At 46.6% G+C, this 58,426-nt stretch overlaps 1 protein-coding gene and 1 long non-coding RNA gene across 2 annotated transcripts; one reads left to right on the plus strand and one right to left on the minus strand.

Annotated features, from left to right (window-relative positions):
• Positions 1–7,271: 7,271 nt before the first annotated feature.
• Positions 7,272–16,385, plus strand: CLIC6 (chloride intracellular channel 6). The gene is made up of 5 exons (XM_011999140.1): positions 7,272–7,403; positions 7,970–8,095; positions 8,728–8,834; positions 9,393–9,574; positions 16,223–16,385. The coding sequence occupies exons 1-5, from the start codon at positions 7,348–7,350 to the stop codon at positions 16,382–16,384; spliced, it is 633 nt and encodes a 210-aa protein (XP_011854530.1). The 5' UTR covers positions 7,272–7,347; the 3' UTR covers position 16,385.
• A 7,587-nt stretch (positions 16,386–23,972) lies between these two features.
• On the minus strand, positions 23,973–37,298 carry LOC105553167. The gene is made up of 6 exons (XR_001008111.1): positions 37,226–37,298; positions 34,791–34,861; positions 34,067–34,147; positions 33,013–33,183; positions 24,212–24,357; positions 23,973–24,119 (listed from the first exon to the last, which is right to left on the minus strand). It is a non-coding gene; the product is annotated as an uncharacterized LOC105553167 (long non-coding RNA).
• Between the last annotated feature and the right edge of the window lie 21,128 nt (positions 37,299–58,426).

A 58,426-nucleotide genomic window follows, 5' to 3' on the forward strand; every position in this document is an offset into this window, starting at 1 on the left:
TGTTGCTTTTTGAAGGATATTTTCCTTAATTCCTGTTCTGCAACTGAATGGGCTAGTATGTTCCTCCTGCATCTTGTTATTGAAGCGGCATCGTTCATCTGGGGTGATACCTGAGGTTCTTTGCCTCATGCCAAGGAAATCAAGGACACAGACACATGTGAAGTGAGGTTAAGGATGGAGGTTTAGGCCGGGCACAGTGGCTCACACCTGTAATCCCAGCACTTTGGGGAGGCCGAGGTGGACAGATTGCTTGAGCTCAAGAGTTCAAGAGCAGCCTGGCTAACACAGTGAAACTCTGTCTTTACTAAAAATACAGAAAATTAGCCAGCTGTGGTGATGGGCGCCTGTGGTCCCAGCTACTCGGGAGGCTGAGGCAGGAGAATGGCGTGAACCCAGGAGGCGGAGCTTGCAGTGAGCCGAGATCGCACCACTGCACTCCAGCCTGGGCGACACAGTGAGACTATGTCTCCAAAAAAAAAAAAAAAATTAAAAAAAGAAAGAAAGGAATGATTTAGAGGCTGCTTTTTATTAAAAGGAAAACATTAGTGAGGACTTCCTTACCTCACTATCTGCCTAAATAATTTCTTTTGAACTCCTGTATCCTTATAACCCTTCTTCACGTGTTTCTGCATTCCCATGGTGTTGAACTTCAAGTTGTGATGGGGAGCGGCTGTGTTCTCCTCCCATTCCATGGAATTCCCTCTCTTCGAGGGGGTGGTAGAAAAAAGTCAGCCACCCACTGCTCAGGCTTTTGTCACCCCAAAAGTCGGAAAAAACCTTAGCCTTTTAACCGCCACAGATGACTGTGGCGTGAGCCTTTTCACCGCCGCAGAGGACTGTGGTATCATTTCTGGAAAAGGAAGCAGTTCTCTGGGAGCTTGCCCACTCCGCCACGGGTCAAGGTGTGCTCAACCGTCCAGGTGTGCCCTTCTCTAGACCTTTTACAAGAGGTTTGTCTGGCTCCCAGACACGAATACTGGCCAGGGATTTTTGCCTTTTTGTCTCCTGGCTGAAGATCTGTTTGCTTTGCAATTTAGAAAGGGACTTAAGTTCCTAATTTTCACTTGGAGTAGGTATAGGATGTGTTACTTTAGAAGAAAAAAAAATCAGTGGTTCTTTAAGGACTGTGCAATTTGGCATAAAAATCTCACTAATTGAGGCTTGTTAAAAGGTACCCTGCACTCCATAATTGTCTGCTCTGGTGTGTTCAAGTTTGGGAGAGTAATGATGATGATGTTGATGATGATAATGACAATAATAGCTACCTTTATTGAGTGCCCAGGTATTCCAGTGTATCACACACAGATCTTGCACGATGTAGGTGCATGTATCCCTATTTTTTTTTAAAAAAGGGAGAAACTGAGGCTCAGGGAGAACAAATGAATCACCTGAAGCCACACAATTAGTAAGTGGGGGGCCGAGGTTCACACGGCTCTCCCTGGCTCCAACGCCAACACCCACTCCCGTCCACCATGTTGCCTTGGAGAAACCTGATGTTGCCTGAAAAGGGAAATTTCAACTCATCAGGCAAATGGAGAGTCTCATATTTTTTTTTTAATTTACAGAGCTATTCAAAATCAAGAGGTCTCAGTTCAATTTAAATATTGCATTTTAAGTGATAACCATCAGACTGGGAGCTGGGCACAGAAGGCAGCCTGGTGGACTTGCTGGGGGTGACTCAGGCCCTCTCACTTTCTCTCCCACCTCCCCTTCTCCTCCTCCCATAGATATGACTCTCAGTGGGTGATCTCTTAGTAGTGAGAATTTGTGAACTTCTGGAAGGGAAAAAGTTCATGGACTTTGGCCCAGGAAAGAATGAGCAGGGAGGAGCTGTGAGGCACTTTCTATGGGGGACCTGGCCCCAGGCGCATGGGAGCCACTGGATTCAGGCCCCTGTCATTTTGTGAGCATTTCCTGTGCACTAGGAACACCCTGATGACCAAAGATGAGGGGCTGCTGACTCCAGACACCCCCAGAGAAAGGGGCAGAGAGACCCCAGCTCCTCCACCTATTTCCTCATGGAAGCAATAGAAGACCCAATAGGGTTGAACCCTGCCCATGTCCCAAGACCATCTGCAGGGAATGGGACAATCTCTGGGTCCTGTCTTGATCCAAATGTCAGGCCTCCATGCAGGGGTATGGGGGTGCAGGCTGGGGGCGTGGCGAGCAGCCAGGGCTCCTGCGTGTCCCTTTCACAAGCACCCACCATTCCACAAGCCAGATGCCGATGGTAATATCCCTCAGGCTCTCCTAGGTTGAGTTTACAACTCACACATTCCACGAGGGGTGTTCATCAATCCCATACGTCAACCCCCAAGCGTCAGTTGTACATGCAGTGAAGTTTCCTGTGCTTCAGGGACTGACACCCAGCCTCCATGGGCAGGACAGGCGCAGGGGAGGTGGGGAGGCCTGGCTGTGTGGCTTGAAGGCCAAGATCTTCCTGCTTGGCCACGAAGTACATGTTTGACTGCCAGTGTTCAAAGCGTGTGAGGCCACTGGGCATCCAGCAAAGGACCGGGAAGGGATTCAGGGAAGTGTGTGGGTGGGACTGGGAGGAGGGAGTCACCTCCCGTCTGATCTGCCTTAACTCTTTCTCTCTGGCTTTTCGTCAGTTTGGTTCAGCTGCCAACAGAGAGAGCTTCTGGCCCCTTTGTTCCCCTCTGAGGACGACTCTCTGGCCTCCCACACCTCACTCTGTCTCTGACTCTGGCCTCCTCTGGTCACCTACTGTTTTTATTCAGCCTGAACTTCCCCTGGCATGCTGGAACGGAGCGGCCCATTATCACTCACTCACTCTCCACATCCTGCGATGGATCCAAATCAGCTGCTTGCTCCCAGATCCCTCCACCAGACACCACATCTTTCTCTCGGTTTTCTGCAGGGACCAGCATCCTTCTTTGCACACAGGATGCTTGTCCTGCCTCCTTGGTTGAAAACCAGTTATCAGAAAATAACCAATTAAAATATTACTGCTTTGTGGCCTCTTTGTTTATCTTCTCTCCACTGCTTCCAAATTGTTTTTCATTATATTTGGGCAGAGTACAGAAAAGTGCTTACTTGATGAAATGTGTTTACCATGTAAACCCACACAGAATTTTCTAGAAAGATGGTAGAATCAAGAAGGTGAGAGGAGGTGGCCTGCTCTGGTGAGAAGGAGAGTGTGGGGTGCTGAGAAGCAGCCAAGAATGTCTTGGGGAGTCACCGCCCCGTCAGGTCTATGCCAGGATACCAGGCGTTTGTTTGGTCCTTGGAAGGCAGCGGCGGGGCAGGGATCTTCTAGTGGAAGGTGGCTGTGTGGGTGGCGCCCTGTACATGTAAGAGGCCATTTGCCTGAACAAAAAGAGGGAATTAAGAAAAAGGCCTTTTATTTAAATTTGGGTGGAGTAAGTATGAAAGGAGCCAACAGGGGAGCCTGTAATTTAGAGAGGGCGTGTGGTGAGGAGGAACTGGTGACCTTGTGGTGCCATTTGGACCCGCACAACTCAGGCCTTGGTGGGGAGCCCTGGGACAGGGAGGTTCGCAAGGCCAGGATCCAGCAGCATCCCCAGGTTCTCAGATGCTGAGGCTGGTATCCCAGGCCAACGGACTTTCTCGGAATGTGGCATTGGAGGCACCATTTCTTTCTTTTGGGAATTACCTTTTGAGAATTACCTTTGTTGAGGAACTCAACGAAGTTGAATTAGAAAGGCAAACATGCAATTCTGGGTTATCCAAGCACCTAAGTCTTTGCTGGAAACAAAAAACACTCTACGTTCTCAATCTGCTTAATTTGATTTGATCAGAAATGTGTATGTACAAAAATTTCCTTCGTAAGCTGAGAATCCTGCTGAGAAATTTTAGCCCAGAGTGCACTTAGCCTGAGAGAATTATCAGCGCTGGGGGAAAAGAAAACTGTGTGTGATAAAATGTCCCAATTATGGAGACAGTGTCAGTTATTCCCTCGGAATGTATGTCTTTATCCCATCATCTTGTCTGGCTAATGAATATGACCAAGGCCATCCTCTCCCATTATTGCTCAATAATGGGCAATGGAGATGGCATATCTTCGCCTTTATTTTTGCTGGCACATCCAGGCACTGAAGCACATTAAAGTAATAAAATTAGGCAGCAAGGCATCCCAGTCACTCCCACCACGTTCCCGTAACCCCCTCATTTACAACAGACTGAGACAGAAAGGAATTTTTTAGAGCAATTTGCGATGAGGCAACACTGGATATGTAAATTCTGTTTCATTGGCAGTCACCGCTGCCGGCTAATTCTAAAATGCCTAACAGCCTTTGGTTCACTAGCCGTGTTGGGTCGGGAAAATTCAGTTTTAAGGCCCCAAAGGGGGAAATGTGTAATTGCAACTTTCTTCTATGTCTTAAGCTGTGGTCGAAGAGATATTGTCCCATCCTCTTTCTGGCCAGATGTTCCGTCCCAGTGGCAGATCCGAGAAGGGGCCTGTTAAGAAGTTCAACTTTTTACTGAGTTGGATGACGAAGGCGGTTTTTATTTTTTGAAAAATTTATTGCTCCTACCGGCTTTATTTCCCCTAAAGAAGTGGCTGCCAGGGTTCAGGAAATAGCAAGAATAACAATTTCAAGGGAAATCACTGACTTGAGTTTGAGACCAGAGACTGAGCAGGCGGAGAGCCCCGTGCGATATAATCATCCTGCAGATGCCACGGTGAAAAGAGGCCACTGCAAGACGGGCCCATTCCGAGGCAGAGCTTTGTCGAGGGGCGCTTGAACAAGATGCCCTTCACTGGAACGGGACACATGCCCTCAGGAGAGATTCGCCACATACACAGTGAGTTATAAGAGGATTCCAAAGGTTAGGGAGACGGGAGAAAAAACTCACACAGTTGCCCTACTTTGCAGAACTTATTTTAGACTTTGCTGTGCTTCGTGTAACTACTATAAAAATAAGAGGTTTACAAGCTACAGAGCAAGTCGGGACTGGCCAAAACATGTGTCCTTGGACTTTCATCTCCCTGCTCCGCCTTTGCTTGGCTTGACTGTGCTCAAACCTGCACTAGTTAAGAAAGTCCCACGATTTAAGAGGGTTCCCAGGTCATCAGCCACTGGGAGTTTTAGCTAATTCAGCTCTGCACTTCCCCTTGCTCCAGAACAGGGAGTGAGGAGGACATGGGGGTGGCCTTCAACATGGCCATAGGGTGGTGGGACTCCAAGGTGGGGAACAGCCTCAGGTGGACGAGCAGGTGCTTTTCAGGGCCCATCTGCAGGGAGTCGTTGTGACCACTTGGATGTATGTGTCATAACTGTCCACCTTCCACCCTTCAGGCTCCCAGCAACTTCAAGGCCCCTGGGGAGATTCTCAGACCCTCCCCTCTAATAGGCAGAGAGGAAATGAATGCTGGCTTGGGGAGGGGAGAGTTGGAGGGGATGTGACGCACAGGCCCAGAGCTTAGGGACTCTGAATTCAGTAATCTGGGTCTATTGGTGCCCCTTCATATGCAGTAAGGTCGTCTATTAACTCTGTGTTTATGGAGCTGTATTTATCACCTGGAAAGGCCTGCAAGTCTTCTTATCAATGGATCCTCTAATTGGAGGTTCACATCGTTTTGTCTTACACGTTGACAATACTGCTGGTGGCACCAGCCTTATCTCTTGCCCAAGATTGGACTAAGGTTGAACTCACAGCATGGTTTCTGACCACTGGCATTATGTCACTTTGGAGGAACGTGTTAAAATTTCACATTCCTGGGCCCCATGCAGCAGGACCCACTGAATCGAACTCTGTATATCTTTTAAATTAGCATGTTAACATTCTTTTCTTTTGTATTTAGGTACAACTTATTGCGTTAAGCTGTTTGCGCGTTGCTATAAAGATACGTGAGACTGGGTAATTTATGAAGAAAAGAGGTTCAACTGGCTCAAATTCTGCAGGCTTTATAGGAAGCCTGGTGCTGGCATCTGCTCAACTTCTGGGGGCAGCCTCACAAAGCTCACAGTCCTGGAGGAAGGCAAAGCGGGAGGAGACACATCACATGGCCAGAGCAGGAGCAAAAGGGAGGGGGAAGTGCCACATGCTTTTAAACAGCTCAGTCTTGCAAGAACTCACTCACTATCAAAACGGGAAGGGGATGGTTCTAAGCCGTTCATGAGAAATCCATGTCCCCGACTCAGTCACCTCCTGCCAGGCCCTACCTCCAATACTGGGGATTACAATTCAACATGAGATTGGGGCTGGCACAAATATACAAACCATATCACTTATATTCAGTAAAGCACCCAAATCTTAGGACTTTTATCAATCAAATACACCCACATAGCCACCATGCAGATCAAGACGTAGAACAACATTGCCACCACCCAGAAGGCTTTTTCCTTCTGTTTTTCCGAGACAATAGTATCTTCCAGGGACATCTGCTGTTCTGACTTCCACCATCGTAGACAAGTTTGACCTTTACCTAGCCTGAATCATGCAGGACGCTTTTGAGTCTGGTGTCTTTCTCTCAACATTATGTGTGTGAGATGCACTGTTGCTTGTATAATAGCTAATTCTTTTCCATTGTGCTGTAGTATCTCAAGGCATGGATATACTAAACTGATACACATATTCTACTCTTGATAGCATCCGGGTTGTTTCCAGGTTTTAGTATTATACCAAAGCTGCTGAGAATATTTGATCCTTGGAGAGGATGGAGAGATAGAGGGAGGGAAAGGGCGTGTCTTTCTTTTTCACCTTTGGTGATGAAGGGAGTTCCTACTGCTGCTCCTCAGCTCAGAGGCCCAGTGTGGCAGGAAGTGGTGAGGTGGTGGGGAAGAAGAAAGAAAATGCTCAGTGCAGTGCATACGTGTACATGTGCATATGTGTGTGTGTGCATGTGCACGCATTGTGTGTGTGCGTGTGCATGCATGTGTGTGTGTGCATGTGTGTGCATGTGTGCATGTGTGCGTGGGCATGTGCACATGTGTGTGCACGTGTGTGTGTGTGTGGTGTGTGTGCGTGCATGTGCATCCATGCGTGTGCATGTGTGTGTGTGCATGTGCATGTATGTACGTGTGTGTTCATCCTTGTGTGTGCACACGTGTGTGCGTGTGTGCATGCGTGTGTGCTTGCGTGTGTGTGGGTTGTGTGTGTGCATGTGTGTGTGTGGTGTCCTCTCTCCCATCCCCTACATCCACCGCCAACTCCACGTTGAGGCTGGTAAATGGCCTCAGGAGGATATTCACAGTGTCATGATCATTCACATCAACCTGCAATGATTTTGCATGTGCACGTTGTGGTGTCGGCATGTATAATTGTGAGACTGGCTCAGATGGAAATCTCCTTCTCCACTTGTAGGCTGGTTATGATGGTGAGAGTATCGGAAATTGCCCATTTTCTCAGCGTCTCTTCATGATTCTCTGGCTGAAAGGCGTTATATTTAACGTGACCACGGTGGACCTGAAAAGGTAAGACAAGGCGTCTGCCTTACTGAAATAACTGTACCTAGTTCCCTACACACACACACACACACACACACTTTCTCTCTCTCTCTCTCTCTCTCTCTGAGACCTAAGGCCCACGGTGCTGCATGGGCACATCCATCCTCAGTTGGAGTCTTAACTGAAGCCCACGTTTGGGCCAAGCAGAGTCATGACAGGGTCGGCTGGGCTGGAGTCAGGAAGGAGCAGGAGTTGGGGTTGCCGTGAAGAACTTATTCCCCTGGTTGCTGGTCAGCTGTGACTCTCCCAAGCCTGTCTGAGCTGGTGACAGTGGAGATAATTAACTTTTTCACCTCTGTTTGTTGATGTGCCCCTTTGTGCTCCGTATTCACAAAGGGGCACATCAACAAGCCCATCATTTGTTAATGAATGCCTTTACTTTCATCGCCAGCAAGAAATTTTTGTAAACCCACACTCTACTTTGCAGTTCTCAAGAGCTGCTTCTCTTAAACTGGGGAGGACACGGCTAAGCCCTGGAAATGAGTCCAGATTCTCCCGGCGGCCCATAAACACGGCTGTTTCCTCCCGCCTAGGAAACCCGCAGACCTGCAGAACCTGGCTCCCGGAACAAACCCTCCTTTTATGACTTTTGATGGTGAAGTCAAGACGGATGTGAATAAGATCGAGGAGTTCTTAGAGGAGAAATTAGCTCCCCCGAGGTAGGCCTCAGAAAACTGGTGTTCGTAACTTGATTGTCGCTTTCCCCCACGAGTAGTCAATTCTACAGCTCTGGGCAGCGTGTGTGTGGTTTTCTGCAGCCCACGGAGCTCACTTCCTTCATCATACCCCTGGTGTAACCAGATTACAGTTCGGGGGCCTGGGCTTCATTGTGCTGCACCTGCAGCTTGGCAATCAGGGTTTGATGGCAGGAAGTGGGAGAACATGGGTCCAGGGTGGGTGATTGGCTGTATGCTAGACACCCTGCTGGAAGCTATGCGGTATGTGTTAGGAAGAAGTATCATGGATTGTTGGACCTCAGGGGAACTATTTCTAGTCCATCCCCTTCATTTTACTAGGGAGGGACCTGAGACCAGCAAGGTCAGGTGGGTTCTTGTGTCCCAGGACTGGCCACTGCCAGGAATCAACAACAACCACAATCCAAACCTCTCCATCCAGTGCCATTCTCCTAGATCGTGTGACTTCCCAACTTTCGAGAGGAAAAGGGTCAGGAAAACATTGAAGGAAAGCTTTTCATTTTCATACCCAGAGAAAGTTGTTTTTCTCCATTGTATGGTATTGTCTTAACTAGAACATCGCTTGTCTGTGATCCTCCAATCTTGAACTTTTCAAGGTATCCCAAGCTGGGGACCCAGCACCCCGAGTCTAATTCGGCAGGAAACGACGTGTTCGCCAAATTCTCAGCGTTTATAAAAAACACAAAGAAGGATGCAAACGAGAGTGAGTACCTCCCATCCTCCTGTTTTCTGTTTCAACACGGACTTGAGCCTTAGCACGGCAGCTCATGAGCTCCTGGGGCATTCTCATCTATGTCCCAGTGGGTAGAGAAGTGAGTCTGGAGATACAGAATAAGCTCCTCCAAACTTTGAATCTGCACGTGGGCTTCAAGAGATGGAATGCTTCTTTTGAGGCTGGGAACCCAGAAAACGACATTTTTAGGGAAAATAGTCACCACCCAGGTGTTCCAGCCACACCATGGGAATCATGTTCAATGATGTTTCTGCCAGTCCCCGCCTCCCCACAGGCTTTCCATAAATAGTTTTGAATAAATAAATGACTTCTAGAAGTAGCAATATTGTGTAGACAGCAGCAGTGTGATTTTCCAGGGAGGAGTGAGCCCTTTATTCAGATACTCTCCATCCACCTCCTGCCTTCCCAGCACCCATTGCTGGTTGGCCACGTCTCAGTGAGGAAGGGAAGCAAACTCCATCATAGCTGGTGAAAAGTGACACACACTTGCAAGACCTCTGTTTGTGATTTCTTGCCTTCCTGTTTTAGTTTATGAAAAGAACCTGCTGAAGGCCCTGAGGAAACTGGATAATTACTTAAATAGCCCTCTGCCTGATGAAATAGATGCCTACAGCACGGAGGATGCCACTGTCTCTGGAAGGAAGTTTCTAGATGGGGACGAGCTGACGCTGGCTGACTGCAACCTCTTACCCAAGCTCCATATTATTAAGGTTCGTCTTCTCTCCTGACACGTGTGCCGAGGACACGAACTGGGCTTTGTTTTGTTTTGTTTTTATTCGTGTTTGGGCCAGACATTTAAACGGTCTGAAATGTGGACACTTGGATTAAAAACACTAGTTCTGTTCAGGACAGCCGAGCCCCAGCTTTCGTACACACAGAAGATGGGCTTCGGGTGTTCTCGGGAAGTGCCTGGGAACGTGGCCCCACCTTCTGCTTCTCTCTCAGCCTGACTCACGCAGCCTAAAGAGAGGTTATGTGAAAGCAGCCTGAGGAATTTCATAGATTATACCTGGCATTAGCAATTGAGAATTAGAGATGAGGCGTGTGGAATCTGGGGCTGTTAAAATGTGAACTCGGTCAACTGTTGGTGACTGTAGGGCTCTACACGGCCCTTTCTAGGCATGACAGAGGAGTGTCCTGTTAGCTCTTAACAGTGACCCTTGGCCAGGTGCAGTGGCCTGTAATCCCAATGATTTGGGAGGCTGAGGTGGGAGGATCACTAGAGGCCAGGAGTTCAAGACCAGCCTGGGCAACATAGCGAGACCCCCATCTATACAAAAAATAATTTTAAAAAAATTAGCCGGGCATGGTGGCATGTACCTGTAGTCCCAGCTACATGGGAGGCTGAGGCTGGAGGATCACGTGAGCCCAGGAACTTGAGGCTGCAGTGAGTTAAGGAGGTGGCATTGCACTCTGGCCTGGGTGACAGAGTGAGACCCCATCTCTAAAAACAATTAGGTTATTAATTATTTATTTGAAAAAAATCATGGACCTTCAACATCCAGGGAGCAGCTGGCAGCTTTTGGCTGAGTCTCTGCCATATTTGGTGCCCTGCCTTCACATATAGTAGCTGAACATGATTTAAGAGCCATGAGTCATGTATTACTAGGGCTCAAAGACCTCCCAGACCAGTGGTTCTCCAACGTTAGTAGGCATACAAACTGTCTGGGGAGCTTTTTAGAAATGTGAGTCCCCAGACGGGGCGTGGCAGCTCACGCCTGTAATCCCAGCATTTTGGGAGGCCAAGGTGGGCAGATCACGAGGTCAGGAGATCGAGACCATCTTGGCTAACACGGTGAAACCCCGTCTCTACTAAAAATACAAAAAATTAGCCGGGTGTGGTGGTGGGTGCCTGTACTCCCAGCTACCTGGGGGGCTGAGGCAGGAGAATTGCTGGAACCTGGGAGACAGACGTTGTGGTGAGCTGAGATCGCGCCACTGAACTCCAGCCTGGGCGACAGAGCAAGACTCCATCTCAAAACACACATACACCCACACACACACACACACGAAATGTAAGTCCCCGATCCACTGCTTCCAAGCGTGACCCCTGGAGCTCCAAGCAGATATCCCCACACTTGGACTCCCTAGCTGTTGGTGTTTCTCAGCAAAGCAGCCCTCCCAGCCGCTCTATCACTTACAGAAGTCGAATGTGATTGTTATGATGAGATTGCTATGTCCTTGGCCCTTAGCAGCTCCAGATACCTCAGGAGGAAGCCCATGCCTGGCTCTGGGGCATTTTAATGATTAAAATCCTGCCAGGGCCGGAGCCAGGTGGTTGGTATAAGGGTAGGGGAGATGGAAGAAACACTGGGAAAAATAAGTCATGGACTGCGTGTTCTAATAACCCATTTAGTTAGCATTTAGAAATTATAAGTTAGCGGCCAGGCGCAGTGGCTCATGCCTGTAATCCCAGCACTTTAGGAGGTCAAGATGGGCAGATCACTTGAGGCCAGGAGTTTGAGACCAGTCTGGCCAACATGACGAAACCTCATCTCTACAAAACATTAAAAAATTAGCCAGGTGTGGTGGTGTGCACCTGTAGTCCCATGCATCCGGGAGGCTAAGGCACGAGAATCACTTGAACCCAGGAGGCAGAGGTTGCAGTGAGCACTCACTCCAGTCTGGGCAACAGAGCAAGATTGTATCAAAAAATATATAAATAGATAAATAAGTTACAGGTTAACTTCATACAGTCTATGGTGCTGAGGCTCCTGTGGGCACTGACCACCCTTGGTGACTCTGCTCCATTCTTTTGCCTTTGTCTTCCTGCATTTCTTCTTTCTATCCTCTTCTCTCAGTCCTGGCCCTGTTGCTCCCTTTTTCTCCCTTTCTTTTTGTGCTTGAGGTTACTGACTTGAAATGCAGGCCTTCAGGAGGTTGCCGATCCCTTGGGCAGATGTCTTTTCAATAGCCTTGCCAGTCCAAGGACATCCAAAATTTAATGAAAGCATCTCCACCCCTCAAAACCTGCTAAATTTGGGAGCTGCCTTCAACAGGATATTTATGTAGTTGTGTTTTGACTAAGTCCCTTCTGGTCAATGCTTTTTAGTCCCTACTGTGACCAGCATAGCATTGCAGAAATATATGAACGTTGAGGAAGAGGGGGAGAAATATCCCAGCCACAGAGCATTCGTGGCCCCTTGTGTAGCTCCCATGAGAAAAGAGGATTTTAAATTTCAGTAGAAAGGGTAAGCTTTACAGTGAGATCGCAGTTCACGGCTCCACTATAAGACCCAGCAGCAAAATCTACAAAGCCATTTAGCACTCAACACCCAATAGCTTAATGATCTTCCAGGATGGAGTACTTCTGCAAGGAAATGAGAATCAATCTAAGGGAATTATGGTAAAAGATGAGAGTGTGAAGGGATTTATAATTTATTCCCCTGCCAGAAACCCAGCAGAAACAATATAAAAATAGGGTATTAGCGTCATCTTTTGTAAAACTACGAAGGGATGACAGATCACCGACTTAAAGAGTGGGAAGCTTCTTTCAGTGGGAGGAGCCACAGAACCATTACGTGTTTCTCCATATCATTAGCAAAGTTCAGATTTCTCAAAAGGTAAAGGACACAGTCCTGAAATCCCCAACTCAAACTTCTTTGCTTGAGGACTAGAGCATGAGGCGGGCCAGGAGGGAGGCAGGGACCTTCCCAGTAGAGACTATTGTTGAGCTGAGAGCTCTAGGGAGGCAGAATTGAAGGAGGAACCATACAGAGGCACCATCTTTCTAGGCTGTGACCCAGCCCCCAATCCACAGGAACAGTCTGGAGGGGAAGTAAAGTGGGAGGAAAGGAGGGAAGTGTCATTTTGCATTGTGACTGCTGAGCAGAGAAAATAAATTAAGTCAGGAGAGAGATTACGAATTGCCCAAGCTTCGTTTTTAGCCACAGTGGCCTTCTGCCTAATCTGTGAGCCTCAGAGTGGAGGATGCCCTAACCCTAACCCTAACCCTAACCCTAACCCTAACCCTAACCGTAACCCTAACCCCAACTCTAATGTGTCTCTCTGGGGCAGAGCAGTGGTTGGTGAGAAGGTGCTTGGGAGCAAATATTCCAACTGGCTGGCCACCTGCCCTGTCTCACTCCCTTTGCCCTCCCCACTGCTTTTAAACAAATGATAGGTCCAGTAGATCTGCCTCATTCAAAGATGGCCAGTACCAGAGAGAATGCCAGTGAGACCTTGGTGTAGACAGAGTTGATTGAAAAGGAGGGGGTTGGAGGGAGGAACAATAAAGACAAGAAACAAAAACAGAAAAAAGGCAGATGGGAAATACATATATGATCAAGAACTGCTCCTCCAGCACATCAAAGAACATTTCATACAGAAACTTTTCTACAGCCTCAAAGAAATGAAAGAGAATATGGGCTTTTTGAGAAAAAACTCGAAGACAAGACACAAGATGTTGAAAAATACACTATCACAGAGGGGATGGCAATCAGGCTGGCAGAGATCAAGAAGAAAAGTAAAGACAAATAAAAGAACTGCAGAAATAAAAGTCCCGTTAGAAGTCGTAAGGCGCAGACAAAGACATTGCTGAAATTGATTTCCTCTGACATTCGCACACATCTTGTAGAGTTGGTTGTGGTATGTGGTGTGTGTTTGTAGCCTTGCTGTCAGTGATTTGGAAGACAAGCCTGAGAAAATCATCTAAAATCAAATGGGGAAAAACAAAAAAGGTGATTAGAGAGATCCCAGGTATACACCAGGGACAAGAGAACAGAAAAGGAAAAGGAAAAAAAAAAAGGGAGTGTTCAAGGAGGAAATGACTTGCTCTAAAAGATGACCTGAATCTTTAGTTTAAATAACATGCCATGTTAAACATAGCCCCAGAAAGAGCAACACACTGAGACATACTTGATACATTACTGAGCTTTGAGAATAAAAAATAACCCTTTTTGGCACCTAAACAACAATAATACTATAATAACAATAACAGTAATAATAATAAAAAGAATGAAATCGACTAAAGTCACTGAAATAGGGAAGAAATTCGGACTGGCCCCAGATGTCTTCATGAACCCATTACAAGTCAGAAAATTGTGGTTTAACATCTACAGAGAATTAAGGAAAAGGATGTGTGAGGTAAGAATTTTATATCTAGGCAATTACCATTTTTACCTAGACCTCTGGTCTCTTTTTTAAAAAGCATAAAATTGCTCTATGATGACATAATAAAATCATAATCAAAGTAAGAATCCGGAAACAGAGAAGGTATGTGAAGTGAAAGAACAGGCACTAAACAGAGAACTCCTTTAAATCTGAAACTGGTTCTAAGACCAAACAGTAGTGGGAATTATAGGGACAGAACAGAGTCAGAATATAATAAACTATGTTGTTACCACCATTGGAAGGAGGATAAGGGAGAAGAAATGGAAAGAATCATAGATACATAAACTCCCTCATCTGTCATCACCACGAGTTAACAGGCAGCATCTAAAATGAAGGCTGGGTGCAGTGGCTCACACCTGTAATCCCAGCACTTTGGGAGGCTGAGGCGGGTGGATCTCTTGAGGCCAGGAGTTCAAGACCAGCCTGTACAAAGTAGTGAAACCCCGTCTCTACTAAAAAGACAAAAATTAGCTGGGTATGGTGGTGCATGCCTGCAATCCCAGCTACTCGGGAGGCTGAGGCAGGAGAATCGCTTGAATCTGGGAGGCGGAGGTTGCAGTGAGCTGAGATCTTCCACTGTACTCCAGCCTGGGTGACAGAGTGAGACTGTCTCAAAAAAACAGAAAACAAAACAAACTTGATAAATCAAGAAATACAGAATTCCTATATATTTAAAGTCATATAGGAAACCACTGGAGAGTTAACATGATCATAAACCTTTTAAATGACCAGAAAGGGAGACACACACATGCATACAGAAGAAAGACAGAAAACCAAGTTCAGTGACACATTCAGAGGCATGGCCTTAAACGATGTACACAGGAAAGTTAAAACAAAAATATGGGCAAAGAAAAACCAGGTACATACAAACAAAAGAAAAGCGGACTTCTTAACATGAGTATCAAGAAGTTGGCATTCAAGGAAGAGGTGTCAAACAATTTAGGAGGCTCTTTGAAAATTATATGGTCCTTCTTTGCTGTCACATTGCATCAATGATTGCTGTCCTCCGAAGTCTGCGCAGTAAGTCCCGAAGATCTTCTCGTTAATCCCACACCTGCATCATGCAGACATCCGGGGAACCAGTGGGATGGGAGGCAGCGAAGCCGAACTGGCCTTTGTGGCTCCGGGTGTCTACTTCAAGCTGAATCGTGCCCTCCTCCCAATTCCTGTGTTGATATCCCAACCCCCAGTAGCTCAGAATGTGACCTTATTTAAAAACAGGGTCTTCACAGATGTAATTAGTTAAAATAAAGTCATACTGAAGTGAGATGGACCTAATCCAGGATGGCCAGTCTCCCTGCAAACCGGGGAAATTTGGAAACACAGACACAGGGAGAAGGCCGTGTGAAGATGGAGTTATGCTTGTACAGCCAAGGCACTGCCAGAAGTGGAGAGAGATCCTTCACTAATGCCTTCCGAGGATGCGTGACCCTGCTGATACCCTCATCTTGGACTTCTGGCCCCCAGAACTAGGAGTCAGTAAAATTCTGTTGTTCTAAGCCTCCCAGCATGTGTTGCTTTATTATGGCAACCCTAGCAAACTGGCACAGTCCCCAGTGTCCTGCACATCTTTCTGACTAATTCCCCAGCTGTACCCCTCTTGCTAGAGGAAGCATCTCACGCCGCTGTGTTTTTCGTGATGCTGTTTCTCGACTGCTTTTTCCTTACACCCACCGTCCCCATGAGGGTATGGATTTGCAACTGCTTTGTTCATGAATCTATCCTCTGCACAGGTGGGCCCTGCAATTAGACGATGCTCTTAGTGGCAGCATGATGGCATTCAGGAGGAATAAAATGCACAGATGTTTGGGACTGCAGGAAGTGAGGTTCAGCAAGTAGGAAGAAGAGAGGGCACCATTTAAATGGCAGATCCGACATGCATCTTTATTCACAAAGCACCTAATAACATAGTAGCACAACATATGGAAAGAATAACAGGCAACACAAGGAGAAATCCACCAGAGTCCAAAGCATACTCATGCCAGCGGATCCCAAGGCCCAGCTGTGACAAACTGGTGGGGACTATGTGCAGCCACTGTAGTGAGTCCAGGACCTTTAGAGCCCTCCCCACACCCAAGATGGCCCTATGCAAGTCAAAAGGCCGTGGTGGGTAGCCCGGATGACTATAGGATGACATGGGAAGCTGGGAAAGAATGTATTACATGCCTCAAAAGAATGGACTGTCTGACTTGGGAGCCTACCTTAGTAAGTTTCCCCTTTACTGATGATTTTCTCTTCATTTTCAGATTGTGGCCAAGAAGTACAGAGATTTTGAATTTCCTTCTGAAATGACTGGCATCTGGAGATACTTGAATAATGCTTATGCTAGAGATGAGTTCACAAATACGTGTCCAGCTGATCAAGAGATTGAACACGCATATTCAGATGTTGCAAAAAGAATGAAATGAAGCTGGGCTGTTTTCTGTCTTATTTTTCAGTTGAGTGAGAGAGGATATGAAAAGAGTGTGTTCTATGCATTTCCCCCAAATAAGTCCTTCACAAAATAACACCTGTAGTGGGATCCACTCAACCCCAAATGATACACGGCCTTGTAATTTGTCAACTCACTCATGTATCTGAATATACCAGTATCTGTTGCTAGACACACCAATTGTTCAGTTTATGTTAATTTATATCTGTGACATTCACTGACATTGGAATCTATGATATTTAGAGCACGTGTTTTTCATTTTAAATTTGAAAACAAATTAGGTTTGGGTTCAATTCCTTCAATTTTTAAAAAAACTGGTCTGTCTCTGAGAGTTTTTTGTTTTTTTTTTTTTTTTGAGACGGAGTCTCGCTCTGTCGCCCAGGCTGGAGTGCAATGGCGCGATCTCGGCTCACTGCAAGCTCCGCCTCCCGGGTTCACGCCATTCTCCTGCCTCTGAGAGTTTTTAAAATCATTGAGAGCCTGTTTTTCTTCTCTAAAACATTAGCTACATTTTTTTTTTCAAAATGAAAATACTGCTTTGTAATTACAAACTGAGACACACCTGTCTTGATATTTTAAAGCAATGTCAGAGGGTGTAAAGAAGGACATTTTAAAAATCACCTACAATTTTACTCCACTTAATTACTGAAAACTTACTGGAGAACATCTTCCAAATCTTCAGTATCTTGCTGTCTCTCTCTCTCTGACACACACACACACACACACACACAATTTCATTCATATATGGTATTGCATTATTTTATTTTAAAGCACTGGTGAGGGGACCTCTTAGTAATACCTGGATGATCATACACAGAGGACTTACACCATACGAAAAGATTGGGCACTGCAGTATCAGAGAAGATGCTTGAGGTTAGATTTTAAGGAGTGGGGAATTGTGGAGCCCACAGATGCGCATGCAAGGACCAGCAGGAACCGGAAGCCCTGGGTCACCCCCACTCTGCCTCATTTCTGCTTCCAGGATGCCACTGCCTCTGCTTCGAGGAAAGGCAAGGAGGAGGGTGCTTATCGGTGCCTCTGGTTCCAGCTTCCTGTCCTTGCTCCCTCCCCTCTCTTGGAGACTGTGCCTTCAGCAGGACTCTTAATATCTGCTGCAACTTGCAGAACCCTCCTGCCCTGAAACGTGAACCAAGCACACCTTGGTTCCTTCTCCTGGCGGCTCTCTCTGAGACCCAAGGCTGCAGTCCCTCAGTGCTGGTGGTATCGTGTGGGGCTAGCACGGTCACTGATGTTTTTCTGACCTTCATTGTCTCATCTAGACATCAAGCAGGGAAAATCCAGGGAGATTAAATTCATGGTGACAAGTCCTGGGCAGTTCTGGTAAATGGTCCGGTTAGGGAGGAAGTAGAAACTATTGACTCAAAAGAGTTTCTGGCTGATTTGTGGCTTTGCCTCCACCGTCCCTAACCAACCTCTCATCACAGCTTTGTGTGTGGGCCGAGTGCCGGCCTTAACCCCAGGCGTGGAAGAGAAAATGTGAGGTTGTTTAGATACTCATCAGGACCTCACAGGAGCTGAGCCTTATCGGCCAGAATGTGTTCCTCGGACATTCGCACACATCTTACTGAAAACCCTCCTGGTAGAGTTGGTTGTGGTATGTGTTTGATGCTATAAAGCTCATTTTTAATGTGCACACCTGCTCTAGGGGCAATTTATTTGAAAGAGAGTAAGATGCATTAACAGAAACTATCCTGGGATTAAGTGAAAAATGTCTAGCAAAAGAAACAAAGTCTTTAATAGAGTGATCTCTTTCTCCCCCCGCTTATGACTGCTGCAGTTTTACCCCAGCAGTCGGCCATCTTTGTCAACCATACGTTTTTTGGAGGTTGTGTCTAGCATGTGTCACCCTTGTCTATGTTGTTTCACATCTGGTTAGGGGGCAGATTTTAAAATGTAGTTTTGTAATGTTACATTTAAGCATGATGAATTATTAGACTACCAGATGTTACTAGTGCTAACTTTGTATTCTTAGACATTAAAATGATTGACATAAACTCTTTGTGCCTTGAAAAGGAAACAAATTATAAAAATGTTTAAATGGAACCAATTTCTTTAATTTTTCTTTTTTTGCATTCCCCATTCCCCATTTAGGTTTCAAGAAATAAAATGAATGGTATGGGCTTCTTTTAAAACGGTGAGGACAGGCCCAGCATAGTGGCTCATGTCTGTAATCCCAGCACTTTGGGAGGCCGAGACAGGCAGGTCACCTGAGGTCAGGAGTTCAAGACCAGCCTGACCAACATGGTGAAATCCCATCTCTACTAAAAACACAAAAATTAGTTGGGCATGGTGGTGGACGCCTGTAGTCCTAGCTACTAGGGAGGCTGAGGTGGGAGGATCACTCTAGCCTGGGAGGTGGAGGTTGCAGTGAGCTGAGATCATGTCACTGTACTCTAGCTTGGGCAACAGAGCGAGACCCTGTCTTAAAATAAAATAAAATAAAATAAAATAAAATGAAATAGTGAGAGCAAGTTTGAACCTGAGATTATGGGCATTTGAATTAGAGATAATCCATATTTCAGTTGTGAATCACAAAGGCATTTTAAAGGAGCCTTAAAGAGGCCTGCAAAGACACCCATGAACAGTCCTTGTCCAGGTGACTGGCATAGACAGCCTGCAGGGTGTTCCACTTTTACATGGAGTTGTAGGAAAGGGACTGGCTTTGGGTGGTCTTCCCCAGCCCCGCCCCAACTCTGCCTTCAGCTCCGCCCCCAGCCCACACCTCTTGATTCCCCTAAAAACCTACATGTGTGTAAGGAGGTAAGAAATATTCCAGGGCTGTTCTCCTGGACCAAAATCTTCATTACAGTGTGTTTTAAAAAACAAAATACATTTGTTCTTCAAGACATACCATACAAAATGTAAACATGGACAAATAGTGTATAAATTATACTTTTCAGGCTGTGTGGAAGTTTTTCTGGATGGAGAGGATTCCATTCTCAATTCTAGTTGCCCAAGAGGCCTGAAAATTAGTTTATAAAAACCCAAACCTTACCTTTTTTTTTTTTAGTTGAGACAGAGTCTTGCTTTGTCGCCCAGGCAGGAGTGCAGTGGCTTGATCTTGGCTCACTGCAACCTCCGCCTCCCAGGTTCAAGCGATTTTCCTGCCTCAGCCTCCCAAGTAGCTGAGATTACAGGGGTGTACCACCACACTGGGCTAATTTTTTTGTTTTTAGTAGAGACAGGATTTCTCCGTATTGCCAAGGCTGGTCTCAAACTCCTGAGCTCAGGCGATCCACTTGCCTTGCCTCCCAAAGTGCTGGGATTACAGGTGTGAGCCACCACGCCTGGCCTCCAAACTTTCCTTATAAACACAGAATGTCCTAAAGCAGGCTGGAAGGGAACATGAGAGCATCACGAGGTTCTACTTTGTGGATACTGCAGCATACGGAAATGCCATGACAGAATCTGCCCAGAAGAGCACTTTCAGAGACCAGAGGTCTCAATCATTTCCATTCTATAAGTCTACCTCTAGGAATTGAATATATGTTGAAGTCCTTCACCCCCAAGATGGGCGGACAGACAGACACACACACACAGTAGACACACATACGTGTGTACACCAATTTGTGACACCATTGTCACACACTCTCACATCCTCACAAGCACACTCCCACAGACAGACATTCATGCACACCCTCCACCCCCACCCCGCATGCAGGATGAGCTCCGTCCCCTCTCACCCTCCCCCAGTGGTAAGCAATAACTCACTCTTAGCACAACCCACCCAGCCCTCAAGTTCCCCCTTCCAGTGGTTCATAATTAGGCTTTGGAAGAATTTTAGATGAACGGCTTTAAAAAAATTTTTTTATTACTTTTTTGAGACAGGGTCTCACTCTGTCACCCAGGCTAGAGTGCCGTGACGTGATTTCAGCTCACTGCATCTCTGCACCCCGTCCCCAGTACCCCCTACCGCAGGCTTAAGCCATCCTCCCACCTCAGACTCCGGAGTATCTGGGACCACAGACACACACCACCACGCCTAGCTATTTTTTTTTTTTTTTTCATTTTTAGTAGAGACAGGGTCTCACCATGTTGCCCAGGCTGGTCTCAAACTCTTGAGCTCAAGCAATCCAGGCACCATGGCCTCCCAAAGTGCTGGGATTACAGGCATGAGCCACCATGTCCAGCAAGCTTTTAAAAAATTTTTTTACAAGAAAATCTCAACCCTTCTTTTATTTTACAGTTAAGAGAACCAAGATGTCCTTCATTCTAAGCACACATAATTCACAAAACCCTACATACATGAAATTGATGCACTGGGGGATGCTATTCATGTGACAAAATGACTTCTCTTTCCACATATGGTTGTAAGTCTACATTATTCTGTGGCCAGTTTCCCTTCAGACCTTGGTATTTTGGTTTAATAAGTTACATGCATTTTAGGGCATGGCCACCTTGTAAGGGATGTGTGGCCCCTGGTCACAGAAGGACTGACTACACTATTCTCCAGGGCCTTTGCAGGTCTGGGGCATCAGGAAGCCCTTTCTGCTTCTGTGATCTCAGGGACCCAGCAGGGGTGGCACCTGCCATTGCAGCTGGTGGATTGACAAGGTCGTTGTTCCCATTGCAGAGGGTTCTGGTGGAGTCCTCTACGAGCCTTGCCTTGAAGGAGGCCATTTAGGTAGGGAGAGTCGAAAGCTGCCTGGCGAAGTGGCGGGTCAAGTCCTGGTCGAGAGGAAATTGTGTTTAGCGGCATGGAGCTGCATATTTGGGAAGAGGAAGCCATTTATTTAGGTTATAAGGCCTGGGATCTGGCCACCAATGGGATCTTATCCAACCTGCATTCATTTTACCCTTCTGTGGGACTGCCTACCCTATTGTTCAGTCCTACCCTATTGTTCTGGCTCCCATGGCCTCTGGCTGTGTCAGCTTATCCTAACAACATTCTGGAAGAGAAGCTATTTTTCTTGATGACACCTCCCTCTCCCATCTCTTCCTTGATCCCCTTCTGTACTGGATTCTGTGATATACTCCTAGGTGAGTGGACAAGGACAGTGGCCATCAGTGGCTGGCCTAGGATTCCCTGTGGTTCAGCCCATCTGCTGGGCTCTGTCTCCCTGCAAATCCCTCTTTCCAGGTGGCTGACACTTGCGAGTCTGAGTTAGGTCTGTTTCTGAAGCTCTGACCTACATATGTAACCAGCACCTGCTAGAGCATCCTGAGGCTTTTTAAATCTTTTGGATCTTCCCAGGTTCCAGGAGAATTCCAGGGCCCGGAGAGAGAACCGTCCTTGCTTAGAATGTTTCTTGGTTTTGTTAAAGGGGATGTATTCAAATAGCATTAAGGTTTTTGTTTGCCTGCTTGCTTTTTCCTTCCTGGAATTAAGATGTAAAAAGTTCTGCAGGGTGCAGTGGCTCATGCCCACAATACCAACACTTTGGGAGGCTGAGGTAGGAGGATTGCTTGAACTCAAGAGCTTGAGGCCAGCTTGGGCCACATAGCAAGACCTTGTCTTTACTGAAAGTAAAACAAATTAGCCGGGAAGGATGGCGCCTGCCTATAATCCCAGCACTTTGAGAGGCTGAGGTGGGAGGATTGCTTGAACTCAAGAGTTTGAGATCAGCCTGGGCAACATAGCAAGGCCTTGTCTCTACTAAAACTAAAAAAACATTAGCTGGGTGGGGTGGTGCCTGCCTGTAGTCCTGGCTACTCAGGAGGCTGAGGCAGGAGGATTGTTGGAGCCTGGCAGACGGAGTCTGCAGTGAGCTGTGTAGACGGACTCTTGCTCTGTCGCCCAGGCTGGAGTGCAATGACGCGATCTTGGCTCACTGCAACCTCTGCCTCCCAAGTTCAAACAATTCTCCTGCCTCAGCCTCCCAAGTAGCTGGGATTACAGGCACGCACCACCACGCCAGCTAATTTTGCATTTTTAGTAGAGACGGGGTTTCTCATTGTTGGCCAGGTTGGTCTCAAACTCCTAACCTGAGGTGATCCCCCCCGCCTCAGCCTCCCAAAGTACTGGGATTACAGGCATGAGCCACCACACCCGGCCCACCTCTGGCATATCTGAATGAATATTAACCCTCTCAGTCTCACTCATCTTATCTGGAAAATTGGAACGACATTTCACAATAGTGTAGAAGATGGTGTCTTAGAAGTTCTCTATAAAAGCTGCAAAGCAGCTGGCTGTATACAAATTAATTTTTCTGGAATTCGCTCTTCCTATAGGGTAACAGCCCTGAAAAAAGTAATTTGTCAAAGTGGACAGGGTTTGAGTTCACCAGTGTATAAGACCTTGAACCTTCCTCACAGAGGCAGAAGGCAGTTATGCTCTGAATTCCTGGTTCCCTACAACAAGGCAGCAACCTGTGATATTGGTCACTACTCAGTTGTCCCCCTCGGCTGGTCACTGGGGGCTGTCCAGGGCTGGTCCAGCTGTCTGTCAGGCACATTGTAACCTGAACAGCCTCCACAGTGGGCGGACGGCTCTATCCAGGACACCTCTAGTCTAGCTTGGAGACACTGTTTTCAGTTTTGTGATATTTACTTGAAGCCCTGAGGGGTGGAAAAGCAGATCAAGCAATGTGGGTGGTCTCCCCAATGGCAAAGCCCTCCGCCCACCCAGGCCAGGCCCTCCTCCTCACCACTAGGTGGCGCTTCCTCCCATTCCCTGAAGCCAGGCGGGCCTTACCGTCACAGATACTAGTCGGATTGACTCCCATGGACTGATGCCCACACAGCCTTGAGCCTTCATCCAAACCTAGCCCAGCCCTCTGGGTGTCAGCCCAGGATGGCCCACGCATCAAAGGGCGGCCTTTCGGGGCCAGAGAAGCCAAGCGTGAAATAACCCTGCTGGTCTCAGCCCGGGCTTCCAGGATGGCCACACCCAAAAGGTCAGGCTGTGTTTTCCCATGTGCTAAAGAGTGTCTGCAGGAGGGGGAGCTCCTCTGTGTCCTGTGGCTTTCTGTTTGGCCATGGAAATACCTTCAAGGACTAGAAGGCCCTTGTCACGCCTAACTTGAACACAACTTGCTCTTGGTACCTTCTCACTCCTTTTCTTTTTGTGAAAACAGTGTTGGGGGAGTAGCTGGGCACTGCCTCAGGTACTTCAGAAATTGGAGAGAACGCTGGGACTCCTCTGAAACCTTCCCCCTCCAAGCCCAGGAGCCCAGTGTTCCCTCTTGAAGCCAAACGAGCCAACGGCTCAGAGATGGGTGAGGAGCTGATGGAAGGGGTAAGGTTCTGGATCCTGAGGTCCGAGGCTCCTGCTTCCTCTCCTCACTAGCCCTGGCTCCTGGGGCCAGCGCACCTCCCGGGGCCCACCTGTCCTCATGGCTCCTGCCCCAGAAGGCCAGGGCAGCCTGTGCATGTGGTCAGTGGAGGAGGCAGTCTCTCTGCTGTACCCCATGGCTGTGTCCCCCAAACCTCCTCCATGACTCCTCACCTGACCCTGAGGGATGGGGGCGCTGCACATGGTGGGATCAGAGGGTAAGGAAGTGGGGTTCTGCTGCTGGTGGGAGCACAGAGATCACTGCTGGACACTCAAGTGTCCATGGGGATGAGCCCCTATCCTATGGTCAACTTAATTGTTCCCCCATTAATTGCCAAGCAATCAATAAACCCATTGATTTGATTTCATTGTATAACTGTATTGAAAACAGGATGGGGTCTGGACACCCAGTACCTCTCGCTGGCCAGGTCTTGGTCCTTGGACTACCATCTAGTCTGTGCCTCAGCTATTTTGCTGGCTGGGAAGAAGAAAAAAGTGATGATTGTACTGTGATATGTTAGTGACTTTTATCACAATGCAGTGCTCAGCGCCTCTGTCACCAAAGTCTACCTCTTTTCTGGCTCTGTTTTGGATCCTGGAGGGCTGACTTAAGCAAATCCTTAGTAAAGAACCCAGCAGCCTCTCCTCAAACCAGTAGGCAGCTTCCGTACAGCCTCACAGAAAGGTGGCCCAGGAGTGACTTTATCCACATTTGCCTGCTCAGAAAAACAAACCACCATATCTAAAAAAGAGATTGACCTTGGAGTTTCCAGGAACAGAACTTAAAGGGGTGGGAAGGGGTGAGGAAGAGATAGGGAAGCAGGAAGGGAGGGAATGGGAGGAGAGAGACTCTGTGGCAATGGCAGAGGAGATTGTGGCACAGGCCACAGGTGTGTAAGCCCCGTAGACCTTCTGGGAAGCTGCGAGTTGCTTTGTGATAAGATTTGTGAATAGGGGGAGGCCAGTGGCCCCCAGACCTGCCTAGACACTCTGCCCAGACTCCAGCCAGCCCTTTTTTGTCATTTCATGTGTTAAAGCACTTAACATGTGTATAGTAGTATGTACTTATCATTTGGCTACATTTTCCCCCAAGTGTGGACTGAACTAAGATAAAAGAAAAAACACAAGTTATTTTCCTAAGGTTCTTTGCCTCTTCATTTTTATATATGTCACTGACTGAGCTGCAGAGGCCTGTTTCTGGTGACATGATTCCTTCTTATGATCTTGGGATCTCACACATGTGGAGCCAAGAAACAGAAAATGAGATAGGAAGGTGCCCAGAGTTCTTGGACAGTGCTGAGCTGTAGGACTTGCTTTGCCTCCATTGGTATCTTTCGATGGCTTGTTTTTGTTTTTGTTGTTGTTGTTTTTCAGCTCATAAATGACTTACTGGTTCCAAAAGACAGTATTGTTCAAAAGAAAAACTTCAGGTCATTTGACGATAGTTCAGGTGCTGGGCAGACCTCTCTGCTGCATACTTTGGCATATTTTCACCAGCTTGGGCAAGGGAAAGAATTTGTTGTCTAGAGTACCGTACTGGAACGCATAAAGATTAAAAAGAAGGCCACAAAAATGCTCCTGCTTTTAAAAAATGTGCAATTACAATAAGAAGATAGAATGGTGCCCAGAAAGAGACCCAAGGACACGTGTCATGGAAACCAAATGGATAAGCGGGCAAAGTATACACTTAAGAACTTTTGCAAAGTTGCTGAGGCTGAGAGACTGCTACCACAAATGAAGTGATACGAGTGATGATGTACATTTGCAGAGCGCTTGACAGTGTGCAAAGCCTACACAAGCACTGTGTCATTCCAGAGGTCACGAGTGTGTATCACTCACTGATGAGGAGGTTGTGACGGCAGCAAGGTGGCTGCCATCTTGCCTGGTGGTCATGCAAGGATCTTACTTGCTTCTTCCTCATGAGTAAAGGGTGTTGGACACCACAAGGACTTTGTTCTGCCAACTTTGGGGCCCTTGCCCCATCTAGAGGGGGCAGAACATTTCAGCTGGAGAACTGGAGGCTTAAAGGATAACTGATGGCAGTAGATGGAGGGAGGAGTGATGACTGAAGGCTCACCCGCCTTGCATCTTTCATCTGAAAACTAAAAACTTGGACTAGATTGGTGATTTTTTTTTTTTTTTTTTTTTTGAGACAGAGTCTGGCTCTTTTGCCCAGGCCGGAGTACAATGGCACCATCTCGGCTCACTGCAACCTCCACCTCCCAGGTTCAAGCAATTCTCCTGCCTCAGCCTCCTGAGTAGCTGGGATTACAGGCATCTGCCACCACACCCTGCTAATTTTTTTGTATTTTTAATAGAGATGAGGTTTCACCATGTTGCCCAGGCTAGTCTTGGACTCCTGACCTCAGGTGATCCGCCTGCCTCAGCCCCCCAAAGTGCTGGGATTACAGGCCTGAGCCACCGCACCCAGCAATTGGTGGGTTTTCATTCCTGGCTCCATATGAGAATCCTCGGTGTGGCTGTAAAAACTACCAATACCCACGCCACACTTTAGACCAGCTGAATGGGAACCTCTCGGCTTGGACACTGGTTTTGTTAAACTCTCCCTAAGTGATTCTCAGGGGGAGCAGGATTAACAGCCATTGGCTGGATGCTCTGTAAAGTGATTTCTAGCTCTGTCTAATGTCTGGGGGCTGGGTTAAAACAGCATCTGGTGGGGCTGGGCGACGAACAGAAGTGATGGAGAAGGCTGCACCTACCAAGTATTTCTACTCTTGGGGAAGTTGGTTGAGATTAGCTCTGGGCACACATATAAAACCCAGTGTACTGGATTATACAGAGTCCCCTCAAAATTTGTGTCTACCCAAAACCTCTGAATGTGACCTTATTTGGAAAAAGGGTCTCTGCCGAGGTAATTGGTTAAGTTCAGATGAGGTCATGCTGGATTAAGGTGGGCACTAAGCCCAGTGTAACTCATGTCCTCCAAAGAAGAGAAGACACACAGAGGAGAATGCCATGTGAGAATAGAGGACGAGGCTAGAGTGAAGCTGCCACAGCCAAGGAAGGCCAAGGATGGTCAGCAACTGGCAGAAGCTGGGAGAGGGAAGGAAAGATTCTTCCTTCCAGCCTTCGAAGGGAGCACGGCCCTGCTGACACCTGGATTTGAGACTCATGGCCTCCAGAACGGTGAGAGAATAATACACTTCTGTTGTTTTCATCCACCCAGTCTGTGGTATTTTGTTACTGCAGCCACAGGAAACCAAGCCACCTGGTAAGGTTTGGGTCTCAAGACAGCTGAATCACCTCGTCATTGCTTAGCAATGAAAGATGCTAGAGCTGATAGCACATTTAACATGAGAGGAAAGCTGGGCTGTCAGGAGAGCTGTGTCCTGTTTCCAGGCACAGCAAGGACAGCTAGATTCAGACTGAGGCAAGACCTGAAATGGATGCCCTGTCGGAGAGCATTGGTGATTTACCCCACAGGTAACCATTGGCTCATTTTGTGCTACAGGAAAGGTGAGGAGATGGGAAGTCGCTGAAAGACTTGAGTTTTGATCTTGGCTCTGTCACTTCTGGCTGTGTGGCTCTGGGAAAAATAGCTAATGTCTCTGGACCTTGGTTCCTCATTTGTCAAATGCAGGAACTAGATGACATAATCTGCTATGCAGTTTCCAACTATTAAGTTCTAAACGCTGGGCCAGAGAGAGACAGGTTTAGCATCAGTAATAACATGTGAGAATAGTCCCCCAGGCATAGGAATGCATCATGCTCCTTGCAGCTCATGCCCCAGATCTGATTCTGAGTTCAGACATTGTTAGCCACTTGCTTTAGGGATTTTTGGTGGACATGTTGCTTTCTGGTACAGCTACTCCAAAATTTAGGACATTGATGTAGTCTGTGACTAAATTAGCAATGTCTAATCATTTGATTGTCTGACATCACAGAAGGATTAATCACCCACAAGATCTAATGAGCTTCTTTTCCTAGAACACATTCTACATGATCAACAAGACCTTTGATGAATCCAACAGCCAGAGATCTTATGAACCTTTCCCAGGACCCCCACTACCCACCTCTCATCCATGCAGCAATTTACCAGGCCTGTATGTAAAACAAGCTCTGACCTTGAGGATTCACCTTGAGGGGAAAAGTGGGTACAGAAAACGTGGATATGGAGAAAATGTGGATACGTTTCCTCTCTGCAGTTCCTAGGATGTTGCATTAGTTTTCTATGTCACATAACCAGAAACTTAGTGGCTTAACACAACATGTATTTATCATCCCACAGCTTCCATGAGTCAGGAATCTAGGCAAGGAATAGCTGGGACTTTCGCTCAGGGTGTCACTGGCTAAACTCGTGGTCAGCCCAGGGTTGTGATTCTGATGTGAGACTCAAAGTCGGCTTCCAAGCTCATGAGCTGCTGATGGAATTCTGCTCTTTGCATTTGTGGGACTGAGGGCCTCAGATCTGACAGACCACTCCCTTGCCACGCAGCCTTCTCCATAACATGGCAGTTTGCTTCTTCAAGGCATCTGATGGGAGAATGTCTCTGCTGCCTCAAATCTTTCCAACTTTCTCCATTTCTGACCTCTAGACCTTCTTTCAAAAGGCTCGCATGATTAGGTCATCCCCTCCCAGGATGGGTAGGCTCCATTCTGATTAACTTGAAGTCAACCGATGAAGTCAGGCTGATAGAGGATAACGTACCAAAACAAAGTCAACTGATCAGGAACTTCAATGACATATGCAAAATCCCTTCTCCTTTGCCCTGGAATGCAGGCTCATCACAGGAGTGGTCTTCCATCGCATTCACAGGTCCTACCCACCCTCGAGCGTGGGAGAGTTATACAGGGCTTGAACACCGAGGCGTAGGAATCTTGGGGTCATCTTCAAGTTATCCTGCTAGAGAAGAGACTGGGGATCTGTGATAACCCTCCCCGGGGAAGTCGCCCTCATCAATACACAAGCCAGGGCTGAGATCAGCTGGGATAGTAAAACCTCACTTTTCAGGGGGTCCCAGGCCATACTCTAGCATCAGGTGTCTGCTGCATATCTTCTTGGCAAATCTCCTTGAGACACTTTTACTTCTAATCCTTAGGCTCAAACACCTGTGGAGCGGGAAGTATGACATTTCCGCGAAGTCCTCTTCACTTGAGTCCCAGGTCCCTCTGACAAAGCAGGAGTTTGTTGACCTTCTAGTCCTGGCACCAAATGTACCTGTTTACTCAGCTTTTGCCAGAGGGTGGGGAGAGAGGGTGGAGAAGAAGGAAGGGCTGTTTTGCAGTTGGTCAATGACATGCTTTGTTATAGTTATTCTTCATGTTGTGCAGGTGGCCAAGTGTCTCAGGTACAAGGTAGACAGATTTCTCCCCCTTAGTCTTCCCTGCATTCAGTCCCCAGCCAGTGGGTCACATTCAGAATAATAATAGGAATAATAAAGGTCACAGTTCCTGCTGTGGTAGGAAAGATTATCTTTAGAAAGAAATAAATAATCTGGGAGGAGTTACATGGAGTTTAGAGAAACAAAACAGACACCAACTCGCCCTTATTCCCTGAGTTTCATTCTGTGTTATTCATCAATGCCTGTTTGATGGTTTCATGTCTTGATGCATCTTTTATTGTCCATCTTTTGGCCATGGATACTCTTGGATTATGCATCCAAACTAAGCATAGTTTTTCAAGCCACAAGACTTGTGGGGGTAATGGACTGGGTTTCTCTTACTCATGGTGCAAGACACTTCAGATTCATAAGCCTATGGATTTTTGTTTGTTCGTTTGTTTTTATTTTTGTTTTTTGAGATGGAGTCTTGCTCTGTCATGCAGGCTGGAGTGCAGTGGCATAATCTCAGCTCACTCAACCTCTGCCTCCCAGGTTTAGGCGATTCTCCTGCCTCAGCCTCCTGAGTAGCTGGTATTACAAGTGTGCACCATCATGTCCAGCTAATTTTTATATTTTTAGTAGAGATGGGGTTTCATCATGTTGGCCAGGCTGGTTTTGAACACCTGGCCTCGAGTGATCCACCCGCCTTGGCCTCCCAAAGTGCTGGGATTAGTTGGTCACTATGACTGGCCAAGCCAATGCATTTTGAATCACGAGGACATGAAAATCTCTGTCAAAATAAGAATGCTGAGTTGGAGAGTGGAGGCAAAAATGTCACTCTGGGTTTGTGTGGACACAAGAACCAAGAGAGGCCTCCTTGTAAAATGAATGTGTCAGAGCAGACACTACATGGCCAGAGACCTAGTCCTCAGACCTCAGACTTCTTAGTGCTAAATGAGAAATTTGGCCTACACATTGTCTCCAAAGTCTCTTTTTGGCAGTAAAACGCTTTGATTCTATATGACACACAATTCTCCACACAGCCTGTGTAGCTATGTGACGACTTTACAACTTTCATAAGAGCCACTTTCAAATAAATCATGAACATCTCACAGCAGGAAGAGATGACAGGTGACCAGCTTTCAAGTTTGGGTTGGTTTGGTAATTTTCACCAGAAAATCATCTCCTGAGGACAGAGATATTAAATAATGCAATGTCATTATGTCTTTAAAAAAAAATTAAAAATTTAAAAGTGTTATTTACCATTCTAGTTCTTGAGTTTTTATGTTCTGGGAACAAAATGGCATTTTTGTTTTGTTTTGAGAGAGATGAAAACAATCAAGGCATTCTGACTTTGTTCTCAGTAGCTATCTCATTCGTAATGTTGAATGCGATAAAAGCAGTTTCCTTGGTAAGAAATGAATGTATAGTTTCAACCACAATATGTCTTCACAGATAAAATGATTACTCTCTGTATTAATAAGAACATTTTCTGGGCCTCCCTGTGAATGTGATCTTCACAGAGTTACATGTTCCCACCTTGTCCTGAGGACCAGATCCAAGAAACGTTCTCCATGAGTGCAGGTGAGATGTGACTTGGCTCTGTGGCTCTGTAAGACATTTCTGGGTAGGAATAATTACTAAACACCGAAATGGCTGAAATGAGGGGGAACGACGTTTCCTCTCAGCAGATCTTGATAAAGGAAGCATCGCCTCTCTCAGAGATGTCTTAGGTTGGCCCTGTCTGGCAGCCAGAGAACTGGTTAGATCAAAGTTAGATATCACCTATCAAAGTGATATCAAGGATGTTGATTTTCTGTGAAAGAGCTTCTACTCAGTATTTCTGAGAAGTCTGACAATCCATTTCCATTTTTAAAGAGGATAAGCTTTTGAAACGCAGTGGCACTCACAGGCAAAATTTGAAATGCTACCCTCAGGGACCACCATGTTCGCAATGCCAAGGCAGGGGTCTTTTGCACCTGGAATACTAGGCTTCCCTCTTATGGTGAAGCCCCTGAGCTGTTTTCCTGATGGGCTTGATAGTGCAATGGTGATTTGCCACCCCAGGAAATCCAGTCCTCAACCCCTGAGATCACAAGAGCCTTCTCTGTTTGCTCAATGGAGTCTGGCCAGTCCTGGCTCTCTCCTACGCTGTGTGCAAGTTTGGATCTAGAACTCAGAGCCTGATGATTAGCTAATGCCTGAAGCTCATTTTTGTGTCACCATGTAATATCAGGAGAATAGGAAGTCCCAGCTGCCCACTTTTCCTCTCCCCATCCTCAGGCCTTCAGGATACACTATTTATACATGTGCGTATGTGTATGACAACATGAAACATGAATTTCAGATCCCCTCTTCAGAAGGGGAATGGAGGAGGAAGTTGAAGTGGATGAGAATCCAGGAACAGGGTTTAGCATTGGTGAGAGTGGCAAGATGACTCAGTCTTGGGTTTTTAATCAAGGGATCTTAGTGAAGAACAGCATATCCTTTGTTGGGCAGAATATAAAAACGCAAAATAGAAGCCAGTAGAGATTTAATAAACAGAGCAATCAGTAGGGCTTGGCAGGAAGATGTGCACACAATGGCTACTTTAATCTGGTGGAGATGAGCTTTGGTGCAATGGTGAGTGTTGGTTTCCATTGACACTGACTTGAGTTGATTCAGGAGTCAATGAAGAACATTTTGGATCAATTTGGACGATTATTCACAAGCAGTAATCCCACAGTGTTCACTGTTTTCCAGGAACTTTAAAAACAATAGAAAGGGTTATTCAGGGATAAAGCATTTTTTCCATTTTCAAATGCTTTCAGAGGTTGGCTCACCTTATTCAGGTGAGGCATATAAGTGCGGTTAGTGTGAGTATTGAGGCTACCAAACAGTTGTAGATGTTTCCTTAAGACCAATCTTACCAGTCTTATTCCCCGTCTTTCTTTCTCCTACCTCCTGAACTGGGACTTAGAATAACTGGGCAAAGCATTGCGTGGCCTTGGGCAAATTGTTTGATTTGCTGACTCTCAACTTACTCACCTGGAAGACACCTTTTCTACCCAGTTCTTGAAACTGTTATGAGAATGAACGGGAAAGTGCATAAAAATTGGAAATACTAGGTACAAGCAAAGATTATGTTTTCTCCTGTTTTGGGGCTAGGTTTTTGTGTACAATAAGTGTTTCCATCAGAAGCAATTGACACCAATGCAGAGCCATCAACAGGAGGAGAATTTGCATTTGGACAACTCCTTGAAGGATGAAGAAAGAGGCTTCAGGAGGCAGAGCAGCCTTATGGGCAGAGAGTTCAGTGGAGGAATCAAGTCAGTCTGTTGTGGAGAAGGCCTTGAATAGGCCACTTTTTCTCCTCAAGGTCAACAAGAATCACACCTGTTTTTTTGAGATTACAAGAGGAAATGGAAGAAAAATTATCTTGACCTTGTCTAAACAACAGTGTCAAGGGGTACTATCTCACTTTTAATGTTCACTGCCTAGCTCTGTCCCAGATACTGTTTGTCCCTGAAAAACCTCCTCAGGAAGAGCCCCTCGACCTGGGAGCCTGGAAGGAGGTTCCTTTTGAGTGCAGTTTGCTTCTGAAGCCATAGCCAAGCACACAGGACCCATATCCACATCTAGTCTGATTGACTTCCTCTAGTCGAAAATGCATGTGAAGGGCCTTGCTAAGGCATAAGCCATATTTCTGCCTTCCTTGCTTTTAGCTGTTCCCCATTGTCTCATCTAGATTGTGGGTCACTGTTAAAAATGACCATAAATCTTTAGAGAAAGCAAGTATTAGGTTGGTGCAAAATGAATTGCAGTTTTTGCCATGAAAAGAGATGGCAAAACCAACAATGCCTTTTGCACCAACCTAATATTACAAAGCAGCTGGGATTACATGAGAGAACACATAGGAAAGCAAGGTGTAACACATGTGTTCATTATGTTGATGGTTATCTCGTTAGTCACTAACTTTCTAAATTAATTGAGAAACTTTTTAAAGAACCAGAAGAGAGATGGGCATGACTAAAAGAAAATGTTTAAGACCAAAGAACAGCAACCCGCCTTTTAACTCACTTACTTACCATTGACAGCTATACTACTCACCTACCAGAAATGGCTTTTGCGTCCAGGAGCTCCAGGCCCTGAAGGATGCTGCTTTACTTATGAAACAAGAGTGGCAGACTTCTCATGGGCTGATATGCCAAGAATGGCTGAGGTTGGGTCTCAGTGGATGGCAGGGCTTGCAGGGAAGGCAGCAGCCGAAACCCTGGAAATCTGGCTCAACACAAAAGTGAAGAATGAGTCTTACATGAAATGCATTGGGTGTCAGTGTCAAGAATGCCAAGGCCCTAATTTTTACATTGTCATCTCCTAAAGACAACCGTGGGGGCTGGCCTGTCAACATCTCTGTACGTCAATATTCCACATTTGCCCTTTCCCTTTGAGGATATGGAACCAATCCTGGTAATTCCCCCCACTTGAGCATGCCTGAGGACGGATACCTCTTCATATACTCAGTCATGAGTGAAGATTCCAATCTTGAGGGAAACCCATCCTTGGAGATGCCAAAGATCAAAACTAAGGGACAATATTTTGGTCTATTTTAGAGGCAGGGGAAGGACACGTTGGCTATATCTGGTCCCAGGATCATCTCTCTTGGGGCATTGGCCATGGAGCCAACACTGGGTTCTGTGGAGCCTGCAACTTTAGCTTCCTAAAAAAATCCTTCAGGACTTGGAGCACAGGGACAGCATCTCAACTTAGATCAGGCTCTGAGTCCATACTAGAATCTGGTCTGGCCTCCTTCAAGGGGATCTCCTGCCCCTGTGAATTTCCCGAGTCCTGGCCTCAGTTTTCTCCTCTTTTACTGAGCTTTTTCCTGGCCCATCACTTGGGGCTGATCTCTGTGAGTTCAAGATTTGAAAAGTGGTTGTTGTTCTGACAGGTGCCTTTGCTGCCTAAGATTTCATGAAGATGATAGCACTGCAGATGACAAAGGAAAAGTACTTTAGACCTTTTGTGTTCAGATAACTTTGGAGATAAAGGCGACATTAGCTATCATACAAGACAAATTTCAGCTGAAAAAGCCCAGAGAGCTTAAATCACTTGCCCTGGGTCCCTTGGCCACATACGGCAATGCTGGAACTAGTATCCAAACCTTGTAATTCATAGTTGACAACGATCCATGCGTGGTTGGGATTCTCAAAATGTGGTCCTAGGACCGGCAGCATCATGTCATCTGGGAACACATTAGAAATGCAAATTATTAAGCCCCATCCAGATCTACTGAATCAGAAGCTCTGCAATCTGTGTTTTAACCAGCCCTCTAGGGAATTCAAATACTTGCTACAGTTTGAGAAACAGTGTTCTGTGCTGTGCTAAATTAAACCTTTTGAGGGACAATTCAGTATTTTTTATCATTTGTAGAAGAGTTGAATGCTGAACACTAATTTCTGTCACACTTGATTCTTTTATTCATTTCTACACTTAATCTCGAATGCTATTCCCATATTAGGCACCACATGGATCAGAAGGACATATTGAACAAAGATCCTTCCTTCAAGGAGCTGATAGGAGTCACAACATAGACCAAGGAGGCTTTGATACTGAGAAGTAAAGCAAAATATGATGAAATTTTGGAATGATGCAGACACCAAGGGCAATATGAGTTTGGTAATGCTTTGGGCTATAGAGATGAGGTTGAGAATATCAACAGGAGAAGAGAATTAGCAACCAGGTGGTAGAAATGGGCGTAGTGAGTTGTAGAAAGAATAAGGAGATTTGTCAGGTGAGATGAGAGGCCTTGTGCTCTCTTAGGAAATTTATGAGAAGTTCTGAGACTTAATTTCTCCCTGAATTGTGAGGACCCTAAAGGTACTTGCCTCAGTGACTGAAGAGAATGGGTGGTTGGCCATAGATCCACCACTCAGTGATTGACTCTGGAAGCATCTGTCTGGTAGGGACAGCAAGAGGAAATATTTTCAGACTTTACTCTGGTACAAGCCTCAAGCAATTTGTCATGACTCAGGTGGTTGGGAAGCAAGTGTGCTCTCGGGACAGCTTGACATGTCACTCAGCAACCTCCTGGGGCCAACCTGTTCTTTTAAAGGAAGAGTTTTGTGTTGACTCTGAACTTAGAAGAGTCCAAAAACAGCAAGTGACAACAGAAGGTTGAGTCATGAGTGCATACCGCATCCAGGCCAGCCTTCGCTTCCAAGCACGAAGTAGACCATGGCGTTGAGTTGACGTTTTCACAATGTAACCATAAATTCTCTGTGACCCATTTCCACGGCCTGTATCATTTTATAGACCTGTATAGCGGCATGGAAATTAAATTGGTATTCATTATAAGGTGCCACCAGATCCCCAAAGGCCTAGCTTGCCTGAGAAAAGCATCTATGGAGCATCCAACTCCAGCATATTTTATCGTGTTTAAATTTCTGAAACATAATGCACTTGTGATATATGTGACAAATATAGTTATCAGCATTTTTTCTTAATCAGGAGACTTTGTTTTCAACCATGCTGGATAAGAGAGAACTTACTGCAGTTATAACTATGTGTTATTTTTTAAAATAATCCTAGCTAGCGTTGGATTACTATGGTTGCAGGCCCTCTATGGCTGCTTCAAATTCATTGTGTGTGTCATGCCCAAAATTATCCTCCCACGAAGGAGGCGTTATTGTTGTCTCTGCCTTACAGGTGAGTAAACTGAATCACAGAGAAGACAAATAATATCTTCGAAGCCATGCAGCAAATAAACTGTGAAGGCTGGATTATACACACACACACACACACACACACACACACATACACACACACACACACACCCCACTCAGGATCACGGTGGAAGATGGAATAGTATGTTGGAAAAAGGTAAGGATTTCAAGTTAACATCTGGTAATTGACAGACTGAGCAAGTAGGGGAAGCCACTTTTAAACCCTAGAATATTGGTTGCCTAATCAATAACACAGAAGCCCTTACTCATAGGTTAATTTTGAGGAATGAATGAGATAATACGTTGAAAAGTTTTGTTCTATAAACTAACCTCCCCAACAGCTCTAGAAATTGGATTTTTACTGGGAGGTCATGAATATAGGCTCAACCTCGGAATTTTCTGCTCCGACTCCCTTTTCCCAACTCAAATGGATCGATTATTTTCCTAACCCATCAGTGCTTGGTTGATGATACGTAATCATCTGTCTGGCCAGGTAACCTGGTAACTCAATTAAACGGCAGTTTGACCTGGAACTTTATGGAGTGCCAGGTATGGTGATGCAGACTTGGACCTGCTCAGGGCTCTGACAGATGGACACCAGCATCCCTGAAAATAAAGGTGTCTTGTCTTTGGGTCTGTGTATTTGGTTACCTAGTTGCTTCTCTGCTCTGTGGAAGTCACATTTTCCTCTGTTTCTTCAACAGTCCCTGCACCCGGTGGGTCCTGGCCCCGGGGGCATAACATGGCTTCACATCCTTGCTTTTTCCAGCATCTGGCATCTCAGGAAGCCACTGACTCACCCCCTTGGCCCCATCCTGCCCCTACTGCCCTGCACTCATTGGCTTCTAACTTTTGATGAATTCAGGGAAATAGGGGTTCCTGTGAGCCCGTGTTTTTCAAGAGCTCATGGTTTATGCCTGGAATATGTATTTGCACTCCAGCTTTCTAAAATGAGCAGAACTTTGGAAATACCCTTTAGTGGCTCCTGTCTGAATTCCAAATGTCTCCCTGAGTTTGCTTTAGAGACAGAAAGGAGAATTCTTGAATTAACAATGATCTCCCAGTGAAATCCCCCTATGGAATTTGAAATGTAGCCATTATGACAAATAGGCTTTTACCTTTTATTGTGGTGAAATACACATAGCATAAAATTTACCATTGTTGACATTTAGTCCATCCACAATGTTGTGCAACCTTCACCACTGCCTACTTCCACAACATTTTCATCACCCCTAAAGGAAACTCTGCACCCAATAAACAGTCCCTCTCCATTCCTCCCTCCTCCCGGACTCATCTGCCTTTTGTCTTTAGAGATTTGCCTATTCTGGATATTTTCATGTGAGGCAGATCGGTTTGTTCATTGAAAATTTTCAACATGCTAGACATTCACATTGCTTCAAAATCTAAAAGTCTAAAAGGATTTCCTTTCTTTTGTTTCTCCCCCATCGGCCTGGGCTCCCTTCCCACATGATTTCTCTGTTTGTGGAGGCATATGTATTCTAGAATATGTGTATCCCAATACAAACAAATATGACACACGCTCTTATCTCCCCCTTTTATTACATGAAAGGTAACATTCTATACACAATATTCTGTACCTTGTTTTTCAGCCACCTTACAAAATGTCCTGGAACTTCTGTCCCCATCAGTACACAGAGAGCTTCCTCATTCCTTTTCATAGCCGCATAGTAGTTGTTTGAATCTAGCATGCTTTATTTAACTAATCCTTTCTTGATGGACATCTAGGTTTGTTTCCAAGTATTTGCCATCACCAGCAAAGCTGCCATGAATTATCTCACACACATGTCATCTTAAAAGTGTCTCGGCAGCACAGATTCCCAGAAGATGAATGACTGGGTCAGAGGGCATGTGGATTTGTAGTTTTGTTAATGATCAGTCCCTTTCTTTCTGCAGGGGTTGTGCCAATTCACACGCTCACTGGCAGTACACGAGAGTCCCGCAGCCTCCACCAAAGAGTGTGTCACCCAACTCTGTATTTTTCTCCTAATCTCAGCGCAATCAAATTCGAATTTCTATTCCTATGTTTAAGAAAGAGGATTTAAGGAATTCTGGTTTTGTCTCCTAAAAGGAAAAAAAAAATGCATCTGGCACCTCCATGTTACCTGTTTACATTTAAGGATAAATGAAAAACGCAGTCATTCCCAGTAATGTCCGCAAAATCAGTGACTTGCTGAAGTCCACACACCTTTCCCTACCTGGAAAGAAGCCTCTGTGGAGGGCCTCTGTTTCCCGGGGTACCTCGCTTCCCATCCTCCTAGGGACAGACTGTGAGATCCCACCCCTCCACACTCCCCACTGTTGACTCTGCACCCCACAGTCAGCTCCCTTCTGAGTGCCCAGCCTGGGCTCCAGTGGTTTATTTAAAAGCATGACGAGCCCTCTAATTATGGAGATAAAAGCTGCCTGTGATGCAGAGCAGGGCTTGGGTTGAAAGGTCTTTTTTCTGGCTCTTTCCCATCTCATTAGAGTTGCGGGGTGGCTGGTCACTGCAAGGTTTAATCTTTGGAGGCAATGTGACAGCAAATGTGGCAAGAATCACAGCTCATTGACTGTTTCATTAAAAATTTCTACAGGTACCTGAAAAAGGTGCCTTTCAAGTTGCTTCAGTCTGAGGAATCTTATTTCTCCTAAACTGAGAGAAATGGATCCCCTGAAAATGTGTGGCATGCACAATTCGATGTCATGGCCTCCATGTAAACATCTCTTTCTGCGTGGATGGAGGAAGTGAACAGCTTTTCCTTCTTCCTGCGTTTCCCACTTCTCCCTAAATCTAAAGAGCAATTCTCTGCCTTCGTGAGCGCAGGCTGGTGAGAGCTGGGAGAGCAAGCTGACACTGCTCAGCAGCCGTGTTTACCATCTGATCGTCGTGGAGGGACAGCTGAGTGCACAGTGTCCTCCCATCCATCATTGCAAGACCAGGGAAGGAAATTTGGCCCTTGGGCAGGCTGTAGCCCAGGAAAAAGGCCATCCTCAGAAGTTTGCAAACTTCTCTAGTTTGCAAACAGCACAGATTTAGAGCTTGCATTCCTTCTCATCCCAGGAACCACATATGAGCACCTCTCCCTGCCACGGTTCTCACGATGCCTGGATGGTCCTTATTTAAGTATTGAATCAGGAGAGGGCAGGAGGCTTCACACGAGACCACTGTGAGGTGGGGATGCTTGAGCTGCCTGCATCTGCTGGTAAATGTGTCACCTCCATCCTCTGACCCAGAGAGCATTTCTCTTCATTTCCTCTGCTTCTTATTCCCCACATCCAATATTTTAACCTCACTCTGCCATCTCTCAAAAGCTAACCCCAGTCCCCTCTTCTCAGTGCAGGGCTCTGGTGACCAGGGAGACTGGGGTGTGATGAGGAGGGCCTTGGGAGCCAGTTACAGAGGGTTAAGTCCTGGCTTGGTCATTTACAATCCCTGAGTACTTTAACCTTTCTGAAATGTAGTTTCTTCATCTGTAAAATGGGCTGATAATACCAGTGTGCAGCAGCAATAGATGAGGATTGAAAGAGACATTTGGGAAGTCCCTGGCCCCACCGAGGGCACTCGTGGCAGCTGTGAACATGAGCTACCCGGGTGGAGGATGAGCCCATCTACTGGTCCTTTGGATCCACTAGTGGGTTTGTGTGGAGGTCACACTTACCACAGTTGCTCCCAGGCCATGACTGGGCCCCATAGGGATGCAAAGATGGGCCCATTCCAGAGAGATGTGGGATTTCTCTGACAGACAGCTGTGGCTCAAGGACTCTCCCTCAGCTTTGCTAGAACTTTCTTGGAGCTGTGCTGCAGTGTCTAGACAAGATTCCTTCCTTTCCTCTTCCTCCTTCCCTCTGGCCTTCACAGGGTCAGACCTGCACCAGAGCCTGAGGGTTCTCCCACTTTCTTAGCCCCTTCCAGAGTGTGTCTCCCAGTAAATCCCTCAGGTGTCTAATCCCATCTTGGTATCTGTTTCTGGAAGACCCAAACTACACAGCGCTCAAACCATTTTAGTTCCATCTCCTTTCTGTTAAATACATGGTTTAAAGGCCGTGTTTAAGGATGATCTAGAAATCATTTTAGGGTATAATGACATGTTATTTATTTATTTGAAAATTATGTTTGCTCCACTTGGTGAAAATTTCTGTAAGTACCTCTGAGATCATGGATTCTGGGGCTTCATTGAGCATCAGCCTTTGGGGGAACTGCTTCTAATGCTGATAAAAGTTTCAAGATCTTTCCTTGTTGAGTGGGACTGGCATTTTTTATGTGAGGGCAAGAGAACAGCGTTAGCATCTCTGCAGGTGTTGTGCTGCCCCAAACCAGCATCTTTCTTCACAGCGGGGTTAGAGAGGTTGGGGGGACCGCTGCAGGCCCTGGAACCTCGGTGCATGAATAGAAGTGCCATCAGCCTCTTTGGGGTCTCAGAAGACCTCTTTTGCTCTATCTGATTTTTTTTCTTTTGGGAACCTCAGCTCCTTGGGGCTAAGTGGTGACAGATACTTTGACACTGACTTCTTTTGCCTCGTAAATCAGCCCTGGGGTCCTAGATGGCTCAGAATCTTGAGACCATAAAAAATATGAAATGACAAAGTATGGAGTGGTCTTAGAGATCATTAAATGGACCTGCCTTACTTGATGCATGAGGAAAGAGGCCTAGAGTACATCAGAAGTGAATCTACCCTTGACTTCCTTTTTAAAAAATCCATCCATTCATCCATTCACCTACCAGTCCATTCATCAATCCAGCCATCCATCTATCCATTGATTCCTCCATCCACCTGTCTAACCATCCATCCATCTACCGACTCATCCATCCATCCATCCATCCATCCATCCATCCATCCATCCATCCACCCACCAAGCCACATAATTCATCCACCTATCCATCCATCCATTCAACCATCCATCCATCCACCCACCAAATTACCACATAATTTATCCATCCATCCATTCACCCACCCACCTATTTACCTGTCCACTGATCCATCTATCCATCCACCCACCTATCTACCCATCCATCTATCCACCCACACATCTACAAATCCACCCATCCATCCATCCACTCATCAATTTGCCCCATAGTCCATCCATCCATCCATCCATCCATCCATCCATCCATCCATCCATCCATCCATCCATCCATTTATATACCAGAGGTAGACCCTGAGAATTTAAAGATGAATAAGATGTGGTCTCTACCTCCTGGGGCTCTCCCAGTCCAGCACTCCCTTCCAGTCCTTTAAAGGGCTCAATTCAATCTTGTCTCTGAAATGGGCCATGTCACCCTCCACTAAGCATCTTCCAGTGCCAGCCTTTCAGATTCCATCAGCAGCACATTGGCTGTGGACATGCAGGTCATGAGCACAAGGTCAGCAGCATACGCCTGCCCATTGCTCCCCAGAGGAAGGAACTCCAGTGTCCGGGATCTGAGGGATCTGTGCTTCCAGCTTGGCAGGCTCTCCCAGCAGAGAGCAACCACCTTTAAACTTCTACTTGTCCCTACTTTCCATCCTTCTCCCTTCTCTTCCCTCCCCACATTGTCCTGGTATCTTACCATTCCCAATCCTGCCCCCCTCAAGCCCATTAGCTTTCAGGCCATCCAGAGATCGGTTCCTTTCATGGTCCTGCTTTTCCCGTTGCCTTTCACATCAGAGACCTTTTCTCTCTTTGAGCAGACCCATTTCCTTCTGTGATTCCTGCTTGGATAGAAGGGACTGTGACGTGTGGTGTGGGGAGTTCAGGAGGATGGCGGGCACTGAGCCATTACCAAGTTTGCACTTGTTGCCTTCTGGCCAAGGACCCAGAGTGTTCATTCAAAGGAACAATTTTTAAATAAGCCACTGACACCAGTGTCTGGTCTAAGGGAAGAGCAAGGGAGAATAGTGGGAGACCTGGAGGGAACCAGGTGTTCCTCCAGCCAGGGAGGCTGTAGAATCCTTATCATGGACTCCTTTCTGTCACCTCCACCAACTGAGTGAGTAGCTCAGACTGGAGGTCCCTTACCATGCCTGTGGGACCCAGTGTCACCTGAAGGCAGGGGTTCTGCATAACAGGCCAACAGGCTATCAGCTGAGCAATCTTGGACTAGCCACAAAATATCTGACTGTCAAGGCCTCCACCTGCATAACAGGGATTAACAAAAATATCTGCGATGGCCAGTGTTTGGATACAGTAGCGCCCAGGAAGATAGTGCTCCAGAAGTGCCTGCTAAAAAGAGCTTGATGCATATCACTTGTAAAAGTAGTGTTTAGCCCAACTTGGTGGGTTCTCAGGCCGCCACAAATGCCACCACTTTTGCACACTCACGTACCCTCAGGTGCTGCTATACTGGGACAACCGCCGAGACATACTACATGCCTGATTATGGTGGTCTTTGAGGGAGACGTTGTTTTCAGAGCAGTGGCTCTTAACCTCTTGAAAGGTTCTCCCCCAAAGCATGCACACATGCCTAAACACACATAGACCCCCTCACTGAGGTCGGAGGATTGCTTGAGCCCAGGAGGTCAAGGCTGCATTGAGCTATGATCTCCCCACTGCACTCCAGCCGGGCAACAGAGCAAGACACTATTTCTAAAAAATACAAATAGAAAGAAATCTCAAAAAAAGAGGGAATACCCAAAGACGAATGGATGAATTGTGTGCCAGGCATTTAATGCATTATCTCTTGTGTTCTTCACTCAAACCTTCTGAGGACTCTTGACCCCACTTTGCAGATAGGAAGTCTGGGAATTTGTCTGAAGGTCCAAGGCTGGTGAGCTTCAAAACAAAGACACAAACTTAGGTCTGTAGGATGCTCAGTTTTTCACTATGCCTGTCACTCCTGCTGCTCCCTTTGTATCTCATCAGGCCAAGTTCTACGCAGCAGGCTCAACACAGACCCAGGAGCACCGGCTACCCCAGGAGAGGAGTCACCAGGACAGGAGAGCTGTTTCTACCTTCACCTGCTTCTCATTCACCTGCGTCTTGCCTTGCAAGTCTCCAGACATGCAGATTGCAGAGGGGACTTCCTGGCCTGTCCTCTAGGGTATCTTGCTCTGCCTACTGTCATCTTCTAATACCCAAAAATGTGTCGCATTCCCCCAAAGCTCGCACTCTCCCTGCAAACCCCGAGCCAAGCCTATTATTATTGTATATATTTTACTAAATCAATCTTTTAAAATTCTACTTACCACAGGCATCCAGCCTCATGGTGGCCATCTTTTAGAGGAGGAAATAAATGTTCAGAGAAGTCAAGTTCCTTGTGCAATGGGGATTAGACACAGGGGACACGACCAAGAGACCTCTGAGTCCCTCCGCATATCCATGCTGCGTGTTGACCTGCTCACAAGAGTCCCCTGTGTCAGGGGCTGCCTGGCAGTGGGGGCACGAGCCTTTCCCTTAGAGGGAAACATGAGGTTGGGCAACAAGGGTAGCCCTCAAGGTGCCACCTCAAGACTCCAGGACGCTGGACATTGGAAATGAGGCACACCCCGGAGACGCATTGTCGGCTAAAGCCAAACACCGTTAGCTTCTGAAGGGGATGTGGGATCCATCTAAGGTATCACATCGCTGCTCACCCACCCTGGGGTCTGCAGCTGGAGAGGGTTCCCCCAGGAGGGGCTGGAGTGGGGCGTTCTCTGCCCTGGGAGGCAGGTCTCCTGGCCCTTCCCTGGAGTGATCTCTTCTTTTCTGATGTCAAATCCTGACCTAAAAAGAGGCCTCTTCCTTCTTATGGCACGGCCATGTCTCCTGTGTTCCTTCCTCAAGACAAATCCTCTTCCATGATGCCTTCCCCTCTGAGCCCTGCCTAACCCAACAGTGCAAATATTCCCACATCCCCCACCCCCAGCAGGGCTGAGCACATCGCAAACGTTCCGCCAGCGAATGAACACCTGCCTGGAGCTGTTCATGGTGTCTGTGTCCTGCCTCCGGTACAGAGGACCTCCAATCCATGATAACCTCACCTGGTGCCCCCAGGGAAGGCTGGCAGAGGCCCTGACGATTCCCAGCAAGACCAAGCACTGCTGCCCAGGGTCAGCCACGGTCACTTCTCTGCAGCTGTCCTCCGGGCACAAACTCCAACTATTTCTAGCCATTCAGACTTTCACCATAATCAGAATTAACGCATGTAGAACCAAAGAGCCAGACACATGAGTTCAAACCCGCCCCACCATTTACACTGAGAGCTTAGTCACTCAACTTCGTGTGCCTCAGCTTCCTCACCTGTAAAAAGAACACAACAGTAGCAATGCCGTTGAGCCGCTATGCAGTGGATGAGCTTCGGTATGAAAGGTGAGTGAATAGTGTCTGGATGTGGTGGTGTCAACCTTCCCCTGGGGTGGTGGTGGCTGATCTGTGGCACCCCCCCATGACAATGTCTTTGCCATGGCAGTTGATGCTGTTAAATCAGGCCCTGGGTTTGTCTTGGCTTGATTTATTTCCATTTTCAATTGAAAATTAAATGTGGATAGACTTCAGCCTGACTCGGTCTGCTCCCTGGACCTTGGCCAGTGAGTTCTGAGTAACTGCAGACAGGGTGCGGTCACTGGGATTTGGTTATTGGATTTTTTTTCCCCCTGCGGTTTTGGGCAGGTTGCTCCACGACGGGCAGCTGTATCGTCTTCGAACTGGACTTTCCGGGAGAGCCTTTGGGTCACTCTGGGCGTCAGCTGGAAAGCGCTGCTCTTGGAGCAAACTCATTGGCCTGCAGGAGGAGCTGCCTTCTTGACCTGTCACCCTGAAGCCAACCAAAGTCTGGGCAATGCCAGCTACAGTGACTGCCACTCCATTTTCTAGGCAATTTGCATTGCTGTTTCTGTTTGTTAGGCCTTGACTGTTTGTTTGTTGTCATTCTGTGCTTCCCTGGCCATAGGCCCTTTCCCCAGCCCCGCCATGGCGTGCCCACCTGCGCTTGGGGAGGGGCGGAGGTGGGAGCCCCAGCCAGCCATGACCCTGCCTGCTCCAGTGATCACTGCCATAAGGAGTTTCCCACTGGTTCAGGCTCGGTTAGTCGAGCTGGTGTGCCCCGCTCTTGGCTGTTGCCCAACTCTCCTAGAGTGTGCTAATTCTGACCCAGCTCCCCCAGGTGGAGAATGCTTTTCAAACATGTCCTCGGGAACCTCCGCAGACCCATTCCCAGCCCATTCTCCATGATTCTGGCCCTGGCCAGGTTGAAACTTCTGTAAATTAAAACTCAAGTAAAGAGAGTATAGCTTGGGCATACACTTTGCATATGCATATGTGTGTGTGTACATGTGTGTGCATGTATATGTGTGTGTGCATGTATGTGTGTGTGTGTGCGTTAGGGTTTTTTATTTTTAACATTTATATTTATTAAAAAAAATTTTTGAAACAGGGTCTTCTTCTGTCTCCCAGGCTGGAGTACAGTGGTGTGATCATGGCTGGCTGCAGCCTCAAACTCCTGGGCTCAAGAAACCCTCCCCTCTCAGCCTCCCAAAGCACTGGGATTACAGGTTGGAGCCACTGCGCCTGGCCTATTTAAAAAGTTTGTCTAGAGCAAAAAGTCCCCAGACCTGCCAGTCCAGGGTACTAAATCACAAGAACACCATGGCCAAACAGGCTTGAAGGCTCCAGGCTCCTCACTGGCAAATCCTACTTCCCGATCTCTTAGCGGGTTGAGGTGACAACAGCCACCCGGGGAGGAGGGGGTTGCATTATGGCCATGGGGACTCTGAGTCTTATCAATGGTGTGGGGATGACACCCTTTTAGGAGCACTTTGTGAGGCTTTGTGCCATGCTGGGCGCTTGGCGTCAGAGGCAAATGGAGTCGATAGCTGTGCAAAAGAAGTTGCCAGACAATTTATCCCATTGGCACCGAGCCTAGAATTATAATCAGATCTTGACTTCTTCAAAGCCTTCTTGCTTTGGATTTTCCAAATCGAAAATAAATATTGAGGGCAATTACCTTTCCTTAGTTCTCTGATGTATGAAGGGGAGTTTTCATCTATTAATTCAAGAACACTCTCATTTCATTCGGAAGGTATTAGCCCATGGAACTTGTTAACTTAATATCAACACAGTCTGTCTAGGTTTTGACTGAAAAGAGAAAGGGGTTGTTATGCTCTAGGTTAATATTTTCCTGTCTTTAAGAAGTCTTGGGCATGCCAGACACTCCTCGGACAAAAACAGCTGTTTTCTTCCTATTACTGAACGCATTGTTTGTACTCATTGTTTATACTCAGAATATCCTCCAGGAGGCAGCAGATCCCAATCTCTGGACATGGCTCAGGGCTGCCCTGCCCATTGCTGAGCGGGTTTGGAATTTGGGTCTGAGAGAGGAAGTGATTATTGGATGACAGGCTGCCTCCTAGGGGGCTTCTGTGGGCTTGCCATGAAAACACTTCCGGAAGAAAAGCAGAGCTTTTCCAAGAGTCGGTTTTGGAGAGCTGTGAACGTGACCAGACCTATTAATTACTTAACTGAGGTGCTGAACTTCGAAGATGAAAGTGCCAGTGTGGAGTTCTGTCCTTTCCAGCCTGGGGAGCGCCGTCAGGGCTCTCCTGAGCGTCTCTTTCAGCTTATCAAGCTCACCTGGGGACTGTCTCTGGTAAGTGCAGGCAACCCCTCCACCCTGTGGGCCGGGAAAGTGTCTTGCAGTTGAATCCACTTGCAGACACTTCCTTGTTCTCAAGCCACACCACGCTGCCCCCAGAGTCCCAGCGAGCGGCTCAGTCACACTGGTGCATGCCTCTCACCCGCTCTGACCTCGTCACGGGGTCCCCCAAGTGCCGGTTCATGCAAGGCTCTGTGCCTCACCGCGCTACACTGGCACACTGGGGCCCGGAGCGGAGGTTCGCACCTGTAATCCCAGCACTTTGGGAGGCCAAGGCAGGTGGATCACCTGAGGTCAGGAGTTCGAGACCAGCCTGACCAACATGGGAAAACCCCGACTCTACTGAAAATACAAAAATTAGTTGGGCGTGATGTCGTGTGCCTGTAATCCCAGCTACTCGGGAGGCTGAGGCAGGAGAATCGCTTGAACCTGGGAGGCGGACGTTGTGGTGAGCCAAGATCGTGCTACTGTACTCTGGCCTGGGTGACAAAGCGAGATGCCGTCTCAAAAATAATAAATAAGTAAGTAAGTAAATAAACAAACCGCTACAGTGCCCTAGTGGCTTTGTGGCTCTGGCTGGGGGTGAAGGGTGGGTTGCATAATTGAGCAGCACCTCCAAGCATGATACCAACACTGCCCAAGGCCTGGCAGAGTCTACAGCTGGTCCTTATCCATGAAACTGGGGGTGAGGGGACGGGGACTGGCGAGAGGACAGGTCACCTGCACAAATGGAACAAAGACACAGGAGATCATAACAGCAAATGGAACGTAGAGTTGATGCGTTCGTTTACAAAGAACTTTCACCCTGCATTATCTCACCTGAGCCCCATGAAGAGCCTGTGAGGTGGCTAGCGATGTGGAAGGAGTAGATAGGAGAGGCACAGAACAGGGGAAGGAAGGAGCGGGGCTGGGAGTGAGGACCAGGAGGGCAGAGCTGGCCCCTGGACAGGAAGAATGCCCAGCTGCCTCCCTCCCTCCTGCCTGCCCTTTTTCCAATAAGATGGAAACGCCAAAGGGGTTAAAAAGGCAGCATTCTCAAAGCTGAGATCCTAAAACTGTGACCTCCCCTGCAATCTTAGCCTTCGTGTCAACAGCATTGAAAATGAACCCTGGTCAGGCACGGTGGCTCACGCCTGTGATCCCAGCACTTTAGGAGGCTGAGGCGAGTGGAGCACCTGAGGTCAGCAGTTCAAGGCCAGCCTGGCCAACATGGTGAAACTCCGTCTCTACTTAAAAAAAAAAAAAAAATTAGCCCAGCTTGATGGTGGACGCCTGCAATCCCAGCTACTCAGGAGGCTGAGGCAGGAGAAATCCTTGAACCCAGGAGGCAGAGATTACAGTGAGCTGAGATTGTGCCACTGCACTCCAGCCTGGGCAACAAGTGCGAAACTCTGTCTCAAAAAAAAAAAAAGAAAGCAAAAAGAAAATGAATCCCTGGGAAAGCAGGCCTTGAGCACTCTGCTGCTCTTAGGGAGGTCATTCTTGGAGATATTGTGAATAGATCTCCTTTGCATCTAGATGGCAGAGCAACAGGAACATTATTAAGAAACTAAAAATTCTAGATTCATTGGAAAAGGCTTTGAGGGAGAAGGGAAAGGGAAACCCCTAATTCCACCTCTCTGAAAGCAGTGTGTTTTCCTCTCCCACACTCAGGCCGTGTGTCTTTCTGTCCACGTGGCCCAGCCACATTTGTAGCCCGTAGCCTGATGGATGGAGCTCTGATGAGTCACTTTTATGTCTTTTTTTTCTTTTTTTTTTTTGAGACAGTCTCACTTTGTCACCCAGGCTCACTGCAACCTCTCCTTCCTGGGTTCAAGTGATTCTCTTGCCACAGCCTCCCAAGTAACTGGGATTACAGGCACGTGCCACCATGTCTGGCTAACTTTTGTATTTTTAGTAGCGACGGAGTTTCGCAATGTTGGCCTGGCTCATCTCAAACTCCTGATCTCAGATGATCTGTGCCCCCCTTGGACTCCCAAAGTGCTAGGATTACAAGTGTGAGCCACTGTGCCTGGCCGACATCTCATTACTATTTATTTTTTTTAAAATTTTACCTTTTGTGAAGACACAACTTACAGAAAATGCACTCATGTTAAGTGCACAACTCAATGAATTTTTGTGTATAGAGATGCCCATGTAACCACTACCCAGATCAAGGTACAAAATATTTCCACCACTCCAGAAGGCTGTCTGTACCCTCTCCCAGCTAATGTCCCCTGATGACAAGTAATCTCTATTCTAGCCTTTTTCACTTTGGAACAGTCTTACCTGTTTCTGACCCTCATATAAGTGGAAATGTACAATACCTACTGTTTTGTGTCTGGCTTCTTTTGCTCTGCGTGATGTGTGTGAGATTCTCCTGTGTTGGTGTGTATTGGTAGTTTTCTCATTCTCATCGCTGCGTATACCTCACTGCATGGATAAACCATTCGTCTGTGGAAAGATATTTTGGTTGTCTCAGTGTGGGGCTGTTAATGCACATTCTTGTAATGTCATTTGGTAGACATGAACACCCACACCCAAGGAATATGTGCCTAGGAGTGGAAGGGTTGAGTCAGATTGTATATTTAGTTTTTGTAGATACTTCCAAATCTTTTGTCTAAGTGGTTGTATCAGTTTACACTCCCACCAGAAGTGCGTGTGAGTTCCAGTTGCTCCACATCCTTGCCAACACATTATATTGGTAGTCCTTTAAATTTCACATATTCTGTTTGGTTTTGTGTGTGTGTGTGTTGTTATTTTGTATTTTTATTATTACAGGTCAGATTGATCATTTTTGTTCCGTGTGCATTGACTATTTGGGTTTCTTTGTTTTTGACTTGCTTGTTTCAGAAGCTTTCTGTCCTTCTTTTGTATTGGGGTGATTCTATTTCTCATTGATTTTAGGAGTTCTTTATTATTACAACACTTGGTTATGCGTGATGCCAATATACCTGCGCTTTTGTTTAGAAAAAACAGTGCTGAATGCTCACAAGTACTGAAGTCTTCCTACAGGTGAAGTATTACACTAAGGGTTTTATATAAAATCTCATTGATCCTTATACTTTACAGAAGAAACTAAGACAAAGAGGGGTTAAAGAACCTGGCTAATGTCACACTGTTAGTAGTTGCTGGGATGGGATTCTCACCCACAAAGTTGGACCCCAGACCTGAAACTTTCAGCCATTATGGTGAATCATCTTGTGAATTTTTGACTGGGCCACTTATTGTCAAGGCTGCTGGCATGAATTGTGGAGTCTTCTTTTACAATTATTTCTGGAGTGATGATTTCATTCTGTTATGTGGCTGACTTTTGTTTAAAGGAGATGTTTTGTGTGCTCTTTGTGATTTTATTGGAAGAGAACACAGTGTGGCCGAGATTTCTGATGCCACCAGGAAACATGCAGCAGAGACCCCAGGATGGTTACCCACCAGTCCTCAGCTGGACTCATGTCTGGGCTGTGTCTCCAGCCTTGCCTCATCATCTCTCTGCTGGCCCCCTCAGCCCTCACCAGACTGTGCTGTGTGCTGTCTCCTGCCCGTGGCTCAAGTCTGGCAGGCTTCTGTAGCTCAGCCCTATAAGTCAGAGCTAAACTGTAACTGGAGGCAGGGGTCTAGTTAATTATTTAGTATTATCCTCCTCCCATGCTTAAGCCACCTATACTCCCACTTTTGAAATACGATCTCTGAACTAATAGTAATAGCTAACACTGCTCTGTTTATTATCAATACTTTACACACAGCATGATATGGTTTGGCTGTGTCTCCACCCACATCTCATCTTGCATTGTAGCTCTCGTAATTCCCTCCTGTTGTGGGATGGACCCAGTGGGAGATAATTGAATCATGGGAGCAGTTTCATCCATACTGTTCTCATGGTAGTTAATACGTCTCACAAGATCTGATGGCTTTATAAGGGGAAACCCCTTCCATTTGGCTCTCTTTCTCTTCTCTTGTCTGCCACCATGTGAGACATGCCTTTCGCCTTCCACCATGATTGTGACTTCTTTCTTTTGTAAATTGCCCAGTCTCGGGTATGTCTTTATCAGCAGCATGAAAATGGACTAATACATAACACATATAAGTAGGCCATTTAATCGTCAAAACAACCTTAGGAGGGAGAAAGATAAAATATCTTGCCCAAGGCCCCACAGCTAGAGGTGGAGCCAGGGTTCAAACCCAGCCAGGCTGGCTCCTGACTTTTCACCAGGCTGTGTTTCCCTGAGAGAGAGTGCGAGGCCAGCGACCCAGGCCCATGTGGTGGTCCTGCAGCGTGGCTATGGTAGCAAGTTCTTAGGGTTTTCTAAGGCGTTGCATCTTTTTTCTTTTTGTTGGGAGAAGGGGATGTGATTGTGTGAGCCTGTTTCCCCTTATATTCTCATCAGTGTCTCACACTTCACTTGCGATAAGTGAGTATTCCCATTGGGTGAGTTTCCCAAGGCTGTCATAACAAGTCACCATTAACTGGGAGGCTTAAAACAACAGACATGTGTCGTCTCACAGTTCTGGAGGCCGGAAGTCCAAAACCAAGGCCTCAACAGCATTGGTCCCTTTGGCGGCTCTGAGGGAGCGTCCGTTCCATGTCTCTTTCCCAGCCTCTGGTGGTGGTTGGCAGCCCCCGGCGTTGCCTGGCTTAGTGACGCATCCCTCCAGTCTCTGCCTCCATCTTCACCTTGACTTCTCACTGTGTCTCAAATATCCCTCTCCTTTCTCATACAAGGACACCAGTCCCTGGATTTAAGATCCACCCGCAGTCCAGGATGATCTCACACCTAGATCCTTAACTTAATTACAAATGCAAAGACCCTAGGTCTAAATAAGGCCACATGCACAGGCATGGAGGGCAGGACTTGGACATAACTCTGGAGAACACGATTCGTCCACTGCACCCGTCTCCTCTGGATGTTCATCCAGAAGCAGGGCACCTACTTGCTGAGGTGCAAGCAATGTGCAAACTGGCCCAGCTGGCCCTTCCTCAAGGCACGAAGGACACCTGTGTGTTTCACGCTTTCAGGGACTGAGAAGCAGGAAGCACTCCCTCACCACCCCCATCCCCCGCCGCCTTGTTTTCCTTTTCCTTTTCCCTGCGACACCCCTCCTACCACATCCCGCACTGGATTCTCCTCTGTGCGTTGGTGTTGGTGTGTCAGCTTCTGTATAAACTGCAATCAGTGACTCCTGCCAGGTGAGCCTTATGAAGAGACAGCAGCAATTTGAGCAAACGCATGTCTAATTTGTTGATATCGTTTAGCAAGATGAAATGACTGGAACAAGGGATATGTTTCTGAATGTGTCTTGAGCTATTTAACATAAGGAACAGATCTCTAATGGTTGGGAATAAGTTACCACACACCTGGAAAAAAGAATCTGTGTTTTCTTTTGGCCTGTCATGAATGAATGAAGAGGCTAGAATAAGTCTCCCACATGGTCTCCTTCATCAGATCCAAATTTGGGTTTTTATTCTTTGCAGTTATTGCAGACTCTGAATAAAAATGTCTTCTGTAGGTCAACAAGTCTTATATGAACCACAGGTGTTACGCTTATCGATGCATGGTAGTATGAAATGAAAATAGTTCTCTTTAGAATGCGGTATTTAAAATTGCAGCAGTCTTTCAATTAATCCAAAGTTCAAAAATCCAAAAAGAAATTGGGAGGAGACACAGAACAGGGGGAGGTTAGGAAAAATAAAATTTTTGGCAACACCCACATATCACACAGACACACACACACACACACACTCCTGGCACCTGGGAATTGCAGGGGCTGACACCTGGAGCTGAGAGATGGGCTACTGAACTCCCCGGCAATGGAAGAATCCTTGTCTCTGATTCTACAGACCCTGTGGGGCTTACCTTCGTTGCAGGGAGGCTGGTGGCCACTCATCCTGTTCCTGCTGTCACCACCCAAATTTAAGGCCCCCACCACGGTCTTGCAACTCTTCTAATTGCCTCCTCCTTGGGCCACTTCCTGCCCAACCCTCTCCCCTGAAACCAATCTTTCAAGTCACTTCTAGTTTCATTTTAAAACATCCGTGTCAAGACATCACTCCTCAAAACCTCTGAAAAACCTGCTATAGTAAAGAGTCAGTGTGACCCACCACATACACAAGTATGTGCAAATATACATGCTTCCATACATACATGGAGATGTATATGTATGTGCACACACACACACAACACAAGATTCATGGAAGAATGTTCACGATTCCTACATGACGCTCCCTCTGCTGTTTCCTGTTCCACTCCGCGCCATTCAATTTGCTTCCACTTGATTGGAATTCATGCCGCAGGTGCTTCACTACCTTCATCTCAAAACCCCTGAATGGGTTGTACCCACGCTTTGACTCAGCGAAAGCTGGAAATCCAGAGCCTGATTCTCAAAGTTCCCACCAACATGCCCCACCTCCCACTGCTGCCCCCACCATCTCTCCAGCTTCTTTTGGAGGTCGCGCTGCCCAACTCTCAGTGGTGCCTAAAGCCAGGGCCATACCTTCTTTGGGTCCTTTCTCACCTCACCCTGCTTGTCCTCCTAGGTCAGTTCAATCCCTGCCTCCTTCCTGAAGAGTCCTTGACCGAGATCCCCCTTTCTTGTTTTCTGCCTCATATATCAAGTATCTGGATTAGCAGGCTGGGCTCTGCTTTCAAAATGCTTAATTCATGAACAACCCACGCACCTAGGTTTATTTCCAGGTTCAGACCTTCAGGGGCATGCGTGGCCTGGACAGGGCCTTCATCCACACATGCTTAATGCTTCAGCAAGTTCCTGGTGCCCAGAACACCCAACCCTTCCAGCCCTGTGGCCCCCACCCTCGGGATAATGGGAATGTTTTTGTAGCAAGTTGGAACGAGAAATCAATTTTCCTGCTGAGGTAAACAGTGCTATATAGGTAGGTGGACCTGAAAAGGTGCTTTGAGAGCTGTGCTTTAAACACATTATGATGATGTTGGCTTTTATGAGCTAGCCAAGCAACCTGCCCCTGTCAGAGGCATTTTTATGGGGAAAGGTGTTACATTGTGTACAAGTGCTAAGCCACTGGCCTACAAACAACTTTTGGGGTGCTGTCTGTCCTCTGGTCAAACGCCTCCTGTGCTGCCTGTCTCACCACCTCTCCACATGGGTGTGTCTTCTCTCCACAACTCAATGATTTCCCACTTGCTGCAGGGCTCAGCATGGCGCCTTATGCCGGCGAGACCTCTGTAACCAGGCTGGTGATGTCTCGTTCTCCCCTTCTCTGGCTGCCTAGCGTCCTCGGCTCTGTCTTCATTGTGGTTTGTCCTGGAGTCAGTTTGCCTGTTGCTTGGAAACCCTTAGGAATACTTACCAGGAAAGGGAGAAGAAGGAAGGTGATGAAAGGGAAATAGAGAAGAGAAAAAAGGAAGAGGGATAGGAAAGGGGAAGAGAAAATGGGAACTAGATAAGGATAAAGGAAGTGAAATGAAGAGAGAAGAAATGAAGAAAGACAAGAAGAGGAGGAGAAAAAAAGAAGAGAGAACAAAAAAGGGGAAAGATGAGTACAGGAAGAATAAAAAGAGGAGAAAACAGGAGGGAAAAAGGAAAATAAAGGGGGGAAAAGACCCACATTTCTACTACTCTGACCAGAAGCTGTTTCCCAGCAGAAAAGAGCAGAGAAGGGATATGTTTCTGAATGTGTCTTGAGCTATTTAACATAAGGAACAGATCTCTAATGGTTGGGAATAAGTTACCACACACCTGGAAAAAAGAATCTGTGTTTTCTTTTGGCCTGTCATGAATGAATGAAGAGGCTAGAATAAGTCTCCCACATGGTCTCCTTCATCAGATCCAAATTTGGGTTTTTATTCTTTGCAGTTATTGCAGACTCTGAATAAAAATGTCTTCTGTAGGTCAACAAGTCTTATATGAACCACAGGTGTTACGCTTATCGATGCATGGTAGTATGAAATGAAAATAGTTCTCTTTAGAATGCGGTATTTAAAATTGCAGCAGTCTTTCAATTAATCCAAAGTTCAAAAATCCAAAAAGAAATTGGGAGGAGACACAGAACAGGGGGAGGTTAGGAAAAATAAAATTTTTGGCAACACCCACATATCACACAGACACACACACACACACACACTCCTGGCACCTGGGAATTGCAGGGGCTGACACCTGGAGCTGAGAGATGGGCTACTGAACTCCCCGGCAATGGAAGAATCCTTGTCTCTGATTCTACAGACCCTGTGGGGCTTACCTTCGTTGCAGGGAGGCTGGTGGCCACTCATCCTGTTCCTGCTGTCACCACCCAAATTTAAGGCCCCCACCACGGTCTTGCAACTCTTCTAATTGCCTCCTCCTTGGGCCACTTCCTGCCCAACCCTCTCCCCTGAAACCAATCTTTCAAGTCACTTCTAGTTTCATTTTAAAACATCCGTGTCAAGACATCACTCCTCAAAACCTCTGAAAAACCTGCTATAGTAAAGAGTCAGTGTGACCCACCACATACACAAGTATGTGCAAATATACATGCTTCCATACATACATGGAGATGTATATGTATGTGCACACACACACACAACACAAGATTCATGGAAGAATGTTCACGATTCCTACATGACGCTCCCTCTGCTGTTTCCTGTTCCACTCCGCGCCATTCAATTTGCTTCCACTTGATTGGAATTCATGCCGCAGGTGCTTCACTACCTTCATCTCAAAACCCCTGAATGGGTTGTACCCACGCTTTGACTCAGCGAAAGCTGGAAATCCAGAGCCTGATTCTCAAAGTTCCCACCAACATGCCCCACCTCCCACTGCTGCCCCCACCATCTCTCCAGCTTCTTTTGGAGGTCGCGCTGCCCAACTCTCAGTGGTGCCTAAAGCCAGGGCCATACCTTCTTTGGGTCCTTTCTCACCTCACCCTGCTTGTCCTCCTAGGTCAGTTCAATCCCTGCCTCCTTCCTGAAGAGTCCTTGACCGAGATCCCCCTTTCTTGTTTTCTGCCTCATATATCAAGTATCTGGATTAGCAGGCTGGGCTCTGCTTTCAAAATGCTTAATTCATGAACAACCCACGCACCTAGGTTTATTTCCAGGTTCAGACCTTCAGGGGCATGCGTGGCCTGGACAGGGCCTTCATCCACACATGCTTAATGCTTCAGCAAGTTCCTGGTGCCCAGAACACCCAACCCTTCCAGCCCTGTGGCCCCCACCCTCGGGATAATGGGAATGTTTTTGTAGCAAGTTGGAACGAGAAATCAATTTTCCTGCTGAGGTAAACAGTGCTATATAGGTAGGTGGACCTGAAAAGGTGCTTTGAGAGCTGTGCTTTAAACACATTATGATGATGTTGGCTTTTACGAGCTAGCCAAGCAACCTGCCCCTGTCAGAGGCATTTTTATGGGGAAAGGTGTTACATTGTGTACAAGTGCTAAGCCACTGGCCTACAAACAACTTTTGGGGTGCTGTCTGTCCTCTGGTCAAACGCCTCCTGTGCTGCCTGTCTCACCACCTCTCCACATGGGTGTGTCTTCTCTCCACAACTCAATGATTTCCCACTTGCTGCAGGGCTCGGCATGGCGCCTTATGCCGGCGAGACCTCCGTAACCAGGCTGGTGATGTCTCGTTCTCCCCTTCTCTGGCTGCCTAGCGTCCTCGGCTCTGTCTTCATTGTGGTTTGTCCTGGAGTCAGTTTGCCTGTTGCTTGGAAACCCTTAGGAATACTTACCAGGAAAGGGAGAAGAAGGAAGGTGATGAGGAAAGGGAAATAGAGAAGAGAAAAAAGGAAGAGGGATAGGAAAGGGGAAGAGAAAATGGGAACTAGATAAGGATAAAGGAAGAGAAATGAAGAGAGAAGAAATGAAGAAAGACAAGAAGAGGAGGAGAAAAAAAGAAGAGAGAACAAAAAAGGGGAAAGATGAGTACAGGAAGAATAAAAAGAGGAGAAAACAGGAGGGAAAAAGGAAAATAAAGGGGGGAAAAGACCCACATTTCTACTACTCTGACCAGAAGCTGTTTCCCAGCAGAAAAGAGCAGAGAAGCCAAACCAGGTGAAAGTGCAGGAGCGAGAACTCAGTTTCTGGATTCCCAGGCTGGACAAAAAGGGACCGAGGAGAGAGGCTGAGAAGGTATATCTGGGGGGCAGGAAGCTGCACCCAGTGAACAAAGCCCACAGCTGCGGGAGCACTGGGCTGGGGTTCCTGTTTATAGGTCTGAGCTGAGCGTCCCTTCCGAGAGCTGTAGCAAGTTGGTGGTGGTCTGCAGGGCTGCGAATGTAAGGTAATTTTAGTCACTTAGCTATATTTGTTGCTTTCCCAAATCCAAAAGAGCTTTGATCTTTTCCCTTAGAGCTGGAGCCTCTGGAACTACAGGTCTTTGGCTCTGAGACAGGATAGAACTGAGGTTTCTGACTCTGGCTGTGTGTTAGTATCACACCAGAAATCCTAATGGCCAGACCACAGCCCAGACCATGTAAATCAGAATCTTTGGGGGTGCCACTAGGCATTCGTATCTTGTGAAGCTCTCCAGGGTATTCTCGTGTGCATCCAAAGTCAAGGTCTGATGCTTTAGTGGTGCATAGGGAGCAGATCTCAGGACCATATTGGGACATCCAGGGGGCCCTGCCTTTTACAGGTTGCATGCTGGGAAGCAGAGATGGGGAAAATGAATCATGTGGGTTGATTTGAAGCCTAATGATTTGGGTCTTATATGGTGTACCAAGTATTACTTAAGAGTGTTAAAATGTTTGTGATAAAAAAAGACACGTTTGGGGAGCATTTCTAACAAGAGCCCTACTCATGTCGACATTTGTAGGCTGGGTACATGGCTCACACCTATAATCCCAGCACTTTGGGAGGCAGAGATAAGATGAGAATCGCATGAGCCCAGGAATTCAAGAGCAGCCTGGAAAACATAGCAAGACCCCTTGTCTTTACAAAAAAATAAAAGTTAGCCAGGTGTGGTAGTGCCTGTAGTCCCAGCTACTCAGGAGGCTGAGGCTGAAGGGTTGCTTGAGCCCAGAAGTTCAAGGCTGCAGCAAGCCATGATTGTGCCCTTGCATTCCAGCCTGGGTGACAGAGTGAGACCCCTGTCTCTAAAACACCACTTGTGGATCCGTGATTGTCTTCAGCCTTCATCCTGCTGCTTCCCACAAGCCATGGGCAGTTCCCAACACTGCACTAGGATGTGGTGTTGATGGAACCAAGGATGATAATTCTGTCAACAGGCAGAATTACCACCCACAGAGGTGAGAAGTCCCAACGAGGGTCAAAGCTGAATTGGCAGCTACCAAGTGATTCAATACCATGATGCCTCCACTGCCTTCCTGTCCTCCCAGGTTCAGGGGTCATACTGTCTCCTGGCTTCCCTGTTCTGTGTGGTTATTGGGAGATAAAATGATGAAAGTCATTTTCCAGAGAATGATGCTGTGAGCACACAGGTGTCTGTTGAATGAATGAACGAATTAATGAATGAACAAATGTGTGAACGTAACTTGTGTTAACATTACCCTACACCATCCTCTCTGCCCAGAGGTGACAATAGCAAAATAATTCAGTCCACAGGCTGTTCTTTTTTTAACGGTAAATGTCAAAAAAAGTCCAGCTAAAAAATTCTACTTTGCTTGTAAAAATAAACAGAAACCTTATACCCCTGAGCCAAGTGGAAAATTTTGTCAGCAAAAATTTGTAGGGACAGGGAGTTTTTAAATTTATAAAGGCATTTAATAATTTTTCCAAAATTACTAAGAATAAATTTCAAATGTCTCACCACAAAAAAATGATGAATAAGTGAGGTGGTAGATATGTTAATTCAATTGATTTAATCATTCCACATTGTATACATATATCAAAACATCACACTAGACTCCATAAATATATATTATTATGATTTGTCAATTACAAGTAATAATCAGAAAGAACGATAATTTCGTATGTACCCACCTGTGATATAACTATAAAGTCATTAATTTGGATTCTAGTAATTTGGCATTTGCAGTAACTTATGACCGTCCAACCAATTAATCTCGAAAAAAAATGCTCATAGTAATTCTTTTCCCGATGGAGAGAACACTGAGTCCAAAGTTTAGAAGCTTAGGGTCAAATCCCAGACAATTAATGAGCTACATGAGGTTGGAAAAGTCACAGCCTTTGTGAATCTCTTCCGTAAAACTTCAGTTTCTGAAGAGCATAAAGTGAATAAAAGGACACCGTGAACTATGGAGTGCTTTATAATGTATTTAGAGTCTTTCCTATAATCTAAATCAAATAGTTTATTAGCAGCTTTCTTCACCCCAAGATACATGCGACTCCCTCATGTGGCTTCA

The sequence above is a fragment of the Mandrillus leucophaeus genome, unplaced genomic scaffold, assembly GCF_000951045.1.
Source record: "Mandrillus leucophaeus isolate KB7577 unplaced genomic scaffold, Mleu.le_1.0 Scaffold582, whole genome shotgun sequence".
NCBI lineage: Eukaryota > Metazoa > Chordata > Mammalia > Primates > Cercopithecidae > Mandrillus > Mandrillus leucophaeus.

Excerpts from the sequence above, each read along its gene's own strand:
- CLIC6 (XM_011999140.1), top strand. The coding sequence starts at position 7,348 with ATGATTCTCTGGCTGAAAGGCGTTATATTTAACGTGACCACGGTGGAC. Across the intron at positions 7,404-7,969 it reads ACCACGGTGGACCTGAAAAG|GAAACCCGCAGACCTGCAGA; the intron begins GTAAGACAAGGC and ends CCTCCCGCCTAG. Across the intron at positions 9,575-16,222 it reads CCAAGCTCCATATTATTAAG|ATTGTGGCCAAGAAGTACAG; the intron begins GTTCGTCTTCTC and ends CTTCATTTTCAG.